Source organism: Salvia splendens, chromosome 6, assembly GCF_004379255.2.
Source record: "Salvia splendens isolate huo1 chromosome 6, SspV2, whole genome shotgun sequence".
NCBI lineage: Eukaryota > Viridiplantae > Streptophyta > Magnoliopsida > Lamiales > Lamiaceae > Salvia > Salvia splendens.
This window is the reverse complement of record NC_056037.1, coordinates 20943540-21015628: the sequence shown is the minus strand read 5'-3', so window position 1 is coordinate 21015628 and position 72089 is coordinate 20943540. Positions and strand designations below refer to the sequence as shown.

The window sequence follows — 72089 nt, the reverse complement described above, 5'->3', positions numbered from 1 at the left end:
TGCAGATACATGGATTTACTGATGCTGATTGGGCCGGAAACCCAAATGATAGGAAGTCTACCGCAGGATACTTTACTTTTGTAGGAGGAAACCTTGTAACATGGAGAAGCAAGAAACAAAAGGTAGTTGCATTGTCCAGTGCAGAAGCCGAGTTTCGAGGAATTAAGAGTGGACTAACCGAACTCTTGTGGCTACGGAAGCTTATGAGGGAATTGGAGATGTTTTCGTCTCAGACATGCAAGTTGTTCTATGATAATAAGGCCGCCCTAAGTATTTCAGAGAACCCGGTTCAACATGATAGTACTAAACACGTGGAAGTTGATAGGCACTTTATAAAGGATAATATTGAAGCAAAGATAGTTGAGATGCCTTATGTCAAATCCGAGGACCAGTTGGCGGATATATTGACTAAGGCAGTGAACTCGAAGTCATTTCGAGAGGTGTTGTGCAAGTTAAGTGTCACGATCGCCCTTACTAAGGATAGTAAAGACGGGGAATCGTGACTAGGGAAGGGACTAAGGAACGGGGAAGAAGAGGGGGAAAACAATGAAAGACAACATCTTAAACAAAGCTTCAAAAGAAAAGTTTTAATCGATTAAACAATTAAGCAGCGGGTTAATATCTCAAGGTAATTAATGTCATAAAGTAGTGTAGAGCAAAACGAATGACTTTATCAAGAACGATTCGAAACAAGCCAGCGGAATAAAGGTGTCTAGAGAGTCATAGGGAGACGCCTATGTATGAAGACACGACGCATCCGGAATTTCATAAGGCTCGACTTGTCACGACCGCACTTCCTAAGGATAGGAAGCACGGGAAATCGTGACTAGTGGGGGGAAATAAGAAGCGGGGATGAAGGGGGAAACAATCAAACAATTCAAGGCAATACCACTTAACAGTCAAAGACGAAATTCCATTTTAAGTTAACCAACGTTTCAATCCCGAAGTCTACAACATGAAAGATAACAGAGTTCGACAATAAAGAAAATAACGGAGTCTCTTGGGACATTGAATAGCAGAAGCAATTTGAGAGTTTAGCTACTACTACGTATGAAGACATAATAGTAACCGGACCAGTTCTTGAATCACCACTCAACATCCTCCGCCTTCCAACCTCGCTCAACCTGCACATAGGGAAAACATATGCAGGGGGTGAGTACTTGATGCACCCAATGAACTCACGCCCGAAAACATTCATCGTTAAGATATGTCAAGCCATCATCGTGTGGATCCTGGGTTTCACTTTAAAAGAACCGAGAAGCACAAGAAAAACCATTTCCATGAAATAGTATCCGCGCGGACTAACATCATCCTCCATCATATACCATATCTGAACCATCATGTGAAACGAGACTATGGCCACAATCTCGATCACTGGACCGGCCGACCTAGGGGACGGCTCACGATCCCCATCAGTGCACTAGTCTAAGTAGGGCGTAGACCCTAGTTAGACCCGAATTCGTTAACCATCAAAGTCTAGTAGAGTTTTATTCTAGTAGAAAATCAGATATGCAGTTTCAAAACATAAACACGGCATGACATACTTATAGAAATATCCTTATAACACCGTAAACATATTGATTTAAAATAAACGTTAAAGAATAAAGCCCACCTCAAATGCTTAAGTTTTCCGTAAAAGTTCCTCGTTCCGACTTTCAGCGTGCGTGCGAACCACCTTTTTGGAAATCACATAAAGTTCACATCAAACCTCTGTAACGACGATAATTAGAATGCATGCACTCTAATTAAAATCTTTTAATTCTCTTTCTCGATTTTCGCGCACTTTTGGTTATTCAGCGGCCGCCCAAGGCGTCGCGTGCGACGCCGGTCGGCCGCTTACACTCGTTCTTTCCTCCGTTAGCTCCTCGTATTTTCCATAACGTCGAAAATAATTTAAAAAAAAAAAAATTTATTTACGAGCATACTTTAATTTCCGTAATTATTTACCGTTGAAAAAGTATTATTTCATACCTAGGTAAATTATTCACTCGTCAAAAGAACTTACGGAATTTAATTAAATATTTTCCCCCGATTAAACTCTCAATCACCGACCCGGGATTAAATTTCTTAGCTACCTTATTCCTCCAAAATTAATTAGGAAGCCCCAACAATTAAAGGAAGAGCCCATCAACTAAAAAAAAATTAATCCAAGGCCCAACAACAAAAGTACATGGCCCAATTCCCTCTATCTTCTTCCTCTCTTTCTTCCCTCTCTCACTCTCCTCCCTTCTTTCTCTCTCCCCGACTCCATCTCTCTCGCCGACTGCCACCACAACGAAGACACGCCGCCGTCGCCCTCGGCGAGAGACGTCGCTGCTACTGCCCCGTCGTCGAGGAGTCGACGCTTCCAGCCCGTCGCCGTCGTCCCTTACAGCCGTGCAGCTGCTGTTGGCGTCGTCGGTCGCTGCCGTCGCCGACTGCTACTCCGTCGCCGCCGGTTGTCGCACCTGGAGCGGAGGCAGACCCAGCCGCCGGACAGCCACCCACCTGCCATCGCCGAGAGGTCCAGCCGCCAGACAGCCACCACGCCACTCCGAACACGCCCGAAACCACCCCAAAACTTCCCGAAACACGTGCTATTACTATAAAGTTAAGTTCTTTCTAAGCTTCAACTATGTACGGCGATCGTTTGGAAGATTCTAAGTTGGTTCCTATTTAGTTTGGTTATGGAAGAAAAGCTACGAAACAAGGATGTAATATGCATGAAAAACTAATACAACACATGCTTTAAACTAGGAATGGATTATACCTCCAAGATGGTTGAAAATGGTGGAAAATACACAAGGTAGTGGCTCAAAGCTTCCTCCTCCCTCTCGGCACTCTCTCTCGCCGCTTCTCCTTCTCTCTTCTCTCTTTTTTTTTTTTGCTAAGTGAAAGGTTACAAGAGTAAGTGGGGGGGTGGCTTTGGGTGTAGATATTGATGGGGAAAGTGGAGAGGTGGATCAAAGAGGAGTAAAACCGATCGGTCATGGGGGAGGGGATGGAAAACCGTCGACGGGGGGAGGGGGGGCTCATTTTGGGCTTAGCTAGTTTAAAACCAAACTTGGGCTTCCATAAATTAAATTTCAATTGTGCTAAAACCAATAAATAAATTACAAGCCCAAGTTAAAAACTACCACTTGATGTATTTAAAGAGTGATTAGAACTCCAGTTATTTTATTTTTAATTGGACTTCAAATTTATTTTGGAAAGTCCAAAGTAATTTCATACATTTTTATATTTTTCGCATTTTCCTTCGTTAAATAAAATTCACGGGCCTTTATTAAATTTTGTTATCTCGTTCTTCATAACCAAAAATTAAAGTACGAGAAATCGTACATAACTTATATTTGGTGTTGTTCCAAATATAAAATTCATTCAACCGTTCCTCAAATTACGCGCGTCATTATCCATAAAACATACATACCTTTCCACTTAATTCATTCGCCTTGCTAAAGAATAGCAATTTCATCATTGACCTTTCAACGAGACCTTAAACGTGCCTCCCATCGTTCACAATTAAAAAAAACACATTCCTTTTCACACCACACACATAACCCACAATTTTCCCATATCACATTTACCGAGAAGCATAGCATTTCGAAATAATTTTATCAATTATTCCGTTACATAAAATTAATTTCAAACTTAAGGAACGGGTGTTACATTCTACCCACCTTAACAGAAATTTCGTCCCGAAATTTACTCATTTATAACGAAAAGTTCCGGGTATTTCTCTTTCATTTTATCCTCGAGTTCCCAAGTAGCCTCCTCGTGGCCATGGTGTTCCGGGTATTTGTTCCTCAACTCTTGCACTTTCCTGTCCAGAATAGCTTCGGGCTTCTCCTCGTAACTCAAGTCAGGATTCAAAATCATTTCCTCTTGATGAACCACGTACTTGGGATCGAACACGTACTTTCGTAATTGTGACACATGGAAAATATTGTGCACAGTCCCAAAACTTGGTGGTAGTGCCAACCTATACGCTACGGGTCCCACCTTCTCAAGGATTTCATAAGGCCCTACGTATCGTGGCTTCAACTTCCCCTTTACACCGAACCTCGTTATTCCCTTTGACGGAGATACTTTCAAGAACACCTTATCTCCCATATTGAACTGTAAATCTGTACGCCGGACATCAGCATACGACTTCTGTCGGTCTTGAGCTTCCTTTATCCTTTGTCGAATTTGTCGCACGATCTCTATCATTTCCTCGACCGAATCTGGCCCGAGTATTCTTCTTTCACCAACCTCATCCCAGTAAAGTGGTGATCTACATTTCCTCCCATACAATGCTTCATACGGGGCCATATTTGTTGTCGCCTGGAAACTATTGTTATAGGCGAACTCGATCAATGGTAGTACTACTTCCCAATTTTCTCCTCTGTCGAGCACCACGGCTCTCAGCATGTCCTCAAGAGTTTGAATCGTTCTCTCGGACTGTCCATCGGTTTGTGGATGGAAGGCAGTACTAAAATTCAGTCGTGTACCAAGCTCCCGTTGCAGACTTATCCAAAACCTTGAAGTAAACCTTGTATCCCGGTCTGACGTGATTGTTACTGGCACCCCATGTAGCCGAATGATTTCCTTCACGTAAATCCGGGCCAGTTTGTCGGATCCATGCGTTATAGGGATGGGTATAAAATGCGCACTCTTGGTGAGGCGGTCTATAATCACCCAAATGGCTGTATTCCCTTGTCGGGTCTTTGGTAGTCCCGTCACAAAATCCATGGCGATATGTTCCCATTTCCACTCCGGAATCCCCAACGGTTGCAACTTCCCATAGGGTCGTTGATGTAAAGCTTTTACTTGTTGACACGCCAAACATCTCTCTACAAATGAAGCTATGTACCTCTTCATTCCATCCCACCAGAATGATCCCTTCAAGTCCTGGTACATCTTCGTACTTCCAGGATGAGCGGTGTATGGAGTCTCGTGTGCCTCGGTCATAATTTCATTTTGAAGTCCTTCGTCGCTTGGCACACATAGTCTCCCCTCATAGGTGAGAGCATTATCAGCCTCCTCTCGAAACTTCTCTTGTTCACCCTTCCTCACCTTCAGTCGAATTTTCTCCAAAATTTCATCATTTCGCTGCCCTTCTATTATCCTTGTCCGCAGATCGGATGCAATTACCAAGGTGGCAATCTTTCCCTTCACGGTCTCCGGAGCTCTTACTACCTCCAATTGCATCTTGCTAAAATCGCGAATCAACTCCGCTTCCAGAGTGAGAAAAGTAGCCAACTGCGGTTGAGCTTTCCGGCTCAAAGCATCCTCCACTACGTTTGCTTTACCCGGATGATAGTTGATACCACAGTCATAATCCTTGACTAGCTCGAGCCATCTGCGTTGCCTCATGTTCAAATCTTTCTGCTCAAAGAAGTATTTCAGACTCTTGTGGTCGGTAAAAATCTCACACCGAACTCCATAGAGATGGTGCCTCCACAGTTGTACGGCCTCCACCTTTGCGGGGTCAACTCGAATCCCTTCGGCCGTCACAATATGCCCCAGAAAGTTTACTTCCTTTAGCCAGAATTCACACTTACTGAACTTAGCGTACAACTTCTCCGTTCTAAGTGTTTCCAGCGTGATCCTTAGATGCTCCTCATGTTCCTTTTCATCCTTCGAGTAAACTAGCACATCATCTATGAATACCAGGACGAACTTGTCCAAGTATGGATGGAATACTCGATTCATTAAGTCCATAAATACCGCCGGTGCATTTGTCAGTCCAAACGGCATAACTACAAACTCATAATGCCCATACCTCGTTCGGAAAGCCGTCTTGGGTATGTCCTCCCTTCGTACCCTCAATTGATGATATCCCGACCTTAAATCCATCTTCGAAAATACTCATGCACCCCTGAGTTGATCGAACAGGTTGTCTATTCACGGCAGAGGATACTTGTTCTTGAGAGTCAACTTCTTCAATTCCCGATAGTGTATGCACATTCTCAGTGTCCCGTCTTTCTTCTTCACAAACAGCACCGGTGCTCCCCACGGCGACACACTCGGTCGGATAAAACCCAAGTCCAGTAATTCTTGTAGCTGGATTTTGAGTTCTTCCCACTCCTTCGGCGCCATCCTATAGGGTGCTTTCGACACTGGTGCGGCTCCTGGTTCCAGATCGATAGTAAACTCTAACTGTCGGTCAGGAGGAGGGCCTGGCAACGCATCAGGAAATACGTCGGGAAACTCACTCACTACCGCCACATCTTCAACTTTCCCTTCTTTCTTGTCATGTCCTTGCAGATAAACGAGATAGGCAGGACGCCCCTTTCTAATCATCGTGGTTGCTTGAAGTGCCGATATCACACAAGTTCGTTGATTCATCGAAATTCCATGGAAGGTAGAGGGCTCCTTTCCCGGGGTTTGTAACGAAATTTGCCTCTCTTGGCATCGGATAGTGGCATAGTTTTCAGCTAGCCAGTCCATCCCCAAAATAATGTCCACGTTATCCATCGGCATAACGTGCAAGTTGTGCGCCACTAAACTAAGTTCTCCCACCATGAGTTCTATGTTCGAGCAAGATCGTGAAATTTCTATAAGGCCTCCTACCGGTGAGTTCACATTCATCTTATGTTCAAGTTCATCAACAGGCAGTCTTAAAGCATTCACGCAGGAGTGCGATATAAAAGAGTGCGACACACCCGTATCAAACAGAACAGCAACAGGCATGTCAAGTAATGTTCCCATACCTGCCAGATTATCTTGTTTTGGCTCTCCCTGTGGGGCTTTTGCTTGACTGCGTCCCAAGGCATAGGCCCTGGCTTGAGTCGAGTATGGCTGGCTATGCTGCTGCTGCTGCGGAGGTGGTGTAGGATTCCTTCGAGGTCCGTTCGGCGTTCCCCCACCTCCAGTATTGTTGTTGCTCGGGCACTCTTTGGTGAAGTGTCCGACTCCACCACACTTGTAGCACACGTTGGTCCCGACTCTGCACTCTCCCATGTGGTTCTTCTGACATTTGGCACACGAAGGTGCTCTCTGACGGATATCTCCACTTTGGAATGGAGCAGCTTGTTTTCCTTTTCCTTGGGAAGAGTTTGGGGTATTCTGGAACCTCTTGTTGTCGAAGGGTGCGCGGTTCCCGTCCCATTTCCTCTTATCCCGGAAATTCTGCTGTGAGGTCGGCGGTGTTGGAGTAGTAGGCGTAACCGTCCTTTCCCGTGGCATCGCTTCCTCCACGTCCAATGCACGAGATAATGACTCGGCATACGAGAGTCTACCACGGCATGCCAACGCCATCCTGATTTCGTGCCTCAGACCGGCACAAAACTTCTCCGCCATCTTCTCGTCGGTGTTTACTTGCTCGGGTGCATAGCGAGACATGTCACATAGGGCACGGTCATATTCTGTCACAGTCATCCGCCCCTGCTTTAAATTGTAGAACTCGCCCTCCTTTGCCTTACGGTAACTCCTTGGAATGTATTTGTCATACAGTTCCTCCTTAAAGTCTTCCCACGTCAGGGTGTCTAACTGTTCCTGCGTCATTGTCCGCTGCTTAGTCTCCCACCAGAATTCTGCGGACCCGGTGAGCTGATAAGTCACGCACGATAGGCGCTCCTGGTTAGTGCACCTCAAGAACTTAAAGATGCGTTCTATGGCCCGAATCCAGGTCTCGCCCTTGGTTGGATCTCCCATTCCATCGAACACGGGAGGACGTTCCTTTCAGAACTCTTTCTAGATGTTCCGTTCCGGCTGTGGCGGTGGTGGAGGTGGTGGTGGTGGTTGTCCTTCAGGACCCACACTGCTTTGGGTCTCGTTGCTTGCCCCATTCTCGTGGTGAACTGCGGCACGTCGGGGAGGCATTCTGTTCAACACATGCATTAGTATAAAATCCAACTTTACCATCACCACTCCACACAACCTTTCCAAAGCGATAACACAACTTTCCATACACAACATGGTAAAACGAACACAACGATAAAACAACGAAAACTTAATTATCTCAAAACCAACAAGTACGTGTTTCCACAAGGTCTTTGAAACAGGGAGAGAAAAACAAACGTCAAAAGAAACTACTACCTAGTTCGTCAAAACAAAACATTCGAAACTAACAAACATCAAAAGAAGACACTACTCCTCGGGAGCTCTCTCGTAATTCGCCCCTTCCTCGCTATCAACTTCAACCTCTCTCGCAAGGGGCTCTTCTTCAGGGTCTTCCTCATCCTCCATGGGATCCTCCTCGTCTTCAAGGGGATCTTCTTCCTCTTCCTCATCACTCTACCGCACATCAGTAGCGACATCGATACGCTCATCAACCACAAGGACTTCCGTCGCGGGAGGTGCGGAGGTGCGCATCCCAAGTCTCCTTCTCTTGGGGCAGTTTGGTTGCGGTGTCTCACTCTCGTACCGACCCCCGCTGTAGGGGCTGCGGCTCGATGAAGACGCCTCCTTCCTAGGAGGAGCATAAGGTGGCGGTCCACCACGAGCATCGACCAGTGCTTCCAAGAGAACCTTCACAAAACCATGCATGTCTCCATGCATGCTGTAGTCGGGAAGCTTATGCCAGATGTATGACCGTGAAGCCTCGTCGGCCCACCTATTCCAAGGTGTCGGTAGTCCATCAATCAATCTCTTGATTCCCTCATAGTGCCTCACTCCACAGCCATGAGCATCCCGCCATAAGGTCAAGTAATCGGCGACATAAGATATCAAAGGGGCCCTCGCGTCTCTCTCGAACCCGCGATACATTTCCACCGCCCGCAATCCATTCTTGACGTACCTTCCCCTTAGCGGTGTGTGGATCGTGATCGCCATCTATATAAAAGTAAGTTCCCTTAGCAACCAATCGTAGAAAAGAATAAACGAGGTAGAAAGAGATAAAAACGCATAGAGAACGTCATACGTGCTACCGTGCATATACCTGTCGATTTCCATAAGGAAAAGTCATAACAATTCTTTTTTTTTCTTTTTCTTCTTTTTTTTTGTTGTCATCTAAGGATAGATGCTTCGTACTTTTAAAGACGTGGTACTTTTACAATTTCGTCAATCCTTCGATCTAACGCTAATCGCGCTTCACAAGGTTTTCCTCGTCTCGTCATCTCATCATTCCTTGGAATTCGCGCCTTTCTGCGCCCCACTCATTCTTTTACTTCTAATATGCTTCGTTTCAAACTTTTGCCTTCTTTCATGTTGAGCGCGGTGAGACGGAGTGTTGAGCTTTAAATGGATATTCTTTTAGTCTAGCGAAACGAGTCTAGACTAGATTGAATAAATGACTCTCGGTCCAGAGCGGAAGGAAAAACCTGGCTTTGATACCACTCTGTCACGACCGCACTTCCTAAGGATAGGAAGCACGGGAAATCGTGACTAGTGGGGGGAAATAAGAAGCCGGGATGAAGGGGGAAACAATCAAACAATTCAAGGCAATACCACTTAACAGTCAAAGACGAAATTCCATTTTAAGTTAACCAACGTTTCAATCCCGAAATCTACAACATGAAAGATAACAGAGTTCGACAATAAAGAAAATAACGGAGTCTCTTAGGACATTGAATAGCGGAAGCAATTTGAGAGTTTAGCTACTACTACGTATGAAGACATAATAGTAACCGGACCAGTTCTTGAATCACACCACTCAACATCCTCCGCCTCACGACCTCGCTCAACCTGCACATAGGGAAAACATATGCAGGGGCTAAGTACTTGATGCACCCAATGAACTCACGCCCGAAAATATTCATCGTTAAGATATGTCAAGCCATCATCGTGTGGATCCCGGGTTTCACTTTAAAAGAACCGAGAAGCACAAGAAAAACCATTTCCATGAAATAGTGTCCGCGCGGACTAACATCATCCTCCATCATATACCATATCTGAACCATCATGTGAAACGAGACTGTGGCCACAATCTCGATCACTGGACCGGCCGACCTAGGGGACGGCTCACGATCCCCATCAGTGCACTAGTCTAAGTAGGGCGTAGACCCTAGTTAGACCCGAATTCGTTAACCATTAAAGTCTGGTAGAGTTTTATTCTAGTAGACAATCAGATAGGCAGTTTCAAAACATAAACACGGCATGACATACTAATAGAAACATCCTTATAACACCGTAAACATATTGATTTAAAATAAACGTTAAAGAAAAAGCCCACCTCAAATGCTTAAGTTTTCCGTAAAAGTTCCTCGTTCCGACTTTCAGCATGCATGCGAACCACCTTTCTGGAAAACACATAAAGTTCACATCAAACCTCTGTAACGACGATAATTAGAATGCATGCACTCTAATTAAAATCTTTTAATTCTCTTTATCAATTTTCGCGCACTTTCGGTTATTCGGCGGCCGCCCAAGGCGTCGCGTGCGACGCCGGTCGGCCGCTTACACTCGTTCTTTCCTCCGTTGGCTCCTCGTATTTTCCATAACGTCGAAAATAATTTTTAAAAAAAATATTATTTACGCGCATACTTTAATTTCCGTAATTATTTACCGTTGAAAAAAGTATTATTTCATACCTAGGTAAATTATTCACTCGTCAAAAGAACTTACGGAATTTAATTAAATATTTTCCCCCGATTAAACTCTCAATCACCCTCCCGGGATTAAATTTCTTAGCCACCTTATTCCTCCAAAATTAATTAGGAAGCCCCAACAATTAAAGGAAGAGCCCAACAACTAAAAAAAATTAATCCAAGGCCCAACAACAAAAGTACATGGCCCAATTCCCTCTATCTTCTTCCTCTCTTTCTTCCCTCTCTCTCTCTCCTCCCTTCTTTCTCTCTCCCCGACTCCTTCTCTCTCGCCGACTCCCACCACGACGAAGGCACGCCGCCGTCGCCCCCGGCGAGAGACGTCGCTGCTACTGCCCCGTCGTCGAGGAGTCGACGCTTCCAGCCCGTCGCCGTCGTCCCTTACAGCCGTGCAGCTGCTGTTGGCGTCGTCGGTCGCTGCCGTCGCCGGATGGCACAGCAGCTGTCGCCGACTGCTGCTCCGTCGCCGTCGGTCGTCGCGCCTGGAGAGGAGGCACACCCAGCCGCCGGACAGCCACCCACCTGCCATCGCCGAGAGGTCCAGCCGTCGGACAGCCACCACGCCACTCCGAACACGCGAAACCACCCCGAAACTTCCCGAAACACGTGCTATTACTATAAAGTTAAGTTCTTTCTAAGCTTCAGCTATGTACGGCGATCGTTTGGAAGATTCTAAGTTGGTTCCTATTTAGTTTGGTTATGGAAGAAAAGCTACGAAACAAGGATGTAATATGCATGAAAAACTAGAACAACACATGCTTTAAACAAGGAATGGATTATACCTCCAAGATGGTTGAAAATGGTGGAAAATACACAAGGTAGTGGCTCAAAGCTTCCTCCTCCCTCTCGGCACTCTCTCTCGCCGCTTCTCCTTCTCTCTTCTCTCTTTTTTTTTTTGCTAAGTGAAAGGTTACAAGAGTAAGTGGGGGGGGTGGCTTTGGGGTGTAGATATTGATGGGGAAAGTGGAGAGGTGGATCAAAGAGGAGTAAAACCGATCGGTCATGGGGGAGGGGATGGAAAACCGTCGACGGGGGAGGGGGGGCTCTTTTTGGGCTTAGCTAGTTTAAAACCAAACTTGGGCTTCCATAAATTAAATTTCAATTGGGCTAAAACTAATAAATAAATTACAAGCCCAAGTTAAAAACTACCACTTGATGTATTTAAAGAGTGATTAGAACTCAAGTTATTTTATTTTTAATTGGACTTCAAATTTATTTTGGAAAGTCCAAAGTAATTTCATACATTTTTATATTTTTCGCATTTTCCTTCGTTAAATAAAATTCACAGGCCTTTATTAAATTTTGTTATCTCGTTCTTCATAACCAAAAATTAAAGTACGAGAAATCGTACATAACTTATATTTGGTGTTGTTCCAAATATAAAATACATTCAACCGTTCCTCAAATTACGCGCGTCATTATCCATAAAACATACATACCTTTCCACTTAATTCATTCGCCTTGCTAAAGAATAGCAATTTCATCATTGACCTTTCAACGAGACCTTAAACGTGCTTCCCATCGTTCACAATTAAAAAAAAATAAACACATTCCTTTTCACACCACACACATAACCCACAATTTTCCTATATCACATTTACCGAGAAGCATAGCATTTTGAAATAATTTTATCAATTATTCCGTTACATAAAATTAATTTCAAACTTAAGGTACGGGTGTTACACGACTCAACATCCGTCGCAACATTACCGCTCAACCTGCACATAAAGAGAACATATGCAGGGCTGAGTACTTGACATACTCAGTGGACACACGCCAAAATATTTGATAAAAGTTATGTCATACATACCATAGTGAACTCGAGTTTTAACATTTTAGAAAAGAATATCATCGACTAACATAAAACATTTTCGTAGACTGGCCAGTCAAAACAATCTTCCCACTTTCTCCATAATCAATCAATCACATCCTCTTACCATAGTGCGACGAAAGTGTGGCCACACTATTCGCCCACGAGACCGGCCAACTAGCAAGGACGGCTCCCGATCCCACCTGTGTACACAGCCTGATAGGGTTTGCGGCCCTACTTATACCCGAATTCGTTTCACACATAGCCCTATAGCTTAACGGAGCAAGCTCAAACGAACTAGGCATCAGGAAACAATCTCAACATCAAACAATCACAGCCCTATAGCCTAACGGAGCAAGCTCAAACGAACTAGGCATCAGGCAACAATCTCAACATCGAAAACAACCATGGCATGACATAATACTTTAAACCACCCTTATAACACCGTATCATACTTTTGAAAGCCTAAAAGAGTTTAGTAAAAGAAAGCCCACCTCGATTGCTTACAAACACGGTTCACAACTTTATTGAAATCATTGCTCTTCGTACCCATGTACGCACAACAACCCTTATCAACATCATAACCACATAATACAACACAATCAGTTTTCTATCAACACATTACTCATGCATGCCCTATCGTTCCTTTCATCGTTTTCTCATATTGCCCATCCCAACGTTCACCATCATAAACGATACGAACCCTTTGGCATACATCAACGTCCAACGCATAATCACATCATAGGATAAGTTCTTACTCACACATGCATCATGTATTTCATTCAAAACTTGCCAACAAGACTATTTCAATCAAGACATGAATCTGGCAGAACAACGCAGTCGTTTTGTAAAAATCATTAAAAATCTATCCGATATCATTTGAAGCTAAATTTTGGTCACCACACAGTAGACACATCAAGGTTCATCCAGTTAAAAATCCACACCAAAATCACATCTTTAGGTTGGTCAAAAACAAAAATGAAACTCATTGGACGAGAATACAAATTCTGACACAACTGCGCAGTTCAATTGAAGAATTCTTAAAAATTCATCTTTCGTCAAAAGAGGCTGAAATTTTGACAAAACACAGAAGACACTTAAAATTTCACACAGTTAAAAATTTGTGCCAAAATAAGATCGTTTGGTTGGCAAAACACTCGTCGGAACTTACTGTCCGAACACCACAGTTTTCGTGCTCAACATTTACAAACTAGGGTTTGTCTATCATTCATCCACGCATACATATTCATGCTTTCAACAATATTCCCATTTCAAAAACGACATCACAACCATGTTCTCCTATTTACACATAGCATTAACCTATGAATCATCCACAAACTCACATACACACATACATACAAGCACATACACATACTTTCTCATGAAAACATCCTTCCCAACCGATTAATTTTTAGATCTACGATTTCTACACTCACTATATGCATGAGGGGATCAAGAAACATAGATTCAATGGTAAGAAGGAGAAAGATGAATCAAAGTATACCTTTCTCTTGAAAAACAATCGGTAGGAATGACGAATGATGCGATTCTTCGATGAATCTTGAATTTCCAACTCCACAATGATGCAAGAACAAGGAATTGGTGAAGGATTGGTGGAGAAGGAGAGGAAGAGAGAAACGTGTGGTATGGAGAGAAGAGGGAGGCGAAAATATGAGGGCTAAGGTTAGAGTTCTTTTAATTTATAGTCTAGGATAAATCCCACAATAAAGCAATTAAAATTGTGGAAGAATAAAATAGAGGTCAATGAATAAATCCCACCATTAAAAGGAAAATAGGCGTGTAGTATGCGGGGGAGTAATTTTCGAAAATTGCTATTTAATTAGCATAGATATTTATTTGGTATTTACTTGGAGAGAAAGATACTCACAAAATAGGTAAAAAATATTGAGTATCTCATAAATAAGGTAACAAAATAATTCAAGCATCTCCAAGTGGGGAAATAAAAAGGGGCGTGTATAATGGGAAAAATCAAGGAAAAAAAATACTTAAATCCTCAAATCAAATAGGAATATGATTTAAATTTGGTAATTTCTTGTAGGAAAAGACTCCCATAAAATAGGTAACGAATAAATTAATCCCACAAGTAATTGAAGGTCATATGGGCGAAAATTATGAGGTTTTAGGGAAAGAAAGACTCAAATCCTAATTAACATAGGATATGAAGAGATTTGACAAGATATGGTAAGATTTAATTGGACTTTAATCAAGGAAAGAGATAAACAAGATACAATTAAATCTACAAAAATAATTCCCTCTCATAATTAATAGGAGGTTTCGAAAATCTCAAGGGATGGCCAAGGGGTCGAGAATCATTTAGAATAGCATAGGGATAATTTGGTTTGGATTTAATTTGGATAAATATCCCAAAGCAATTAATTAAATCCAAGAAAGAAAGTATTATTTCCAATAAATAGGAGGGCCGAAAATTTCAAATAAAATTGCTAGAATGATTATGCATTATCTCATTTAAGTTAATTCACATATTGGAAGCTTAATCACATTAACTCATATAACTCACAACAACTAATTTTACATAATTAACTCAAACATACAGAGACTCAATTTCCACAAAAGAAATTATCATTAAACATTCACATTAATTAAAATAAAATAAGCCATCAAATAAAAATAATAATAAAAAAAGTCACCATTTTTCGGGGTGCTGCATTAAGTATCGGGAATCTCGTCACTTAACTTGAGGGGGAGTGTTGGAGAAGATCTTGGAGGATCACGCTCCCAATTGCCGAAGATCACGTAGATATTCAAGATTATACTCTGCCAAAAATAGAAGATACCAATTAATGTAAATTCATTAGCTTTCCTTGTATAGCTCATCCTAGTCCTATATAACAGTACCTTATGTATGATAATTAATCAATGAAAACGATTATCCCTTCTCTACTAAGTTCGATCTATTTTATCACAAATCAATTTCGTCAAGCAAATGACATCAACATCTATCTTCAATGTAAACGTATGCATCTCTCTCGACCTATAGTGATGTATATTTTGGGATCTTATTTTGTAGATTGCACAAATGAAATGGAAATGCGATAACCATTTCCAATGCTTCAGGATCAATGGTGTCCTCTTCCCAGTGCCTCTAAATCAGAGGCATCCATTTGTTAGTTTAATTCCCTCGTTCTTAGCTTAGTTTATATATGTACATAGTTATGAACACAGAATATTTTATTGTGAATGAATACCCTGTACTCAACCATAACTTCACTTCTAACATTATAGGTTAGCACAAACAACTACGTATTCTATGTTTTAACACTTTTTGAGGAGGACGGCAAGGGGAAGATAAGGGCGAAGGAAACTGATCGCCAACAAATCGGGGAGCGCTCTCTCGTTAATGGAGAAGTGTAACCGAACATCGATGACAAAAGCAACCTTCAAATCGCACAGCGATCAGAAGTAACTGGCAAGTCAAGCTTGGCGAGGTAATGGATCACACAACATATTTTTAATTTATATATAGAGTTACTATGTTCGGAATAGTAATAAAATTTTTCTTTTTTAAATAAAATAAAGCAAAATGGCACAATTTTTGCACTGCACAAGCTCCTACGATTTTCCTTACAATAGAAGATTCCATCATAAAATTAATTGATAGTAAGTTAAAGCATAAAATTTATATACTGGTTTAGGTGCATATTATTTTTACTAATGTTTAATATTATTTTATTTTATTTTCCTAATAATTTAAAATATTATCTTTGAATTTTAGTTTTAATTGCACCAAAGCGTCCAAAAAACTATGAGGTCGATGAATGAGATGGCCACATTCATCTTATGCAACTCGATTTACAAAAATATGGTCTGTTATTTTAAATTGTTCTCATTTTAAAAAATTCTTAACTTTATATATGAATTCTAACATTTATTTCAAAATTGTTTTCATGGAACGAATTTTGATGCTGGCCATATCAACTTATTTTAAATAATGTTATATATCTTTTTGTCAAATTATGGTGGATATGTAAAAATGACTTGTCTTTAATTATGTAGTCATTTCAGACGTTTAGTGCTTTTATTTATCTACTTATATGCTTCTTTTGTTTTCACAAATCTTTCTAAGTTACTCTGTGGGTGGGGGTTGAATAATGATATATAGGTTCTTTTATGCCATATTTATTTTTATATTTTATTTTTACAAGGTTGTAACCATGTATTTCAATTTTTCATGTCATATTTATTTTGATATTTTGACTATTTTATCCACTTTATTGTAAGAACATATTGATTATGCAAATAGAAGTCAATGTCAGCTGATTCACCTCTAGATTACAAAATTATGATCAATATCTCTCAAAGAATGATTTGAGTTTGCTTCTAATGATGGCTATTCTCACTCGAATATGCAATAAATGGTTGTGTCACTTGTTTTTTCAACCGTAATGAGAAACTGTTGAAATATACTAAGAAATAAAAACTTCTTATTTTGAGTGCTACAAAAACAAATTCTTAGTGCAAATGCCACCTACAAATACCGATCACAATTTACAGCATTTCACTCATTTCTCTCACTCAGTATCTCAACTGTCAGCTTCATTATCCTTAGCTTCATTCTCTCTTAAACAAATCAATTTCGTCAAGCAAATGACATCAACATCTATCTTCAATGTAAATGTATGCATCTCTCTCGGCCTATAGTGATGTATATTTTGGGATCTTATTTTGTAGATTGCACAAATGAAATGGAAATGCACTAACCATTACCAATGCTTCAAGATCAATGGTGTCCCCTTCCCAGTGCCTCTAAATCAGAGGCATCCATTTGTTAGTTTAATTCCCTCGTTCTTAGCTTAGTTTATATATGTACATAGCTATGAACACAAAATATTTTATTGTGAATGAATACCATGTATTCAACCATAACTGTGCTTCTAACATTATAGGTTAGCATAGACAACTACGTATTCTATGTTTTAACGCTTTTTGAGGAGGACGGCAATGGAAGATAAGGGCGAAGGAAATTGATCGCCAACAAATCGGGGAGCACTCTCTCATTGATGGAGAAATGTAACCGAACATCGATGACAAAAGCAACCTTCATATCGCATAGCGATCAGAAGTAACTGGGCAAGTCAAGCTTCGCTAGCGTACTAGGTTGCAGAAGATGGAGAAGGTAATGGACGCACAACATATTTTTAATTATATATAGAGTTACTATGTTCTGAATAGTAATAAAATTTTTGTTTTTAAATAAAATAAAACAAAATGGCACAATTTTTGCACTGCACAAGCTCATACGATTTTCCTCACAATAGAAGATTCCATCTTAAAATTAATTGATATTAAGTTAAGGCATAAAATTTATATACTGGTTTAGTACCCTATTATTTTTACTAATGTTTAATATTATTTTATTTCATTTTCATAATAATTTAAAATATTATCTTTTATTTTTAGTTTTAATTGAACCAAAGCATCCAAAAAAACGTCGATGAATGAGGTGGCCACATTGATGCACTTTTTATTAGCACTATAAATACGTAAAAGTATACAGAGTAGGAATAGTATAGCTAAAGATTAGTACCTGATATCGATCACGGGGAAAACAAACACAGGCTGGCTATCCTCTACTAAAACTCAATTACTATTTGGAAAACCGAAAGATTTGAAGATTTTTTAAAACAAAGAACAATTTAAAGCAAGTAATCAACTAATTGCAAATAAATACGAAGATAAAAGTATAGAGATAAGGGAATTCCAGGGACGTGCGTTCACAGTTATGGTTATACAAATTCCAACTACAACACCCTAGCACAGTTCTTACTTTGATAGAACGAGTCACCTAGCTTATGCTCATGCGATGCAAACGTTGATTCCAAATATTAGGGTTGTCAATCCTAAATACGTAACTCGTAAAAGCTCCTAAGACCCTTGAAAAGTCATCACTTTCAATTAACAGTGTCGTTTTAAAGAAAGCTGATTGTAGTGTCTACTAAGTGGATCTAACTCGCCAACCTCCTCTCATGATTATGTAGCAAGTTATATTAAATTATCACAGAATGTGTCACTCAAACGTGAAGCATTATCTAATTACTTAGGGAAGAAACAAAGTAAGAACATAACAGATATTAAATAGAAAACGAAATTGTATAACCATATGAGTCGTTACTAACACATCCCTAGAATCCTATGAGTTTAGTTAGACATGATTGAATAAACTACAAACATAGATTGTAGGAAGACAATGAAAACATAACGACTAAAGCAAATAAAGATTGGCAAAGAGAAGATCTCCTTTTGATGAAGCTTTGGGGAGTATTTATAGGGAGAAAATCGACCCCCTTCAAATAAAGAAAAGGGTTGCAGAATATGGTAAATCTTGGAGAGAAAGTAGGGCAAATTTGCTCGTGGTCGCTGCACTTGTTTCAGCGGTCACTGGCAATCATCCCGTAACTCTCTGGACTCTTTATAGCGATCGTCACGCACTCTCCAGCGGTCGCTGGGCGTGTCTTTTCTTCCATGCACAACTTTCCAGGAGCGGGCCGCTACTGACTTAGGGGTTGTTGGGCGCCAACTATCGCCGGTTGTGTTGCAGTGGACTGCTAGACATGCAGAACAGCTCCAGATTTTCATCTTCGCGTTTTGACTCTCTTTTTAGGCTCAAATATGCACATTTCTCACAAAACATGTCAAAATACCAAAATAGACAAATTATGCATATAACGCAAGTTTGATATTCAAAACGGACCAAATAATGGCCTTAAAACAGTGCAAAATCTGAGCGTATCACATAATCATCTTATGCAACTCGATTTACAAAAATATGGTCAGTTATTTTAAATTGTTATCATTTAAAAAAATTCTTAACTTTATTCATGAATTCTAACGTTTATTTCAAAATTGTTTTCATGGCACGAATTTTGATACTGGCCATATCAACTTATTTTAAATAATGTTATATATCATTTTCTCAAATTATGGAGGATATGTAAAATTGACTTGTCTTTAATTATATAGTCATTTAAAACGTTTAGTGCTTTTATTTATCTACTTATTTGCTTCTTTTGTTTTCACAAATCTTTCTCAATTACTCTTTGAATAATGATATCCAGGCTTCTTTGTAACCATGTATTTCAATTTTTCATGTCATATTTATTTTGATATTTTGGCTATTTCATCCACTTTATTATATGAACAAATTCATTATGTAAATAGAAGTAAATAACTTTATTATATGAACAAATTCATTATGTAAATAGAAGTGAATGTAGGTTGATTCATCTAGATTACAAAATTATGATCAATATCTCTCAAAGAATGATTTGAGTTTGTTTCTGATTATGGCTATTCTCACTCGAACATGCAATCAATGGTTGTGTCACATGTTTTTTCAACCGTAATGAGAAACTGTTGAAATATACTAAGAAATAAAAACTTCTTATTTTGACTGCTGCAAAAACAAATTCTTAGAGCAAATGCAATCTATAAATACCGATCACAATTTACAGCATTTCACTCATTTCTCTCACTCAGTATCTCAACTGTCAGCTTCATTATATCATTAGCTTCCTTCTCTCTTAAACAACTCAATTTCGTTAAGCAGATGACATCAACATTTATCTTCAATGTAAACGTATGCTCTGAAAATTGGAAGGAACTCTCAAATATTGTGTTGTGGAAATTATGCAGCAAAAGGTTCCTTTCATGAAGCTTGAGGGGATATTTATAGCCTCCAAGTTGTGCCCCGTAATATGAAAAATCTGTGGCATAGAATATATGTCTTGGAGAGAAAATAGGGCAATTTCTGTGCGCCGTGTTTTCCCAGTTGTCCGCTGCACTTTGTTTAGCGGTCTCTGCAAATCATCACGTAGCTTCTGTCTGTCGATCAGCGGTCGATGCACTTATTTCAACGGTCGCGAGCAATCTGTAGCTATTGGATCTATATGAGCGGTCGCTGGGCGTGTTCTTATTTTCTACTCTATTTTCCGAAGCGGACCGCTACAGGGGCTGCGGACCGCTGGCTGGCTCCAATACTCCAGATTTTCATCTTCAACGTTTTTATATCTTTTTAAGCTCTAATTTGCACATTTCTCACAAAACACGTTAAAATACCAAAATAGATAAAATATGCAAATAATGGACATGTAATGCAAATTTGATACTCAAAACTTAACAAATAATGGCCATAAAACTATGCAAAATCCGAGCGTATCAACTCCCTCAAACTTAACTCTTTATTTGTCATCAAAGAAAACATAAAATAGACACACAAATTGCTTACGGACTAGACGTCATAATTGCCTAAAGCATGGTTTATTAGTGCACTTTCATTACTAACTCGTAGATCACCTTAAATTCATGCCCTCACAAGTGGGCAAACTTCCAAAGATGGGTGAAATGCGTTGTCTCTTTGTGTTCCGTCCTTAGTACTCCTGTCATTGTGGATTGATCAAATCGGAAATTCAAACTAATCCAACTGATCGATGGATGTCTTTACAGCAGATGCATGTGAATGGATCCAGTGAGCAATTAAACTGATCAATTTGACTTATTTCTGACTCATCTTGTGTGCAAATGGAGGACCTCAAGAGCTGTTTCAAAACCTTAACCCGCAATACTAATACTTAGTAAAGGGAAGTAAGGATCGAATCCCACAGAGAGGATGTATTCTACATTTATTGCGAACAAGTTGGGGATGGCGGCTGCCACGCTTCACTAAAGTGGGTTAAGTTGATATTACTAAGGGTTGTGACAAATTGAGAGGTTGACTAAGCTAAACTGATCAACTTATTCTAATTGAAAAAACTTGTACGACAGTTTCCTGAAATAACCAAATAGAATAAAAGTGAGTTGGTGTCAGAGCTCAAATGTACGATAAAGCGAAACTTTACTAACAAATTCATCTTCCTCATACAATGAAATAAAAAACAGAGTAAATCAAATCTGCAGAAAATTCCATCGTAACAACTTCGTCTGAAGACACAAGTTTACAAAACCAACACATGAATCAGAGTAAGCAGAAAAGGATGATTGTAAACACGCAGATAAACTGACCGATTCATACTCATGCAGAAATCAAAATTTAACCATCAGATCTACGACTACCGAAATTAAATCAGACACGATCACACCATTAATCAATGTAAACTCAAGCAGATCTACTCTACCATACTGTTAATAACCAAATCTAAACATCCTAGCATGTTCCCTTCAAGATTTCTTCGCAACCAAGCAGAATTCGTAAGTTAACGACTCAGATCCAACAGATTTAACAATGACAAGAAACATAACTTAAAGACTCATCGTAAAATGGAAATCAAAGATGGTTCAGAGAATTCATGCATGGAATGGAACAGTACAAGGGAAACAGAGATGATTCATTGGATTTACTTTGCAAAAACACTAGAGTTAATAACAGCAAGAAAACATAAAACAAGCGTAACAAACTTAAAAACAACAGATTGTTTTTTCGTCCCTTCTTGGAACGGAATTATAGCACCAAAATGAAAATGTGAAACCAACACCCAACCCTATTAAAACTAAAACTAAACTAAGAACCAAGTGTGTGTGGCAGAAATAATAAGGAATTTAGAGTGTTGGGAGCCCCCATTTCAACCCTGGGAGAGAGATGAGTCTGTTGAGTGCTCTTCCTTCCACCTTCTCTATTTCCATATATAGGAAGGGGTGAGGTCTTGATCCCTAAGGAAACCGTCTTCTGAAAAGTCTTACTTGCCCTTGCTTTAGGAGATCTTTCTTGTGTTTCGCTCTATCTCCCAATCGGGTGCTCCTGCTGCTGCCAATTGCTTTGTCTTAATCCGTTTATGCAGCAAAACAACTCCTTTTCTTTGATCCGCTTGCCGAACCCGACTGATCAGTTCATACTACGAATATGGCGGAGCTTTGCACACACCTGGCTCATAATTTCACGTTAGAATACAAAATTTGGCGTAGTTTTAACATAGAACAGATGCATGAAACGGGCCTTATCAAACTGCTCACACTTAAACCATAATTGTCCTCAAGTATGAAAGAAAAGAAAAAGAAAGAAGGTAAGTTTCAATGCATGGTTCTTATTCATGTGCGTTATCAAACGGAAAAAGCATGTTAAACTTCTTGGAAAGGAAAAAAACACATAAAAAAAACTAAAGCACAGAGATACTCAAAAAAGGGAAGATAAGAACTGGTCTATATATTTTTTTTTTTGGCAATCCTCCCCACAAACTTAAGGTTAATCCAATTGTCTATAGTCTCAGATTCCTCCCCCCCCCTTCTACCTAATCAGTTCATTCGTTTGTCAAGATAGCTCTATCATTTCCAACTGTTAGATTCACTCAGTCACTCAATCCTCACCAGAATTGTTAGGACTTGTCTCTCATTCTTTTTGCCATACCATTGATGTTGAGAGTTCTGCTGACTTTGGACAGTTCCTTAAGTTCTTTAATTGGGTTGTAATGGGGCCAAGGGGTGTTATCTAAGATTAGGTGGGAGTCCTGAGGGTTCTAAGCTCATACAGATGAGAACTCAAGATAGATAAGCATGTGAACTCAAAGACAAAACTAGGACAACCTCCTTGTTTATTCTGATCATTTCCCACAAGGTGACCTTATTTTCTTTTTGGCATTTCTTTTTGGCATTTCTAGCTTAATTCCTATATACTTTTTTTCGGGTCATGTTACATTATTTCTTGCCCTTCTATTTTTTCACTTTCTAGGATTTCTCTATTTTTTTTTCTAGGTTAAGTTACAATGTGCCCTGTTCTTTTTGCTTAAAAGCTTCCTTTTTTATTTCAACATCTTTAGCTTTTCTATTCAACACTTTTTTCTAGATCAGCCTATTCTACCCCAGCTTGGTAAGTTGCCTCCCTGTCCCTTTGTTCACATGGAGGTAAAATTTTGGTTTTCAAGGGAAAGGTTAGGTGTTAAAGCTCAAAGGTTCCTACTAGCCCTTACAATGAGGCTGGTGAAAGTTCGAAAGAATAAGGCCCAACTGGTTGTTTCCTACTGCCTTTAGTCCTTATTGCCTTCTATCATTCCTCTCATACCATCAATGGTAGCCACTTTATTTATCTATCTGTAGAAAGTGTTCTACTCTATGCCTTTAACTCACATTTTAGAGGGCTTCACGGAGGATCTATATTAAGGCATTTCTATCATTCTTACTTCATCCAAACAGATTTCGGTTTATTGAAGGAGGAAATCTCACAAAAACATGTATCCTCTCTTCAATCGCTCTTACTAATGGAATCTTGCCTTTATTTAAACCAGTTCATATCCAAAAACACATAGGCCTTAACTAATCATGCATACTTCCAACACTGACTACTGACTTTCCCCCCTCCCACTTCATTTCAGCTTGCCCTAAAGCGAACTTGATGAAGTGGAAAACATGGTAGTCAGTGTTTGGACAAAGAAAACATATGGTGGGAGAAAGTAAATAAGGGTGCATAGACACAAGCATATATACAAGCAGATACAATCATGTTCAACCTGAAACATAAAAACTAAAACCATAAAGTAAAAATTACTTGGTTCTTCTAGTTTTAGTTTTTTTCTGGCTCCCTTGAGAGCCAGGTCGCCGTGCTAGCTTGGCCTTCTTGGCCGATGATGAGGCCAGCTCCTGAGCAGGTGGTTGGGTGGTGGCGGTGGTCTTTCTCTTCACGGCAGTTCAAGCAGGGGTGGTATCTGGGCTAGCTTCCTGTGGCTGGTTCTCCTTTGAGGCAGAAACGAGAATTGGATGCTGGTGAGAGGATTCATATCTCCCCTCCATCCAGGAAATCATTCTCTCCTACAAGGTCGACGACCTTAATCATCTGCTCTCTCTGCTCTTTTATTAGCATTCGCTGTGTTGCGTTTTCTGCCTCCAGCCCGTTCACTGTTTCCTCCATCCATTTTCTCCACTCGGCGGGCACAACCTCTTCCTCATCTCCTGCTTCCGCTCCATCTTGGATTTCTATTGATTTTCCTTTCCTCTTTCTTTCGATTTACTGCATCTCCCTAAACACCTCAGATGCAATTTCCTCAAGCAGACCGCTCGTTCTTTCCACCTCTCGCCTACTGGCTTGTCCAGAACCTCCCCTCATCTCCCTCTCGTCCTCCTCAGAATCTATCACAACTATTTCCACCATATTTACCACCTGCTCACTGTCTGTCGCTACTCTTTTCTTTTCCACCGACCGCCCCTCCCGAATTATCTCCTTTTCTACCCTATCACTCCTCGTTTCTTCTCATGCGATGTGGGTGTCTGCAAGCAAATCGTATGAGGAGGAAGAAGTAGGGGAAGCGGCTTGGGTATCTGGGAGGGATGCGGCTTCGCTTGAACTCTCGAGAGAGACTGGGTTGGAGGGGATAGTTTCCTCACTGATATTGGTGGCCTGGTAGGTGAAAGGGTAAATAATCTCCCCCGTGAGTCTGACTCTCCTCATTACACCCTTTAAACTTCTTGAATGTGACTCGCTTAGGGACGTCTCATGAGACTGAGTTGTATTGGTGGTTGGGGATGAAGAGATTGTGGGCGTCTTAGCTTGCCCGCCAAACACACACAAAATAGGATTTTTAAATGCGTGGAATAAGAGACAAACTAACACTCCACATTAGAAAAGGGAAGAGGAACCTTACCTTTCAGAAAAATGAGAGAAATATGGGCTGGAAGAGGCAAGTCCAGCCGGCAGAACCCCTCCCAGCAACTGCAACCCTGCAAGACTACTTTTGGTCAGTTCATCTGTAACGCCCGTACTTTTTAAGTACTAATTTAATATATGTCAGGAAATAATTAATAAAATTATTTCGGATGCTATGCTTCTCGTTAATTTTTCTTTGGAATGGAGTGTAGTATTTATGTGTTGATATGGAATGAGACGTCCCTTTTATTTAATTGTGGAGTTTTTAGGAGACGTGTTTGAAAGTCTCGTTGAAGTAATGATGTTGATATTGCTTTACTTGGCATGATTGAATGAGATGGTGGAGATGGGTTTTATAGTACTTGGAGCGTTTAAGTCAAGGATCGGTTGAGGAATTTGTATTTGGAACAACACCTAATATTAATTGTTGCGTCGGGCGATTTTAATCTCTGTTGGAAACAAGATGACGAAATTAATTAAAGTTTCCATGAATTTTAATTAATAGAAAGGAATGCGAGAATGTAAAGTATACACACTTGGGCTTCTCAAATAAAATTGGAGTCCAAATGTTTATATAAAAGGGCTTTGGGCCATGGAAAATAGAAGAACTCTATGGCAAATAAATAAAGTTTGGGCTTGATTTATTTACTACAAAATAAATAATTTTGGGCCTATAAACTTCAACAAATAAATAAAGTGTGGGAGATGTCTTTGAGCCCAATTCATTTAAAAAAATGTGGGTGCAAGCCCAAAAATCCTTTTCTTCTTCTTTCTTCCCTCTTGGCCGATTCCTCCCTCCATGGAGACTCTCCATCTTTCAACTTCTCCACCTTCCATCTCCCTCAATTAATCCTACACCCAAAGGTCACACATTAATCCATAAGCTCCTTCATGTATCCCCTCCCCTAACTCCTCACATTTCACCTTACAACAAGAACAAAGAGAGATAGGGAGAGGGAAACGAGAGAGAGCCGAGAGAAGAAGAGGTAGAAGAAGTTGTTGCCATTGTTTCCATAATCAAGTTCAATTCATTGAGGTATTGATAAGTCGTATTCTAGGCCTTGGTTACTGGTCAGTATGATGTGCATAATTGAATTATATCTGTAAAACTGTTGCTTAAGTGTGCAGGTTGAGTGTTCTAGCCAGTAGGCAAAGCTTCGGATACTTCAGGCGAAACGGGCGCCAGGAGGGTGCAATACTGACCAGTATGCATGCCAAAAAGGCTCGAGATGTAGAAGAAGGATAGCTGGGAAGATCAGCCGCAAGCAAGGGGGCAAAAGAGTCATTTCATGTTTGAAGTCTACCCTAAAAATCAAGGGAGGCCTCCCTATAAAAGGAAGCCACTTGGAGAGAGAATGATCATCAATTAGTTAGTTAACTCCTACGCTTAGTTAGCAATCTCTCTTAGGTAGATCACTCCTTCAGCATTATCCTTCGTAATTCTCGTTCCTCGCCACAGCCATGGTCACTTGAAAATCATCAGTTCGCCGGAGTTCCATTCTCTCGTTCCAGTCAGCGTGTCTCGCAGTGTCAACAGTTTCATCGCCCAGAGTGGCAAACAATTTTTATTGCTTTCTTAGTTAATCGCATTCTGTTTTCTTACGATTGGATTTGTTGCACTTTAAATATTTGCTTACTTTGAAGTCTTAGTTGTGATCCAAACGTTTTATTGAATATGAAGTTGTTTTCCAGCATCGGTTCATGTTTGTTCTCGCTTCTTTCCGCCTAGATAGCTTAGATCTAGCTGTTACGGTAATTTCCAGTGTGGAATCGCATGTTTTAACTTCTGTAGTTAATCTCTCTGAGTTTGCAAGTCTAGATAGCTGTTAGATTTTAGATCTGAATTAGTTAAGTGTGAAAACCCAGTTTACGTGATTTCTGCCACCCTGCATGTTGACCAGTAAGCATAATTGCAGTTTCAGTGTTCGATCTTTTGATTTGAAGTTTTAATTGTAGATCTGTGTTCTTGAAGGTGTTAATCTGAGTTTTTATGGTGATGAATCTGGTTTTGCTGATCTGATTTGATTTATGTTGAAGAAGACAACATCTCCATCCAAGTTTGGGACCACTTTTGCTTTTTAATAACTTTTTACTTTTGTCCTTACTTTTCATCTGTTACTTTTCAGATCTGCAGGTCTAGTCACCTAACTCGTACCTTCTAAATTAATTTCTGAAACATCATGTTCCCCACTCATACGTACACAGCCGTCAGTTTAACATCTCTCCCGCCTCCTAGTCAGTAGAGTACCACCTTAAATTCCAGCCTAGATAAGTCTCAACCCAAAGCGTGGTAGCTAACCAAACCTTTCTAGAATATCACTACAATTCCCAAAACGCATTCATCTCTGTGGGATTCGACCCTTACGTCCACTATACTAGCCAGTAGAAGTGGGTTGAGGATTATTGATACCAGGTTCAGGATTAGTAGGGACTTCCATACTGATCAGTAGGATACATCTTTTGCTTGAAACGACACCTGCACAAACCTGCTCTTTCAAATGGCGTCGTTGCCGGGGATGAATGACGTTGTTATTGTGTGTGATGCTTTGGCGTATATATTGTGGATAATTTTTCTCTTTCTTTTTATTTCAGTTTATGAGAAGCAGTTCGGCTCCTGACCAGTGGAGACCGAAGATACTTCAGCGAGGATCTATACTCGTAACCACTCGATCCGGCCTGTCGACGGCGTTGTCTGACATAGGCTCGAGTAGTGACGAGGAGCAATACACCATAGAGGGGTCAATACCAGAAGAGATACCACTGTTGGAAGGAAACCCAAGGTAGATGGCTGCCAACGTAGATGATGATCCAAAGATCAGAACGCTGAACGCGCATACCGAGGGAGAAGAGCTATGTGAAGCCCATGTTATCGCAATTCTGCCTACGTACTGCGGGAAGAGCTATGAAGGCCCTTACGAGTTCCTTCATGAGTTTTGTAAGATTTGTAGGGTGCAGAGGAGGCCAGCAGGAGCAACCGAGGATGAATACAGATTGAAGGCTTTGTCGTTCATTTTGAAAGGGGAGTCAAACACCTGGTTCATGCGACTGCCTCCTAATTCCATCGAAAGTTGGGCCGACTTCAAGTCAGCTTTCCTAGGAGATTTTTTCCCGTCATCGAAGAGAGAGACCACTAGTGTGAAGCAAGGGTACGATGAGCCCTTGAGTGATTATTGGGCGAAGTACATGAGCCTCTTGGATGCGTGTCCCAACCATCGCATGGCGGATATAGAGGTACATCATAGCTTTTATGAGGGAATGAACAAGGCAACAAAGGACCTAGTAAACTTCTCGTCAGGTGGAAGCTTCACGCAGTTAAGGGTCAGCGAAGCTAAGAGGGTTCTAGGGAAACTTTTGAGCGCGAAGAAGGAGTACGACAATTCAAGAGATGGTTACAGCAGAGAAAGGATTGCCAGCGCCTTGTCTACTGACCAGGAGCAGAAGATAGAGCATAAGATGGATTTGAAGATGGACGAATTGAAGAAGACACTCCTGAGCGCAATCGAGAAGAATGCACCACCGACTTCCCCAACTGGGAACTACAAGGGTGCAGAACAGGGAAACCAAGGACCGAGCTATGATCAGCCTAATGACTTCATGAATATGGAGCAAGTCAACGCTGCTGGGTATTACAATTCTAGTGGGCATTGGATCCAGGGGAGACAACGGGATGCACCATGGAGGGACCATCCGAACTTTCGATGGGGAGATGGGGGCCAAAATTAAAACCAAGGTCCAAGTCAGAACCAATACCACTCTCACCCGCACCAGAATTTCAACTGGAGCCCAGAAAATCCAAACAACCAGTTCAACTGGTCAGGAAGGAACCAACAACCCCATAGTCAACTTCAAAACCAACACCCACAAAACCAGAATCAAAACCCTGTTTATGTACCACCCCACCAGAGAAACTTTCAAAATTACCAGAATCAGCGTAACCAAGGTCCGCAACATCAGCAAAACCAAAACCAGTTCCAAAACCAGAACCAGAACCAATATCACCATGAACAGTACAACCCTTCTGGCCAGTATAACCAATACCCACCTAACCAGAACCAACAAAACTTCCAAAATTTCCAGCCCAACCAAAGTTCCCAGTATAACCAGCACCATGGCCCAAATCAGTCACAATATCCCAATAGGACAAGACGATCCATGGAGGACATGATGGGAAAATTGCTCGCGTCGCAGCAAGGTATCAAGGGCGAGTTGTAATCCCACAACAAAGTAGTGCAGGGGATGCAGAATGCCCAGAAGGAACATAAAGCGAACATGGATATGATGAACAGGCAGTTGGCCCAACTGGCCAGTTCGGTGGGTGATTTGAGAGGAAATTCGAGGAAACTCCCTTCTACAGTCCATATACCCAAAAAAGAGAATGTTAGTAAGGTGACATTGAGGTCCGGCACCACCTATGAAGGACCCCAACCGAAAAAAGCCAATGGAGAACTGAGTGGGGTGAAAAAAATGGGCGATACCATTTCATTGGAAGAGCTAAAGAAACCCATGCCTCGGATGCAGGATCCGTTTTTCTTGGATGAAGAACCGTCGATGAACAGTGAAACCGGAGGCATGCAGCCCAAGGTGGACTCATCTAAGGAGAAGGAACTGACGAAGGAAACTCCAGGCCAGAATGCGCCCGAGAAAGACTCCAGGAAGGCTGTTGAGGGACTGGCGGAAAGAACTAAAGGGGAGAAGCCATTCCCTTACCGGTTCGTGACCAAAAGGAAGAAGGAAAATCCAGAGGATTATATGTCGATTTTCGGGAAGCTGGATGTCACCATACCATTCCTCCAGGCCGTGAAGCTACCTCCACTTGGGAAATTCATTAAAGAGTTCATAGCTGGGAAGGCCCAGGAGAATGGAAAAATCATGGTGGAAGGGGTAGCGTCAGTAATAGTGCAGGAGAAGCTACCGCCCAAGAGGGTCGATCCAGGTATGTTCACTCTACCTATAATATTAGGAGATGTAAAGGTTGAGCATGAAATGTGTGATCTGGGAGCGTCTATAAATGTCATCCCATTGTCAATCTATAACCGGTTGAAAGGAGTGAAGTTGACAAGTACTAGGGTGTTGATCCAACTGGCTGATAGGTCATGCATAAGTCCTGAGGGTGTTTTAGAGAATGTGTTGGTTAGAGTGCATGATTTTACCTATCCCGCTGACTTTTATGCGATCAAAATGAGTGAGTCTGAGGCTAGGGAATCTAGTGGTATCTTATTGGGGAGACCATTTTTGAGAACAGCCAAAACAATAGTAGACATGGCTGAGGAGACAATTTGGATTGATTTCCATGGGGAGAAATTTACTTTTGATATCAATGAGGCCATGAAGAAGCCTATCGACTCTGAAAATTTATGCTATGTTGATGTGATTGACCCCCTAGTCCAAGATTTTCTTGAGACCGTATTATTGCAGGAGAAACTCCAAGCTTTAGATGTGTATGAGTAGGCTGACGTAGAAGCTGCTGCATGGTGTGATCTGATCAGTAGCCAAGGGTTGACTGATGAAGAAATAGAAGGAGCGATCAAGGAATTTTGCCAGAAATCGGAGTTCATAGGAGCCGCAGGGGCTCAGCTACCGGCCAATATAGAGGAATCCTTAGGGGAAGAATTAGAAAAAGAAGGTGAAACTGAACGAAACCCTCTACCCGAAGACACACTTCCACCCCAAGTTGAGCTGAAGAAACTGCCATCGAATCTGAAGTATGCCTTCCTCGGAAAGGAGAACTGATATCCAGTGATCATCAGCAGTAGCCTTACAAAGGAACAAGAGGTTAGGCTACTGACTGTGCTGAGCAAGAACAAGAGAGCAATTGGATGGAGTCTTACAGATTTAGTGGAATAAGCCCCGACGTCTGCATGCACCACATTAGGCTGGAGGAAGGAGCAAAGGCACACCGAGACGCGCAGAGGAAAGTAAACCCTAACTTGCGCGAGGAAATATTGAAGGAAATCCTGAAGTTGTTGTCGCTAGGGATTATCTATTCAGTGTCGGACAGCGAGTGGGTCAGCCCCATTCACATGGTCCCAAAGAAGTCGGGGATCCAAGTCGTTCAAATGAGAGGAATGAGCTGATACCAACGAGGCTAGTCACGGGTTGGCAAATGTGCATAGACTACCGCAAGTAAAACAACGCAACCAGAAAGGACCATTTCCCTTTGCCTTTCATCGACCAAATGTTGGAGCGACTAGCTGGAAAGAAGTACTTTTGTTTTCTAGATGGGTACAACGGATATTTCCAAATTTACGTGGATCCTGAGGACCAGGACAAGACCACCTTCACTTGCCCATTCGGACGCATGCCTTTCAGTCTATGCAACGCTCCAGGTACATTTCAACGATGTATGATGAGCATATTCTCCGATTTGATTGAGGACTGTATAGAGATATTCATGGATGACTTCACGGTCTACGGAGACTCTTTCGACTCATGCCTTCATCATTTGGACATAGTTCTAGAGCGGTGTCAAGCAAAAAGTCTGGTTTTGAATTTTGAGAAGTGTCATTTTATGGTCACCGAGGGGATTGTTCTAGGACACGTGGTCTCAGAGAGAGGAATCCAGGTGGATCGAGCCAAGGTGGATGTTATATCCAAATTACCGTTCCCTACTGATCAGAAGGGGATAAGGGTTTTCTGGGGCACGCCGGATTTTATCGAAGATTTATCAAGGATTCTTCCAAGATCGCCCAACCCCTTACCCGACTTCTTCATAATGAAGTGGAGTTCGTTTTTGATGAGCAATGCAAGGCTGCTTTCAACCTTCTCAAGGAAAAGCTGATATTCGCACCTATCATACGGGCTCCTGACTGGGACTATCCTTTCGAAGTAATGTATGACGCCAGTGACTATGCAGTGGGAACCGTACTGGGTCAGAAGATCGATGGGAAGAGGTACGTAATTTTTTATGCATCTAAGACTCTGAATCAAGCCCAGCGGAATTACGATACCACAGAAAATGAGATCCTGGCAGTGGTGTATTCTTTCGAGAAGTTTCAGCCATACTTGTTGGGATCCAAGGTCATCGTATAAACTGATCATGCAGCGATTAAGTATCTGATTGCCAAGAAAGAATCCAAACCCCGTTTGATCCGATGGGTACTCTTGTTACAAGAATTTGATTGGGAGGTAGAAGATAAGAAAGGAGTCGAGAACAAGGTGGCGGACCATTTGAGTAGAATAGTGCAAGATGGAAACAGCGAAGAGGTGCACGACAAGTTTCCAGAGGAGCATTTATGTGAGGTAATTTTTGAGGTCAGGAAAATTGACTGGGAAAAAGTGATGAAGCTTATTGGCCAGGATGTGACAGAGAAAGGAAAGGTAAAAGTAGGGCAGGAGCCATGGTATGCGGACCTAGCCAACTATTTAGTTTCAGGAGAGCTTCCAGAAGTGCCGAACGTCACCAAAGCTCAAAGAATGGAGATCAAGAGTGAGTCGAAATACTACTTTTGGGACGACCCATATCTTTGGAGGGTAGAAGCCGATCAAGTGATAAGAAAATACGTTCCTGACTGGGAGCAGAGGGGCGTATTGACGCATTGCCACTCTTTGGCATGCGGAGGGCATTTCGGTCCCAAGAAGACGACGAGAAAGATTCTGCATAGTGGATTTTATTGGCCAAACCTGAACAAAGATGCCTACGAGTTTTGTAGAAGTTGTAAGCGTTGTCAACTGACCGGTGGAATATCAGCGCGAGATGAAATGCCGCAAGTCCCAATAATTGTCTGTGAGTTATTCAACATATGGGGAATGGACTTCATGGGTCCTTTTCCTTCGTCCTATGGAAATTTGTATATCCTAGTTGCAGTGGATTACGTCTCCAAGTGGGTAGAAGCCAAGGCCACAAGCACGTGTGAAGCAAGGGAGGTGGCCAAGTTTCTGAAAAGTCATATTTTCAGCCGGTTCGGAGTGCCAAGGGCGATCATATCGGACCAAGGTACACACTTCTGTAATCGCACAATTGAAGCCTTAATGAATAAATACGGTGTGCACCACAGACTATCAAGCCCCTACCATCCACAAGCAAACGGTCAAGCGGAGATTTCTAACCGCGAGATAAAGAAGATTTTGGAGAAGACTATCAACCCTTCGAGAAAGGACTGGAGTGCAAGATTAGAGGATGCTCTATAGGCTATCGTACAGCCTACAAGACCCCCATAGGAATGTCCCCGTACCGGATTATTTTCGGAAAGATGTGCCACTTACCCGTTGGGATTGAGCACCGAGCATACTGGGCAGTACAACAAGTAAATGTGGATGCTGAAGCCTGTGAAGAGGAAAGGAAGCTGCAGTTGCAGGAGTTGGAGGAACTCAGATTGGAATCGTTCGACTCAGCCATGTGGTACAAGGAGCGAACCAAATTGTGGCACGACAGGAATCTGAGGACCAAGGATCTCCATGTTGGGCAGAAAGTACTACTCTTCCAGTCGAGACTGAATCTCATGCCAGGGAAACTCAAGTCGAAATGGACAGGGCCTTATGTTAGCACCGCACTCCGTTCTAATGGAGCAGTGGAAATTTCAGAGAGTCTTCCTAACTCTGACCCTTTTATTGTGAATGGGCATAGGCTAAAAGTATTTAGGGACAACAGTGATATGGCTGTGGTGGATGAGATTCCACTACAATCACATACTCAGGTTTCATACTGACCAGTAGGGTAGGAATTTGGGATTCTACTGAGCTAGCTCCTTTTAGCGTAATGTACATATGCTGACAAGGTAGAATTCCAATTTTCCTAAGGAATATGCAAATATTATATATGTGGTAGTTAATTAATTTAAACCTTTGCATGTTAGTTAATTTTAAGAAAACTTAAAAATATTTTTCGGACCTCAAATATTAATTGGGAGTACGTACTGACCATCAGAATACCATTTTGGTGAAACTCTTATTTTATTTAAGTGTCCTTTTTACTTTATTTCTAATCTAGGAAATATATCGGGAAATCATTAAGGGACGAATTTGAATTTGTGGTCATTTTGCAGCTTTTGCAGGGTGGCAGCAGCTGGAAGGGGCGCGTGAGCAGAGAGAGTGGACACACCGACCAATCAGGAGTCAGTATTCTCAACCGCCTCTCCCTCGAAACGACGCGATTTGGAACCGCCTATAACCAGTCGCAAACCCACAACTGCCCTATTCTAACCCATAACCAACCGTCTCCCCCATTTTTCACTTCACAATTTCAGTCTGCAATTTTTCTCTCTGCAAAATTTCCACCATCACTCCACAAACACCGACCCCCACTTTATACCCAGAATTTCACAGATCTAAGCCATGGGAAAGAAAGCATGTGCAACAAAAATCAAACCCATTTCAACCCGCAGGGAAGAAAAACCAGAATCACCACCGCCGCGGGAAAAACGGCCGCCGAGCCCACAACCGCAACCGCAACCATCAGAGCCGACTCCTCAAGCGCCAACAATGGTCTCCTTGGAAGCAATGGCAGCGTTTCTTTAACAGCAGGACCCTAATAGGGATTGGTCGGCGGCGCTGGCCGGTTTTTGTCAAATCGGGGGACAAGAGAGAGTGATCGGAGAAAATCCTTCGGAACCGATTGTGCCCTCTACAGCAACATTCCCCACCTCCATTCAGACTTCCTCCGAAATTCCACCAGAAAGAGAAGCTCCATCGACTACCGCACCACCTAAGTCCTCGGAACCCTCAGAAACTCCACAACACAGTGATTCAATGGAGATTGACCCCATTTCCGCTCATTACGATTCCGACTCAGAAGAACGTGAAGCGAGGAAAGGTCAGGAACAGGGGAGCCTACAGGGAGAAGTTGAATCAGAGAAAATGCCGACCGCGGAAGTCGCTCCCCAAGAAGTAGGGAGAGAGAACATAGATCTGAATGAGACAGCCAAGAAGCAGGGCCTAATGACCGATGAAGAATTTCAGGCTATCATGGATGATGTCAATCGGATGGAAGATGATACCGCCGCGATGGCTGAGGGGCGAGACCTCGCATCGAGGGCGGTAGGTGAGGGTGGAGAACTTGGAGAAGAGAACTACTCAGAAGACCCAACCGAACGGCCAGTAGACGAGGAGGTGGACAGTCAGACTAGGAAAGAAGTCTCGGCGTCAGTGAACCCCCAGACAGAGGCGGGGAAGGCGCGGAAGAGTGTTGTGCATGTGGAAGCAGAAGAAACAGAAGCAAGAGCGGAGATACCAAAACCAGTAGCACCTCCGGTGACTAAACCGAAGGCAGTCAAGAGGAAGTTGGTATTGAAGGGCGACCCTAGGGCAGAACAGCCAGAGCCGCAAAGGGTATCTCAACGATGCTTAGGAAAGTGGGCAGCTAGTAAGGCGAAGCCGAACACGGAGGCAGATCCGGTGGAGATCTTGAGTGATGAGGAAAGGGCTACTCCCACAAAACATGGGGAGGAGTTTTTGCCTACTACTGACTTAGAGGATACTGCAAGGGAAAACGAAGCGGTCTCTCCAACACTGAGTGGCCAAGGTGAAGAGGCTGACGGGATGAATGAGTGTCTGGACCTCGCATCCAGGTCAGTAGGCCACAAGGGGACCACCTACTGCCCAGGATCAATTTTCAACACAAGCTGAGAAGGAACCCGAAGAAGAGAAAGACGAGGATGACGGAGAGGAAAACCGACAGATGCTATCGGAGTTGACCAGGATAGCGTCCGTGATGGAGGAAATACTGAGGGAAGTAACCAAGGGAAAACAGGAAGGAGCAACCGGAGCCAGGGGCCATGAAGGCTAGTATACTTAACCAAATGTGCAAGAGGAAACAGAATCAGGGAACAAGAGTGCCGAGGTGCCGGCAGAAGCCGAGGAGCCGGTGAAGTCTGATGGAACCAGTCCGAGGATGTAGAGGAACCACCGGAGAACCCACCTGCACCACCTGCACCGCGAAGGAGCAGGAGACACTGATGACCCCCCTACAGACCAGTTAGTTTTCGTTTTAATTTTAAGTTTTTTTTAGTTTTCCGTATTTTTGTTTGTGTTTTGGTGTTTGTTTAGGTAGTATAATTTGTGTATGTGCGCAAACCCCATTCATAACACTTAGCCTATTCTATAGTCTAAGTGTGAGAAGTAAAGGGCTTGCTACTGTGACGCATGTTCTGTTGTTTTTATGTTTTCATAAGCATGTTGACTCAGACTTAGCCCACTACGTGGTCTAAGTGTGAAAAGTTTATGTATATATGTGTTTTATAATTGTGGATTCTACCTAGGTTTTAAACTCTCCCACTTAGCCTGTTTTATAGTCTAAGTGTGAGAAGTTTTAGTTTTAGCATGTCGTTTTGTTTGTCATGTTTGTGTGTCCACCGTACTGGCAATTACCTTTTCCCCTTCACAGCCTTATCTGAGGGCAGACACTTGTGAAGTGGGAGGGGGGACGCAATGGCTAGTATGACGTATGTGTACATGCATGGGTTGTGTTTGTGTTAGTGTTTTGTTAGGTCTAGTTTTTTTTTCTTTGATGTGTTGATTGGGCTTAAAACTCAACTGTCTTGAGCTGACGGTAAGGGGAATTGAGGGAGATACGACATGCTGGAAAACAGAAACCACCCCCTTTAGTACCTCCTAGTTAGGATAGACGATGCAAGTATGAGAGAAAAGCTCATCCTTAGAGCCAAACACGAAAGCCCTCTTCAAATGTGAGTTATAAGCTTAAAGTGGAACCACTTTCCACAATATCCAGAAACGAAAAGAATGGCTGCCACAGAATGATTAGGGCGAAGTGACCGCGTGTGGCAAACACTGAAGGGAGTAGGAACCCCCTCCAGCAAAAAAAAAAAGAGAAAAAAAACTACCAGTAGAACCCCTTTTCCTAACCATATATACCCAGATATACACCCCTAGCCACTGGGACTGTGTGTATGCAAGCCATGGAAAGCAACTGGCCAGAAAGGTATGCAAGAAAGAAGAATTCAACTAGAGGGAAGATTGGGAAGCTCGAGAAGAAAAAAATGGTCAGAAATACTTGACCAAAAAAAAGAAGGAATAAGGGTGGCGAAGCCACAAAAGGAAAAAAAAAAGAAAGAAGAAGAAAGAATATGAGGAAAAATGGTCAGAAATACTTGACCACAAAAAAAAGAGGGAATAAGGGTGGCGAAGCCACAAGGAGCTACTGACCAGTTGGAGGTTAATGTCAGAAACACAAGCCGAAAGAAGCAACAACCGAGAGCCCGAGTACACACAGTTCCCACGCACCAAATAAAGTGGAATTTTTTTTTAACCTTAGAGCCTTAGGAACATCCACCCCAAACACTACAACCAATAGCCCCGTTACAAACCTTAAAGCCCTTCAGTAGTTGCACGTGAGATCTAAGTCCGAAGCATCTGTGGCTAGCATTTAGAGAGAACAGTCCTAACATTCCCGGAGAGGTATGAGTGACTAAGTGAACCTAGTGTTTGGCCGAATGTTTGGGCGATCTTGACGAGCGGATATACTGACTGGGAGAGAAAAGGGGGGCGGCGGAAGTTCAAGGCAGTCTAAGGCCGGATTGCACCTGATCCCGAGGGGCGGCGGAAGTTCAAGGCAGTCTAAGGCCGGATTGCGCCGGAGTTCCATTCTCTCGTTCCAGTCAGCGTGTCTCGCAGTGTCAACAGTTTCATCGCCCAGAGTGGCAAACAATTTTTATTGCTTTCTTAGTTAATCGCATTCTGTTTTCTTACGATTGGATTTGTTGCACTTTAAATATTTGCTTACTTTGAAGTCTTAGTTGTGATCCAAACATTTTATTGAATATGAAGTTGTTTTCCAGCATCGGTTCATGTTTGTTTTCGCTTCTTTCCGCCTAGATAGCTTAGATCTAGCTGTTACGGTAATTTCCAGTGTGGAATCGCATGTTTTAACTTCTGTAGTTAATCTCTCTAAGTTTGCAAGTCTAGATAGTTGTTAGATTTTAGATCTGAATTAGTTAAGTGTGAAAACCCAGTTTACGTGATTTCTGACACCCTGCATGTTGACCAGTAAGCATAATTGCAGTTTCAGTGTTCGATCTTTTGATTTGAAGTTTTAATTGTAGATCTGTGTTCTTGAAGGTGTTAATCTGAGTTTTTATGGTGATGAATTTGGTTTTGCTGATCTGATTTGATTTATGTTGAAGAAGACAACATATCCATCCAAGTTTGGGACCACTTTTGCTTTTTAACAACTTTTTACTTTTGTCCTTACTTTTCAGCTGTTACTTTTCAGATCTGCAGCTCTAGTCACCTAACTACCTCTTTTCCACTGATATTCCGTTTAACCTTTTATAGTAAACTCGTACCTTCTACATTTATTTCTGAAACATCATGTTCCCCACTCACACGTACACAGCCGTCTGTTTAACATCTCTCCTGCCTCCTAGTCAGTAGAGTACCACCTTAAATTCCAGCCTAGATAAGTCTCAACCCAAAGCGTGGTAGCTAACCAAACCTTTCCAAAATATCACCACAATTCCCAAAACGCATTCATCTCTGTGGGATTCGACCCTTACGTCCACTATACTAGCCAGTAGAAGTGGGTTGAGGATTATTGATACCAGGTTCAGGATTAGCAGGGACTTCCATACTGATCAGTAGGATACACCCTTTGCTTGAAACGACACCTGCACAAACTTGCTCTTTCAGGTATAAACTCTACCCATTTTTCAGAAGTTCAAATTTCTTTTCTAGCATGTATCTCATCACATATTTCATACCTACACAAATTCAACAATTAACACCAATCGAACACCCGCCGTGGTTAATCGAAAACACAAAAGCCGGCGACAACGGGTTAAGTTCGGGGCTGCCGGATAGCGATTCGGGGGCTGTGGAATAGCAGCGGCGACAACGGGATAGGCAGCAGAGCAGCAAGATGGCTGACTCGGTGCTACTGGTGGCTGGACGGCGGTGGCCTGACCCCGCGATGGCGACTCTGGCGTGTATGCGACAACAGGTCCTTCCGCCGAGCAGCGGCCGGCGACGGTGGCTGAGGAGTGGGAGAAGCCGGCGGCATTTTCACGATTGTGGATTCGTGGCTCAGCGGCAGCGGCGGTGACCTCCGTTTTGGGGAAAGGCGATAGAATTAGAGGAAGAAGAAGATTGGGGGAATTTTGAAAGAAGAAAACAGAGGAAGGAGAAAAGGGCGTCTATAGAGAAGAAGAGGGAGAGAAGAAAAGAGAGAAATACAGAGATATGGAGAAATAGAGGAGTGAGGCGTGGGGAAGGGAAAGTAAAGAGATTTGGGCCTTTTGTTTTTTTTTAGTCTTGGGCTTTTGCTTTTTAAAGAAATTGGGCCTTATATTTTAATTGGAGGTTTTATTTAAAGTTTGGTCCTCTTTTGATTTATTCGGGGCTTCTTAATTAAGTGGAGATATAAGGTGGGGAAAAACTAAATGTTGGGCCGATAATTTAATAGTAAGGAATTATTTATTTAATTCTCGGAATAATCTGAAGTACAAAATAAGTATATTTGCGAAGAGAAATAGTTGCAATAATTTAATTATGAGCTTAAATAATTTTTTTGGAAATTTATTCCGACATCATGTAAAATACGAGGAGCCACGGAGGAAAGTATTGGCATAAGCGGCCGACCGCCGTTGCACGCGACGACTTGGGCGGCCGCCGAATAATCGAAAATGCACAAAAATCGAGAAACGAGATAAAAGACTTTAATTAGAGTGCATGCATTCTAAATGTTTTCTTTCTTGAGATTGATGTGTACTTTAATTATTTTTCGAGAAGGTGGTTCGCACGCTCGTTAAAGACGGATCGAGAAGTTGTTTAACGAAATTACTAAGCTTTTGAGGTGGGCTTTATTGCTTAAACTCTTTATTTGCAAATACTATGTTTATGGTGAGATAAGGGTGGTTTAAATATTATGTCATGCCGTACTTTATGTTTTGAATTGCCTATCTGATTGTCTACTAGAATAATGTTCTACTAGACTTTGATGGTTAACGAATTCGGGTCTAACTAGGGTCTAAGCCCTACTTAGGCTAGTGCACTGATGGGGATCGTGAGCCGTCCCTTGGGTCGGCCGGTCCAGTAATCGAGTTTGTGGCCACATTCTCATTTCACATGATGGTTCAGATATGGTATATGATGGAGGATGACGATGACATTATCCGCGCGGACACTATTTTATTTAAAGAATGATTTTAGTGTTTCTCGGCCCTTTTAAAGTAAAACCCGAGTTTCACTCAATGATGGCTGACATAACTTTATTGATGAAATGTATTTTGGGCATGAGTTCACTGAGTGCATCAAGTACTCAGCCCCTGCATGTGTTTTCCCTATGTGCAGGTTGAGCGTGGACGGGAGACGGAGGATGTTGAGCATTGGACTGAGATCATATTCAATAAACGTTCCGGTTGCTATTGTGTCTTCATACATAGTAGTAGCTAACTCTCAATTGCTTCTGCTACTCTAAGTCTTAGAAATTCTTATGTTTTTCTTTAATCCGTTGGACTATTTTTATTCAAACTATGTTGCTTCGTGATCTGAGACTATGCTTTGATAATGAAGTTTCGTCTTTTGATCTACATGTCGTACCCCTTTGATTGTTTTCCCCCTTCTTCCCCGCTTCTTAATTCCCCCACTAGTCACGACCCACCGTGCTTTCTATCCTGAGGAAGTGCGGTCGTGACATCATCAGGCAGTACTATATGCCTGCGAACCAGTTAAAGGTGCTGCAAAATAGAGAAGATGGGAGGGATCTCTGCAGTGGGGTACAATTGAGGGAGCAGCAGCATTTAATCCACGAGTACACCTCAGTGCCCTCAAGGAACCAGCCCATATAGAGCCAATTGCGGTTAAAATGTACAACAATAGAACACCAGAATAAAGCACCAAATTCAGTTATCTATCAGAGCATGTCCAGGAGCTGTAGGCTCATTTATTTCACAAGTACACAGCCTGCAAGCTGCAGAGAGGGCAGCCAACATAGGAGCAGCCTTAAGGCCCCTTTTCCAGCCAAAACAACAAGCTTTGACAGCTTAGCTTTCAGTTACATATTCTCTATAAATACAGACAACCTCGGACATACCCCTTGATCACCACAAATCTAATACAAGGCAGTGAGCTAAGGGAGAGCTAAGGGAGTGAGAGAGGGGCCGAGTTAGAGGCAGAAACCATTGCATATCAGTGATAGAGACAGAGGCTAGAAGCCGGACGCAGAGAGGTTCAAGAAAGGTAACCTCAATCCCCTTCAAACACAGTTAACTAAATCACACCATCATGTAGTAGAAATCTCACATTTAACAGACATCACAAGCATGCTAGGAGAATCCCATAATTTCAGAAAACATAAGCATGAAAATGATATGCTACAGCCTCTAAGATTTTAGATCAGTAACAAAAAGGTTCTTCAAACCAAACCCACTCCCGTGAGCTCCACACGAAAATATATGGCAAACATTCTAAGAATTGAAACCGTATCACCAAGCAAGAATGTAGTACTGAGAAAAGAACTTACCTCTAAGCTCACTTAGCTTCTTCCGAATGGAACCCATAGCATAAGCTAAATAATAAATGAAAAGAGACTAGGCTTTAGGGGTTTGTCGGAGATGGTGGCACTGACTTCGAGACATCGGCAACTCGACGGTAGAGCATCAGGTGCGGTTGGTAGCCGAGACCGCAGGCGATTCCTGACGCGCAGCGGCGTTCGTGAGATGGGCAGGTAATGCTCGCCCTGCGGGGAGCCTGATTGCGACGGCGGAGGCTGCCTCGGCGGTACTTCAGCCGGACCACCAGCGGGACAGTGGCTAGCCGCGGAGCAGCGGCGGTGACGAAGGAAAGGCACCAGCGGAGGGAGTCCTGCGGCGAAGACCTAAGAAACAGCAACGACGCCTGCTCTACTGACTCCAAGCCGCTGGATTGCGTAGGTGGTGGTGACGGCTCGTCACTGGCTGGAATTTGAGCAGACGGCGTAGTAGGATACGCCGGTGGGAGAAGAGGGATGGTTTCGATATAGGGTTCCTCCTGCATTGTGTGATTTGGGAATGAGGGAGAGAGATAAGGCCGATCACGACCACACTTTCCTAATGATAGCAAAAGCGGGAAATTCGTGACTAATAAGTGGAATTAATGAAACGAGGAAAAAACTCAAGGGACTTGCCGAAAGGCCAATCAATTGATACCACAAATTAGAAGCTAAGTATTTGATTACAAGATCTCAAAATAGAATAATTGGTCATATCAACTAAATCAGGGTTCGAATGTGAGACTTTGAAATTCTCACTTAACAAAATACAGCAGAAATAGGTCCCTTTTAAACGACTTCGTGTATGAAGACACGAATCATCGAGAAATCCACATGCTTATTTAATAGCATCGACTCCGATCAATTCTTCTCCATCTTGACGATCAACCTGCACATTTACAAATACATGCAGGGCTGAGTACAGGAGTACTTAGTGGATACGTGCTGAAAACAAAACATACATATATATAAGTTGTCATCCATCAATAGTATCAGACAGTTTTCTTAAAAAGGCCCGAGCATACTAAATTCTTTTGTGATCTTAAAAGTCCGACTGATCAGTCTAACTTCTTATGTCTCCTGCCATGTCTGATAATCTAGTGTACCGTGAAGGTGGCCACCTTCAACAGTACTCTCGTCGGTCAACCTCTAGATGGCTCACGACTCTTGTGCACCACGATCCGAATTGAAGCATTTCGGCGTAGCCAAAACCAACAAACGAATATCTCCAACAGACAAATATCTGCAACAGGCAGGTCTCGAAAACAAACACTTTATGGCCTGACAACAACTTTAAAAGGAATGATCACATATTCATTTTTGAGAAAAAGGTATTTCATAACTTCAAAACATTTGCTTTATATCCACACTATAGTGCTGGATATTAAAAGAAAGCCCACCTGGTATGCTTATCTCTGATTAAAAATCCTCATTTGGCCTCACTTGCCCTTGAATAATCTCTCCTTTAGAAATAAATAGCGTAACACGCTAATTAGTACTTGAACTATTTTTCTGAAAAAGAATGCATGCATCCTATAGGATAGTACCTACGTCTTAGTCTCGGCTTTTATAGGATTTTTCTTAAGGCAGCCCATGGCGTCGCGGGGCGACGCCGGTTGGCCCTTCGCGTCTTTCCTTAACATCTCTTGTCTTTGGAAAACTCAGATTATTCGGAAATTAATTTAATTAAGCTCCAAGCTTAATTCCTCAAATTAATTCCTTTCCAAATAATATTTAATTTCCAAGTCCACTAATTAAATTATGTAGCCCAATCCAACAAAATCCCTCGGCCCATATTTTAATTGAGGACAACCCATTCTTCCTAATTTAATTCAATGTGAGGCAGCCCACTTCTCTATTAAATTAGAGGCTCAAGACAAGTAATTAAATTGGCCCAAATTCCTTTTGGTGGCCCAAATGACCCAATATACTCCCTTCACCGCGTCTCACTCTCTTCCCCATTTCTGAATTCCAATTTAGGGATTTCCCCCAAAATCGGCACAGCGGCGTCTCCCCCACCGCCTTGACGCGTCGCCATCTCCGGCGAGAATCACTCACCGTCGTCCACGCTCACCTCCGGCGTCTCCTTCTCTTTTCTCAGCTATTTCTCTCGTTTTCCCCAAACCGGAAGGAGCCCTACTGCTATAGGGGAAGGCATCGCCTTCGCCCTCTTCGTTGAGTCTTCTGCTGCGTTCTCTCTAGAGGCGCTGCCGCCTGAGTCCCCCTCCTTTTTCCCCTCTTAATTTATGTAATTTAATCTGTGAGTTATGGAGTTCCTTATTGTAAGATGTCTTTGCTTGAAACTCAGCCACTCACGTTTAGTGCTTACTGGTTCGAAAAGTTCAAAGTTTGGTTGAGTATTGGCTTTATTTATGCTGCTTGTGGCTTGATATTGTAGTGGGGATCCTATTGTTGAGACTAAGTTCTTGGTTTATTAACATGATGCAAGAGGTGTGGGTTGTTGAGGAAATTACCTCACTCGATGAACCCTTTCGGTTCTTGGCTGCCCTTCTATTGCCGTCGCCTTGCGCCGCCGTTCCTCACTCCGCTGCACTCCTTTGCCTTGCGAGGATTTGGCAGAATATATGTGTGAAATAGGGAGAGAGGCGGTTGTTATTTATAGGCCATTCTTCTTGGCTTTTTGTGGCAGGCCTTGGGCATTGGTGATCCATTTTCGGCTACAAGCTTAGCTCTCTTTCTGAGCTTCATAATCATGTTGTTCATACTATTTTGGTGATTATCTGGGGCTGCCCTCCTAGGCTATTCCTCCAGCTTTGGTGACGGAGCTTCCCTTGCTCCAATGAACTTGGTGATGAGCTTACTTTACAGAAGTCCTTTTGTCTTAATTCCTTTTTTGATGAAACTTGAAACAGCAAGGTTTGGCTAGCTCTCTTAGCCTTGGTTGGGTTTCGGGCTGTCTTGTTTAGCCTATCTCCATCCCCTCCTATATGTGGCTTGGTCTCCCCTATTCCCCAACTATGAGTCCATCTTAACCCCATCTCTTGTCCTATTTCAGCAGGGTTCTCAAGGCTCCTTGGCTGCCACAATTTTTTTGGAGTCTCATAGGCCGAATGTCGAGGAGAAAAGGAGGAAATGAAGAAGAAGACAACTCTCCTTTGACTATGGAGCTGTCGAGAATCTGGGGGATTGGAGGAGAGATTTTGCTCCAAGAAAAGTGATCCTCCATTTCTTTTTCTAGTTAGTATTATAGTCTTGGAGTTTGTATTCTTAGAGTTGTAGCCATAATAATTTATGTAGTAGGATGAAAGGTACAGTGTAGACATGTGGTGTCTCTTTTACTTATGTAATTATGTACTAGTAGCATCCCCATCATCCATGAGATTGTATTTCCAATTTGTACTTATGTAATTATGTACTAGTAGCATCCCCATCATCCATGAGATTGTATTTCCAATTTGTACTCTTAATAAACGCATCTCTCATACTTTTATCCTTAAATGCATTTTCGTGCAATTTGTTGTTTTTACAAAACTTGATTTATCCCAACGTCGGAGAATTACAGCGAAAGACATATTCCCTTTAAACGAGAGTTAAACGAGCTAATTAAATCCGATTTATCTTAAAAGAAAGGAACAAATTCTCGGGCCGTCACATTCCACCCTCCTTAAAAGAAATTTCGTCCTGAAATTTGCGCGGCTGTACTCGAACAGTTCAAGGTATCGTTCCCTCATTTTGTCTTCCAACTCCCACGTGGCCTCTTCCTGCCCGTGGTGTTCCCAAAGTATTTTCACTGAATGAATGGATTTATTTCTTAATTGTTGCACCTTCCTGTCCAGAATTGCCTTTGGCCTTTCCTCGTAGCTCAGATTCGGGTTTAATGTCATCTCTTCCTGATGAATCACGTGCTTCGGATCAAACACATATTTGGAATACATTGTGAACGTTTCCAAAACTCAGCGGTAACGGCAATCGATAAGCCACTTGTCCAACGGCTTCTAGGATTTCGTACGGTCCTATGTATCGGGGTCGGAGTTTTCCCTTGACTTCAAATCTAGCTATCCCCTTCGAGGGTGATACTTTCAAGAAGACTGTATCTCCAACTGAATATCGCAAGTCAGTCCGTCGGACATCTGCATAAGACTTCTGTCTGTCCTGAGCCTCCTTGATTCTCTCTCAGATTTTTCTGACAATTTCTATCATCTCTTCGATTGCATCCGGGCCCAGAATTTTTCTCTCGCTGACCTCATCCCAGTAGAGGGGTGATCTACACTTCCTCCCTACAGTGCTTCGTACGGGGCCATATCGATTGTTGTCTGGTAGCTATTGTTATAAGCAAATTCTATCAGTGGCAGTACCTGTTCCCAATTGCTCCCTCTATTGAGCACTACTGCCCTCAGCATATCTTCAACAGTCTGAATTTTTCTTTCCGATTGTCCATCGGTTTGTGGCTGAAATGTTGTGCTAAAATTCAATTGCGTCCATAGCTCTCTCTGTAAGCTCTTCCAAAATCTGGACGTGAATTTGGCATCTCTATCCGACGTGATCGTCGCTGGTATGCCATGCAGGCGAATGATCTCTTTCACGTATAATTAGGCTAGCTTCTCTGACCCGTACGTGATAGGTATCAGTATAAAGTAGGCGCTCTTAGTAAGACGATCAACTATTACCCAGATTGCAGTGTTTCCTCTTTGAGACTTTGGCAGTCCTGTGACAAAATCCATGGCTATGTGTTCCCATTTCCACTCAGGAAACTCCAACGGCTGCAATTTTCCATAGGGTCGTTGGTGTAGTGTCTTCACTTGTTGACATGCAAGATACCTCTCGACGTAGGATTTTATGTCCCTCTTCATGCCGTCCCACCAGAACTTCTTCTTTAAGTCCTGATACATCTTTGTACTCCCTGGGTGGGCGGTGTATGGGGTATCGTGCGCCTCGCTCATTATCTCGTTTCTGAGCTCCTCTTGGTTGGGCACACACAGTCTCCCTTCAAACAGGAGCGCATTGTCTGCCTCCTCCTGGAAATTCTCTTGTTTACTTGTTCTCAATTTCAAACGCCACTTCTCTAGAGTCTCGTCCCGTCTCTGGGCCTCCACGATCCTGACCCTTAAATCGGGAACAACTACTAGAGTCGAAATTATGCTATCCACCGTCTCAGGTGCTCGCACCATCTCCAAATTCATTCTGTCAAATTCTCTAAGCAGTTCTTCTTCCTGGTTGAACAGGACTGCTACTTGGTGCTGGCTCTTACGGCTTAGTGCGTCTGCTACGACGTTAGCCTTGCCTGGATGGTAGTATATGCCGCAATCGTAGTCCTTTACTAATTCGAGCCATCTCCTCTGTCTCATGTTCAAGTCCTTCTGCTCGAAGAAGTATTTGAAACTCTTGTGGTCCGTGAAAATCTCGCACCTAACTCCGTATATGTCACGACCGCCCTTTAGGGTTAATAAAAGCGGGCGATCGTAATTAAAATGAATTAATGAACAAACATAGAAGACTAGAGTTTCAATAAAAGTCTGACCAAGAATTTAAGTTTAATAAATAAAAAGACTAAAGGTTTAGCATATATTCAAAAGATAATAAGATTTCAAACATCCCAACAAACAGTTTCATAGTTAAATAAGAATAAGTAAAGAAAATATCACAGCGGAAGCATCCAAGAGAAGAGTGAAGTCATGTGTGAAGACACAACGACACTCGGAGTTTCAAAACAACCATAGTATATTATTAATTCTGCTCAACACCACCAACCGCTCGTCGCCACTCTGCACATAGGGAAAACACATGCAGGGCTGAGTACTATAAAAATACTCAGTGGCTCATGCCGAAAACATTTTAATTAAGAGTATATGTTATCATGCCATACGCAAGTAACCATCGGGGTTTGAGCTTTAGAAATGCCCGAGGCACCCAAAATACTTTTCATTGTTCAAAATAGCGACTGCACAGTCATTTTCCCATAGACGTCAACCATATCTGCCAATACATGACTTGGAATGTGGCCACAAACCAAGCCACTAGACCGGCCAGCCCGTACGCTAGCACACAGTCTACCATAGGTGTACACTAATCCACGTAGGGTTTGCGGCCCTACGAGGACCCGAATTCGATTTATATAACAGTGGCAAAAGCCACATCAGATAGACACGTTAAAACAAATCACGGCATGATAATCATAGAAATTTTCATCAATAAAGCATTTAGGACATCGTCCTTATTTAAAAGAGAGCTCACCTCGACCGTTTAGATTTCAAGTACTGCTTTCCCTTTGCTATCACGCTTCGCGTACGAGTTATCACCTTTAGATAATATACATTATCAATCAGTCACAAACATCGACTTAGTATTATGCATGTCCCTAACGTTCCCCTTTTTCCCCATCTTTGAATAACACATCACGTCATCACATATATATATATATATATCATGTATATCACTTATAACAACATAGTTGTTTTTGTAAAGATAGAAATCTGGCAGCACTGCGCAACCATTCTATAAAAATTATTAAAAACTCACCCGACTTCCGTTGGGGCTAAACTTTTACCACGACGAAGTAGACTCATCAAATAACTTCCAGCTAAAAATTCATGTCAAAATAACCTTTTTAGGTCGGTCAAATCGAAAACGTAACCTACTGGTCGAGAAAATATTTTCCGGCAGAATTGCGCATTCAATTTCAAAAATTCACCAAATATTTATCTTTTGTTCAAATGAGTTGTAATTTACACACAACACAGAAGACATCATGAAGTTTACTCAGAAAAAATAATCAAATAAAAAGGAGTTCATTTGGTCGGTCAAAAACGTGTCGGAATCTACTGTCCGAATCCACAGTTTTCAATGCTTAAAAATAGGGTTTCATCCCCATTCATTCAAACACAACATTTTCATGGTTTTAACACACAAACATGCTTAAAAGAGTCCTCACACTCATGTTTTCATATAATCATACATCATTCACCAATGATTCATTAAATCTTCATACAATTTCATTCAAAACGCATACACACATACAAATACAAATTCCCACCGATTAAATCCTTAGATTTAAAATCCCTACACTCACTATATGCATGAGGGAGTCAAAACAATGTTTAGATGGAGAGGAATGAAGAATAGAGGTTTGATTGTACCTTTCTTGATCGAAACAATCGGTAGAAACGAATATAACTCTTGATTCTTCAACAAACTCTTGGCGAATCGAAAGGATCTTGAGTAGAGTAGAAGAACAAGTGTGGGAGGAGTGGGGAAGAGAGAATGGGCATGTGAGAGAGGGAGTAGGCGTGTGAAATTGTGGGGGCTAGGGTTAGGGTTTGGTTTAATCTCTTATTTATAGAGTTAGGAATAAAATATCCCACAATTAAATAAAGATTTGGGGAAGATATGAGGGAGTGGGAATTGGCGTGAATTTGGTGGAGAGATTTTGAAATCTTGGCTATTTAATTAGCCAATGATTTTTTTTGGTATTTCACGGAGTAGAATAAAATATTACGGAGCATAATAAAATAATAATTCTCTCAATAAAAAAATAGGGAAGTGGCGTGAATTATGCTTCTTCCACAAGGAAATAAATTTCAAATCTTTAATTGAACAAGATAAGGCAAGATTTGCTAGGATATTTGAATTTATTCATGGGAGGGAATAAATAGGGGATCAATTAGTATAATGAATAATTCATCCTCTCCACAATTAGGAGATTTTTGAAATCTCCATGGGGCAAGCATGGGGGGTCGACTTTTCTCATGAAGAAAATAAAGAATAATTGGCTTTGGATTTAATTTGGATAATTATCCCGAACAAATAATTAAATCCAAGGAAAATAGAATCCCTCTCCAATAAATAGGAGTGGTCGAAAATTTCAAATAAAATGGGCAAGGTAATTATTGATGATCCTATTTAATCTCACTCACCCTTAGAAAAAATAATTCACCACAATATATTTCACCCCGCATCAATTATTCAAACAGCCACGTCACAATTCAACACGATTGACTATTCCACCCACATCTCAACTCCAAAACAAAATTAGGTCACATAGAAATCAAGCAATTAATTCACACATCATTTAATTTGCATACTTCACGGCGTTAAAAGCATTAAATGCAAAAATTTCATGGTTCGAAAATTAGGGTTCAGAAAGTGGGGCGTTACAGTATAGGTGGTGTCTCCAAATTTTCAATGCGTGGACCACTGCTGCTAGCTCTAAATCGTGTGTTGGATAGTTGAGCTCGTGTGTCCTGAGCTGTCGTGACGCGTAAGCGATCACTTTCCCTTTCTGCATTAGCACACATCCAAGTCCGCTCTTGGAGGCATCCGTGTAGACAACGTAGTCCGTCCCTGACTCTGGGACTGCTAGCACGGGTGCACTGGTCAATTTCTCCTTTAGTAATTGGAAGCTTGCCTCGCACTTGGGAGACCATGAGACCTTGGTTCCCTTCTTAAGTTGCTGAGTTATTGGCCTTGCGATCTTTGAGAATCCTTCAATGAATCTCCTGTAGTAGCCAGCTAGTCCGAGGAAACTTCGGATTTCATTGGGCGTTGTTGGCACCTTCCAATTCCGCACTGCTTCTACTTTAGCAGGATCCACTCGGATTCCTTCTGCTATCACAGTATGTCCGAGAAAATTCACCTCCTTGAGCCAGAATTCGCACTTGCTGAATTTGACGTATAACTTCTCTGCCCGTAGCGTCTCTAGGGCAAGCCGCAGGTGTTCCTCGTGTTCCTTTTTTTAGAGTATATCAGCACATCGTCGATGAAGACTAGGACAAACTTGTTGAGATATGGATGGAAAAATGCGGTTCATCAGATCCATGAACACCGCCGGTGCATTCGTTAGACCAAACGGCACCACCGTGAATTCATAGTGACCGTATCTAGTTCAGAAGGCCGTCTTGGGCACATCCTCTGGTTTAATCTTCAGTTGGTGATATCCTGACTTCAGGTCCATTTTGGAAAACACACTGGCTCCCTTGAGCTGATCAAATAGATCGTCGATCCTCGGCAAGGGGTACTTGTTCTTGAGAGTCAACTTGTTAAGTTCTTGGTAGTCCACACACATTCTCATGGTCCCGTCTTTCTTCTTGACGAACAGTACAGGTGCTCCCCATGGTGAGACGATCTGATGAATCTCAGGTCCAGGAGTTCTTGCAGATGTACCTTCAGTTCGTCTAGTTCCTTTGGGGCCATTCGATATGGTGCCTTTGATACCGAGGCAGATCCTGGTTCCAGATCTATCATGAACACCACTTGTCTGTCTGGCGGTAGACTAGGTAGAGTGTCAGGGAATACATCTGGCAATTCGCGAGCGACTTCGATTTCCTCTAATTTCCTCTCATCTTTCTCTTCTTTGTTCAGGTAAACAAGGTATGTCGGGCATCCTTTCTTCATCAACTTGCTGGCTTGCAGCATTGATGTCACGAACGACCATACCAGGGGTATCACAAACGCGGCGATCGTGACCGACATGCATGGACAACAGTTTAAAAGAACAACTTAAGACTTAAAGAAAGAAGACAACTTAGTTTAAAGAAATTTAAGGTCATTTTTTTTGAAAAGACGTAAAGAAACATACTTTTAAAAAGGGCACCGGAAAAATTTGACTTAAGAGATACAACTATATAAAAAAAACTAAGGTAAAACGAACATTTAACTTAAATCTCGGAAAACACCATTTTCAGAAAGACAACGTAAACACTCGTTTAAAACCTAACACCACCATACATGTTCAAACACCACACGAAAAGATTAAGGTCTTAAGACATAATTTAAAACATAGAAGCGGATAAATAAGGTTCAGGGAGAGTCAAGGATCACGCCTATGTATGACGACACAACGTATCCTAGGGTCTTTAGCCAGCTCAACATCCCGCTCAACCTGCACGTAAGAAAAAATAATATGCAGGGCTGAGTACTTGTTGTACTCAATGGGCTCATGCCGAAAACATTTTAATAAGTTATGTCATCCATACCAGTGATCTCGAGTTTTAACATTTTAGAAAAGAAATATCATCGAGTATCAGAAAAACAATTTCATAGCCTGGCTAGGCAAAACAATCTCCCCACTTTCTCAACAACCAATCATTCACATCCTCTTACCATAGTGCGACGAAAGTGTGGCCACACTATTCGCCCACGAGACCGGCCGACTAGCAAGGACGGCTCACGATCCCCTCTGTGTACACAGCCTGATAGGGTTTGCGGCCCTACTCAGACCCAAATTCGTTTATCATAGCCCTATAGCCTAATGGAGTGAACTCACAAACTAGGCATCAAGCACAATCTCAACATAGCCCTATAGCCTAACGGAGCAAGCTCAAACGAACTAGGCATCAGGCACACAATCTCATAATAAAAACAACATGGCATGACATAACAGTTAAACCACCCTTATATCGCCACATAATATTTTTCGAAAAAGTAAAAAGGTTTGAAAAGAAAGCCCACCTCGATCGCTTAGCAAATTCACAACCCAACTTATAGCAACTCTCGATCCTCGAGTTCACGAGTACACAACACCCTTGTCAACAACAACACAAGTCAACCTTCCACAACAACATTTTACTATGCATGTCCTATCGTTTTCTCTCTCATCGTTTTTCTCAAATTCCCCAACCCAACATACGTCACAAAGGTGTAAAGACACACGTAATACATTCCAACTTATCACAAGTGATTTCAACATTTAAACACGTTCCTTGGACATACATGCATCATATAATACTTTTAAACTTGAAACTAGGTGTCATTTTAACAAGGCAGAAAACTGGCAGAACTGCGCGACCGTTTTGTAAAAATCACTATAAATTCACCCAACCTCAAAAGAAGCTAAATTTTGGTCACAATACAAAGGACACCTTCAAGTTCATTCATGAAAATTTTCACACCGAAATCACGTCATTTGGTCAGTCATATCACATATTAAACTCTCTGGTCGGAACATACAATTTCTGACAGTATTGCGCAGTTCATTTGAAAAATTCACCATAAATTCATACGATGCCCGAAAAGGCTGGAAATTTAACACAACTCAGAATACACTTCATATTTTCATATAGTTCAAGAATCACATCGATCGGAGGTCATTTGGTCAGTCAAACAGAAAACGAAACATTCATGGCGAGAACTCAAGTTTCTGGCAGATTGCGCAGTCAACTTCAAAAATTTATTAAAATCCATTTTTCGATAAAACGGGCTGAAATTCACACGAGACACAGAAAACACCTTGAAGTTTACTCAGTAAAAATTTCATAGCAAAATTCGTTTGTTTGATGGGTCAAATATAGATCATAAGTCTCTGGTCGTGCATCACAGATTTCTGGTTCAAGTTCGAAAATAGGGTTTTTAAAACTTCCACAACACAGACACCGTTTTTTTTCCATGCTCGAAAACACATAATCATGCCTACACGTTCCTCATACACATATTTGCACATAACTCATATTATTCACCAAATATTTCAATCCAATACACATGATTTCAATCAATCGCGAAAAATCAAACAAGTTCTTACGAAACACACTTTCCCTCCCGTTAAAATTTGCGATCTATCAAACCTACACCCTCTACATGCATGTAGGACTCAAGAACATGGTCAAAACGGGTAGGGTGATAGAAAGTGGGCAATATACCTTCTTTGACACAAAACGAATCGGTAGAAATGATGAACGAAGCGATTAGTCGGAGACTCTTGAAAATAACTTCAAAGGATTGTAAGAACAAGAGTTGGATGGAGGATTTTTGGAGATGGGAGAGTGGAAGATGAAAAACGTGTGGGAGAGGGAAAGGGAGAGAAGAGAGGGGGCGAAATTTTTGAGGTGAATGGGGGCTAGGGTTTGATTATTTGCTATTTATTTGTTAGGTTTAATCCATGGGTAAATTAAATAAAGAAATTGTGGGGGAAATAAAATATAGGCTAATGAATACAAATCCCACAATTTAAAAGAATAAAATAGGCATGTGGGAGAGTGGAATTTTCGAAAATTCCATGTAGTGCACAACAAAGAATTTACTTGGTATTTACTTGGATAATAAATTCATAACTTAGGAAATAAAAATAATGAATACAAGGGAACAATTAAATTAAATTTCCAAGTAGGAAAGAAAGGAGGGGCCGAAAATTCTTGGGTAATTGCACAAGGAAATTATTTAAATCCCCAATTAAAAGAATAGGATTTAAATTAGGTAATTTATTTATAGGAAAAAGGCTCCCATAAAATAGGCAACAATTAATTAAATTCCCACAAGGAAAATATTGCATAGGGGGCGTGTGATATGGAAGAAAAGTAGAAGAAAAATATTCACATCCCCAATTAATTAGACATAGGAATTTATTTGAATAAAAAGGGATTCCACAAATTAGGAAACAAATCAAATATCCTCCAAAATTTAGTGGAGGGGCCGAAAATTGCTAACCAAGGAAATATCCCAACTCTCTATTTATTTTAGGCGAAGAAATAAATTATAACATGATTTAATTGGATTAAATTCAAAGGAAGGGAGTCAATAAAGCACCAATTAAATCAAATGACAATAATTCTTTCTTCTATAGGAGATTTTCGAAAACTCCCAAGGAAAATAAAATGGAGTTCGAATTTCATGTAGTACCATCTAGGGGTCATTTGGTTTGGATTTAATTTGGATAAGTATCCCAAAACAATTAATTAAATCCAAGAAAGAAGATATTACTTCCAATAAATAGAAATGCAGAAAAGAATTTGAATAAGGTAACTGGCACAAATATGCATGATCCTATTTAATTAAATCTCGTCCATTGGAAAACATATCATATTATTCCACCTAACTCTCAACCATTAATTTCACTTCGTTAACACAACCTCATAGATATCAATTTCCAAAATGCATTTCCAAATCAACATCCACATTAATTAAACGAAAATAAGCCATCAAATAAAAAAAATCAAAAATTTTCCGGGGAGCTACATCCTTCCCCTCTTAACAGAAATTTAGTCCCGAAATTTTAGTTGTCTTCCATAAACTATTCGGGGTACTTCTCTTTCATCCCATCAGTCCTTGTCGGTTTGCTGTTCCTGCCCTTCATTTCCTTTCAGCGCGTACGCTCTCGCTTGCTGTGGGGCCACCTGTCGAATGGGTTGTGGTTGTTGCTGTTGTTCCCCATGTCCCTGCCTATTCCACATTCCTCCTTTGTTGTTATTCGGGCACTCTCGAGACATATGTCCATTTCCACCACAAGTGAAGCATCGGATGCCTCCAGCTCTACACTCGCCAAAGTGGTACTTGGAGCACCGGTTGCAGTGGGGTGCCTTCTGTTGATTCCCTCTCGGCTGTGGCATGGCTTGCCGGTCATAGTCTTGCGTCTGGCGAAAAGTAGAACGGTGTCGCTTGTTGTCATAAGGAGCTCGGTTGTCTTCCCACTTCCTCTTGTCTCGATAGTTTGGTTGAGGTGTTGGTGGTGTAGGATTCACCGTCGTCTCGTCCTTTGGTAGTGCTTCTTCCACATCTAAAGCGCAACTCAAAATTTCAGAGTACGAGATTCCTCTGCGGCTGGCCATGGCTACCCTTATCTCGTGTCTAAGGCCAGAACGGAATTTTGCGGTCATCTTCTCATCGGTGTCCACTAACTCGGGCGCATATCGGGTCATTTCACAAAGAGCACGGTCGTACTCCGTCACCGTCATGTTTCCCTGTTTCAGGGTGTGGAACTCCACTATCTTCGCCCGTCTATAGCTCATGGGAATGTACTTGTCGTACACCTCTTCCTTGAATTCTTCCCATGTGAGCGCCTCGTGGCGGGCAGGGTTCATAGTTCGTCGTTTAGTTTCCCACCAAAAATCGGCAGGTCCAGACAGTTGATACGTCACGCAAGCTAGACGTTCCCTATCGGTGCATCCCATGAAGTCAAATATACGCTCGAGGTCGCGTATCCAAGCCTCTGCCTTTGGGGGCTCTCCCAGTCCGTCAAACTTTGGAGGGTTTTCCTTTCAGAAGGCCTTAATGTATTCTCTCTCTTGAGGTTGAGGTGGGGGTGGGGGTGGTGGTGGAGGAGGGGGTTGATTCCCGACACTTCCCTCTGATTGTTCCTCCATGTCGTTCTCCACTTGTGGGCCACGTCTGCGTCTTGGTGGCATTCTGGTCCAAAAGACAAGTTAGCATCGTTGTTAGTATTCGTTGTTATCAAAATCGTAACTTCCTTGTATTCGTCGCACTCTGACGTTATATTGGGCGCCCTTATATGCGGGTTGTTTTATCCATGCCATTTACGCGAAGACGAAGGTTTTCCAACATATATTCTATCTCGTTATATGTGATAAATCTAGGGTTCGTCACGCATCACCAAATTTGAGGCCGCCCTAAGGCTTCCTATGTTCACATGCTTACGTCGTAGTACTTTCACACATAACACATACTTAACTCATCATACCAATCTTGCTCATGTCTCACATAATCATACCATAACAATATTATATTCGCACACACAACACGTGCTTAGATCATCTTGCCAATCATGTTCATATTCCACATAATCACACTATCACAATATCATTTTCACACATATAACACGGGTTTAGATTATCATGCCAATCATGCTCATGTCCCCCATAATCATATCACTACATTATCATCTTCACACATAACGTTTATTCACATACGTACACTTGCCAAAACATCCTCATCATAACATCATCAATTTCATACATCAATCTCGCATTCTTTCAACAACTTAAACATACCTCACTTTCTTTGGTTGAGCGTGATGCTTCGGATGTTGAGCCTTCGTGACACTTCTAGTCTAGGGGTACTGATCTAGACTTAGACTGAAAGAAGACTCTCGGACCAGAGCAAAAGAACGAAGCTCTGATACCACTCTGTCACGACCGACCAGACCAGGGGTATCACAAACGCGGCGATCGTGACCGACATGCATGGACAACAGTTTAAAAGAACAACTTAAGACTTAAAGAAAGAAGACAACTTAGTTTAAAGAAGTTTAAGGTCATTTTTTTTGAAAAGACGTAAAGAAACATACTTTTAAAAAGGGCACCGGAAAAATTTGACTTAAGAGATACAACTATATAAAAAAAAACTAAGGTAAAACGAACATTTAACTTAAATCTCGGAAAACACCATTTTCAGAAAGACAACGTAAACACTCGTTTGAAACCTAACACCACCATACATGTTCAAACACCACACGAAAAGATTAAGGTCTTAAGACATAATTTAAAACATAGCAGCGGATAAATAAGGTTCAGGGAGAGTCAAGGATCAAGCCTATGTATGACGACACAACGTATCCTAGGGTCTTTAGCCAGCTCAACATCCACCGCAACATCCCGCTCAACCTGCACGTAAGAAAAAAATAATATGCAGGGCTGAGTACTTGTTGTACTCAATGGGCTCATGCCGAAAATATTTTAATAAGTTATGTCATCCATACCAGTGATCTCGAGTTTTAACATTTTAGAAAAGAAATATCATCGAGTATCACAAAAACAATTTCATAGCCTGGCCAGGCAAAACAATCTCCCCACTTTCTCAACAACCAATCATTCACATCCTCTTACCATAGTGCGACGAAAGTGTGGCCACAGTATTCGCCCACGAGACCGGCCGACTAGCAAGGACGGTTCACGATCCCCTCTGTGTACACAGCCTGATAGGGTTTGCGGCCCACCTCGATCGCTTAGCAAATTCACAACTCAACTTATAGCAACTCTCGATCCTCGAGTTCACGAGTACACAACACCCTTGTCAACGACAACACAAGTCAGCCTTCCACAACAACATTTTACTATGCATGTCCTATCGTTTTCTCTCTCATCGTTTTTCTCAAATTCCCCAACCCAACATACGTCACAAAGGTGTAAAGACACACGTAACACATTCCAACTTATCACAAGTGATTTCAACATTTAAACACGTTCCTTGGACATACATGCATCATATAATACTTTTAAACTTGAAACTAGGTGTCATTTTAACAAGGCAGAAAACTGGCAGAACTGCGCGACCGTTTTGTAAAAATCACTATAAATTCACCCGACCTCAAAAGAAGCTAAATTTTGGTCACAATGCAGAGGACACCTTCAAGTTCATCCATAAAAATGTTCACACCGAAATTACTTCATTTGGTCAGTCATATCACATATTAAACTCTCTGGTCGGAACATACAATTTCTGACAGTATTACGCAGTTCATTTGAAAAATTCACCATAAATTCATACGATGCCCGAAAAGGCTGGAAATTTAACACAACTCAGAATACACTTCAAAGTTTCATATAGTTCAAGAATCACATCGATCGGAGGTCAATTGGTCAGTCAAACAGAAAACGAAACATACATGGCGAGAACTCAAGTTTCTGGCAGATTTGTGCAGTCAACTTCAAAAATTTATTAAAATTTCATTTTTCAATAAAACGGGCTGAAATTCACACGAGACACAGAAAACACCTTGAAGCTTACTCAATAAAACTGTCATAGCAAAATTCGTTCGTTTGATGGGTCAAATACAGATCATAAGTCACTGGTCGTGCATCACAGATTTCTGGTTCAAGTTCGAAAATAGGGTTTTTAAAACTTCCACAACACAGACACCGTTTTTTTTTTCATGCTCGAAAACACATAATCATGCTTACACGTTCCTCATACACATATTTGCACATAACTCATATTATTCACCAAATATTTCAATCCAACACACATGATTTCAATCAATCGCGAAAAATCAAACAAGTTCTTACGAAACACACTTTTCCTCCCGTTAAAATTTGCGATCTATCAAACCTACACCCTCTACATGCATATAGGACTCAAGAACATGGTCAAAACGGGTAGGGTGATAGAAAGTGAGCAATATACCTTCTTTGACACAAAACGAATCGGTCGAAACGATGAACGAAGCGATTCGTCGGAGACTCTTGAAAATAACTTCAAAGGATTGTAAGAACAAGAGTTGGATGGAGGATTTTTGGAGATGGGAGAGTGGAAGATGAAAAACGTGTGGGAGAGGGAGAGAAGAGAGGGGGCGAAATTTTTGAGGTGAATCGGGGCTAGGGTTTGATTATTTGCTATTTATTTGTTAGGTTTAATCCATGGGTAAATTAAATAAAGAAATTGTGGGGGAAATAAAATATAGGCTAATGAATAAAAATTCCACAATTTAAAAGAATAAAATAGGCATGTGGGAGAGTGGAATTTTCGAAAATTCCATGTAGTGCACAACAAAGAATTTACTTGGTATTTACTTGGAGAATAAATTCATAACTTAGGAAATAAAAATAATGAATACAAGGGAACAATTAAATTAAATTTCCAAGTAGGAAATAAAGGAGGGGGCCGAAAATTCTTGGGTAATTGCACAAGGAAATTATTTAAATCCCCAATTAAAAGAATAGGATTTAAATTAGGTAATTTATTTATAGGAAAAATGCTCCCATAAAATAGGCAACAATTAATTAAATTCCCACAAGGAAAATATTGCATAGGGGGCGTGTGATATGGAAGAAAAGTAGAAGAAAAATATTCACATCCCCAATTAATTAGACATAGGAATTTATTTGAATAAAAATGGATTCCACAAATTAGGAAACAAATCAAATATCCTCCAAAATTTAGTGGAGGGGCCGAAAATTGCTAACCAAGGAAATATCCCAACTCTATATTTATTTTAGGCGAAGAAATAAATTATAACATGATTTAATTGGATTAAATTCAAAGGAAGGGAGTCAATAAAGCACCAATTAAATCAAATGAAAATAATTCTTTCTCCTATAGGAGATTTTCGAAAACTCCCAAGGAAAATAAAATGGAGTTCGAATTTCATGTAGTACCATCTAGGGGTCATTTGGTTTGGATTTAATTTGGATAAGTATCCCAAAACAATTAATTAAATCCAAGAAAGAAGATATTATTTCCAATAAATAGAAATGCCGAAAAGAATTTGAATAAGGTAACTGGCACAAATATGCATGATCCTATTTAATTAAATTCCGCCCATTGGAAAATATATCATATTATTCCACCTAACTCTCAACCATTAATTTCACATCGTTAACACAACCTCATAGAAATCAATTTCCAAAATGCATTTCCAAATCAACATCCACATTAATAAAACGAAAATAAGCCATCAAATAAAAAAAATCAAAAATTTTCCGGGGTGCTACAATTGAGATCACAGACTTTCGGGTTCCCATGGAGATTCCGTGAAAGCGAGTAGCTTCACCTTCGAGGGTTTTAAAGGAAATTCGTCTTTCCTTGCTTAAGATGGTGGCATGGTTTTCAGCCAGCCAGTCCATTCCTAGGATTATGTCTACGTCCCACATGGTCATAACACTGAGATTGTTTGCTACAACCTTAAGTTCGCCCAGAGTGATTTCTAAGTTTGAGCAAGTACAAGTGATCTCTATACGTCCTCCTACCGGGGAAGATACTTCCATCCTATGTTCAGGTTCCATCGTAGCGAGTCTTAAGGTGGTCACGCAATGAGAGGAAATAAAGGAATGCGAAGCACCAGTATCAAACAGAAACATAACGGGTGTGTTGGAGAGCTTACCCATGCCTGCCAAATTTCCCTGGTTCACCTCTGGCTGCTTCTGCCTCATTGCATAAGCTTGGGCCTGTGTTGGGAGTTTCGGCCTCTGCTGCTGACTTCTCAGTGGCTGTTGTGGATTTGCTCCAGGTTGGACATTCATTGCGCGCAGTTGTGGGCGCTGAGCTGACGGGTGAGGTTTTGCTCCCGTCTTTGGAGTCCTGTTCGGGCAGTGTTTACCAAGGTGCCCAGTCTTCCCGCAGTTGAAGCAGGTATCTGTCCCTGACTTGCAAATGCCGCCATGCAGTCTATTGCATTTGGGACATGGACTGGACCTTGATATGTTCCCCTTGAAAGATCCAGGGGTAGCTTGGTATCCGCCATTCTCTGGATCGCTTGGTCCATACCCTCCCATCTTAGGTTCAGATTGGGCTCATGGTCCTTCCCACTTTCTCTTGTCCCTGAGTGCCTAGGACTGAGCCGGAGGTAGAGCATGACTCACAGTTGGCCCGGTTTCCTCTCCCGGCATGGCTGCCTCGATGTATAGTGCTCTACCTAGAGTCTCAGAGTAGGACAGTCCTCCATGGTTGGCCAGTGCCATGCGAATCTCGTACCTCAGACTGGCACAGCATTTTTCAGCCATCTTCTCATAGTTTTCAACCGTTCTGGTACATACCGAGCCACATCACAGAATGTCCGGTCGTAGTCCATCATTGACATCCGTGCTTGTTTCCTATTGCGGGGACTCAATTTTTTTTCCCTCCGTTGTCTCACACTTGTAGTTTCTAATTCGCCAACTCTCTTGTCGTCGATATTTAATCGCTAACACGTAATCTGTGAGTCTACATGTACTTCTTTATAACTGATCTTGCATAATCGTGGTGTGAATCTCTGTTTCTCGCAGCTCATGTATTTCTATTCGTTATACGTATATCCATCGATCAACTATTCTTATCTAACTCGTGCGGCATGACAGGGTCATTAGGTGTATCATCTTTACTCATGTCTGTCTATCCGGACTTATATCTCATAGGTATTTGAAAAGGATCAAGGCATTGCCTTAGTTGAGAGTCTTGCATTGGAAATTTAGTCAAACAGACTTAATTTGGATGATAATGATTTTAGCATGAAGAAGTACTAAAAAAAATTCCTTGTCTTGGAAAAAAATTCTCAAATTACTCAAGGTGACAAAAATAACACCTCCGGTGCGACTCTGTGAATTAAAAGCACCAACTCGCAATGATTTGTTTACAAGGATAGCAGGACTAAGCTCAAGTAAACTTGAAGGTTTCTCTGGTTTGACTCTGTGAATTAATCACATTCTTTCAAAAGATCACACTGGTTAAGAGGTTTCAAGCAAACCCATAGATCTTGGGGATTTCTCGAAAGAAATGAAATGTGCCACGAAATAGGACGAAACGAATTAAATTGGAGTTCTCATAGTAAGCACCAAATAGTATAGTCCAACTGACCGTTCAGATTCAAGAGCATCTTGCTAACAATAGATTGATGGCTCAAATGTGTGAAAGCTTGGAAGAGTCAGTCGCAGTAGTACATGAAAGTGTAAGCAATTGCCACGAAGTCGCGCTGACCATCCTCTAAAAATGTCAAAGCTAGTGAAAATAGAATCACGTTGAAGAATTCGCATGTTGTCAAGAACATTTTTCAAGAAGATAAACCTCTGGGGTAACAACCAAAGTAACTCGTTAAGAATGAAGTCGGTATTGTAGTCTTAACGAATATTGAAGACATGGTAAAAACTCCCCAGATTGAAAAAACATGTAGTGGAATTGAACATGAGAAAATCTTAGTCTTGCAAGAAAGAACTTGTCGTATACATGTTTGCAAAATAACAAGAGTTGACAAGAGTTCCAAGAATATACGTCATTCATTAAAGACGAGGCTTAGAAAAACGAGCTTAGTCTGAAGGTTCTGGAGACAAACAACTTTAGAATAACAATGCGATTGGGCTTGCGAAGTCGAAATACTGCTCATACGAATGATGAGTAAGAAAAGTTGTTGTCAATTGACATATCTGAGAATAAAAGAGTAAAGCTCGTGCTCATGCAACTGAAAGTGAATAGTGATTTGATGTACCCAAGAGAAGAAGTGGCACATTGATTTGTATTGCTAATTGCTCAAAGTGTCTGAAATTTGAATTTTTAACCATGATCTGGAAATGGGTCATAACTTTAATAAAAGAAGGAAAGTATTGACACCCTGCTTTGCAAAACGCAGGTCGATCAATAGTGTTAAACAGACAGGAAGGCATTTCCGTTAAGAATGTTCAAAGAAAGAGATTTTTCTGGAAATCCAAGTAAGTACTGCTGATTAAATTTGTCTATTTCATCCATGTGGTGGGGCTATCTTGAGTCCGTCGAAGGTATTAGAAAGAAAATGAATCGATGCATGAAAATCCATGTAGGGAAAGTCATCAACTAGAGCCACTTATTGTGTGATCTAACGTCATCAGACTAAGTTCTCATCTCAAAACTATCGTTTCTACAAGTCTTTCGTTAAACGCGGTGAAAACATCAATCTTTTTCGGATCTAAACAAGTGGTTTGGTTACCGTGAGGATCTATCTTGTGCTATTCCCTTATAGCATCGTTCCTCGTCTTTCTGTCTCAACAGTTGCCCCTCTTGTGCTCTTATGCACTGGGCGTTGGCTTCCCGGCGAAAAGTCATGTTTCCCCGGGTCACTCCTCATACTCAACTTTGTCTTGTCATTATTTCGAAAACAAATTGCTTAGGAAAGCAATAGTAGGATTTATGGTTCATCCTTTGTAGTTCCCGCTTGAACTACATTCTCTAGGGGAAGTACTTATTCCTTCTTAGTCCTTTCTATTTTCTTTACCAGGTACAGCGTTCTCATCGCACTTTGTTGTAGTTATTTTGAAAATATTCATTTTTTTTTCTCAACTTTATTTTGGCTGAACGTCCTGGAGCATTGATCAAGTCGATTGCTTGGAATGATCTAGTGAACAAGTCTAGATCTTTACTGAAGAAAGGTGTGGATCTCAGAGCAGGAAAGAAACTGAGGCTCTAATACCACTTTGTCACGACCGCACTTTGCTAATGATAGCAAAAGTGGGAAATCCGTGACTAATAAGCGGAATTAACGAAACGAGGAAAGAACTCAAGGGACTTGCCGAAAGGCCAATCAATTGATACCACAAATTAGAAGCCAAGTATTTGATTACAAGATCTCAAAATAGAATAATTCATCATATCAACTAAATCAGGGTTCGAAGGTGAGACTTTGAAATTCTCACTTAACAAAATACAGCAGAAATAGGTCCCTTTTAAACGACTTCGTGTATGAAGACACGAATCGTCGAGAAATCCACATGCTTATTTAATAGCATCGACTCCGATCAATTCTTCTCCATCTTGACGATCAACCTGCACATTTATAAATACATGCAGGGCTGAGTACAGGAGTACTCAGTGGACACGTGCCGAAAACAAAACATACATATATATAAGTTGTCATCCATCAACAGTATCACACGGGGGTTTTTCTCAAAAATGCCCAAGCATACTAAATTCTTTTGTGATCCTAAAAGTTCGACTGATCAGTCTAAGTTCTTATGTCTCCTGCCATATCTGATAATCTAGTGTACCGTGAAGGTGGCCACCTTCAACAGTACCCTCGCCGGCCAACCTCTAGATGGCTCACGATTCTTGTGCACCACGATCCGAATTGAAGCGTTTTGGCGTAGCCAAAACCAACAAACGAATATCCCCAACAAACAAATATCTCCAACAGACAAATATCTCCAACAGGCAGGTCTTTAAAACAAACACTTTATGGCATGACAACAACTTTAAAAGGAATGATCACATATTCATTTTTGAGAAAAAGGTATTTCATAACTTCAAAACATTTGCTTTATATCCACACTATAGTACTGGATATTAAAAGAAAGCCCACCTGGTATGCTTATCTCCGATTAAAAATCCTCATTTGGCCTCACTCGCCCTAGAATAGACTCTCCTTTAGAAATAAATAGCGTAACACGCTAATTAGTATTTGCACTATTTTTCTGAATAGTACCTACGTCTTAGTATCGGCTTTTATAGGATTTTTCTTAAGGCCGCCCATGGCGTCGCGGGGCGACGCCGGTCGGCCCTTCGCGTCTTTCCTTAACATCTCTCGTCTTTGGAAAACTCAAATTATTCAGAAATAAATTTAATTAAGCTCCAAGCTTAATTCCTCAAATTAATTCCTTTCCAAATAATATTTAATTTCCAAGTCCACTAATTAAATTATGTAGCCCAATCCAACAAAATCCCTCGGCCCATATTTTAATTGGGGACAGCCCATTCTTCCTAATTTAATTCAATGTGAGGCCGCCCACTTCTCAATTAAATTAGAGGCTCAAGAGAAGTAATTAAATTGGCCTAAATTCCTTTTGGTGGCCCAAATGACCCAATATACTCCCTCCACCGCGTCTCTCTCTCTCTTCCCCATTTCTCAATTCCAATTTAGGGATTTCCCCCAAAATCGGCACAGCGGCGTCTCCCCCTCCGCCTTGACGCGTCGCCATCTCCGGCGAGAATCACTCACCGTCGTCTACGCTCACCTCCGGCGTCTCCTTCTCTTTTCTTCGCTATTTCTCTCATTTTCCCCAAGCCGGAAGGAGCCCTACTGCTACAGGGGAAGGCATCGCCTTCGCCCTCTTCGTTGAGTCTCCTGCCACGTTATCTCTAGAGGCGCTACCGCCTGAGTCGTATATGGGTCCGAGCTGCGCGTCGCGCCGACTCGCTGCATGCCGTTTCCCCGCTGCCTCCTTCGCGAGGCAGCTTCGGCGCTCTCCGGTCTCTCGGAGTCGCCGCTGGTCCCTGCTGCGTCGCCTCCGTCGGCGAGTCGCGCCGGCACCCTCCGTCTTTCCCGCTCGGAGAACTTCATGCTTTAGAGATAACTCCCCCTCCCTTTTCCCCTCTTAATTTACGTAATTTAATCTGTGAGTTATGGAGTTCCTTATTGAAAGATGTCTTTGCTTGAAACTCGGCCACTCACGTTTACTGCTTACTTGTTCGAAAAGTTCAAAGTTTGGTTGGGTATTGGCTTTATTTATGCTGCTTGTGGCTTGCTATTGAAGTAGGGATCCTATTGTTGAGACTAAATTCTTGGTTTATTAACATGATGCAAGAGGTGTGGGTTGTTAAGGAAATTACCTCACTCGATGAACCCTTTCGGTGCTTGGCTGCCCTTCTATTGCCGTCGCCTTGCGCAGCCGTTCCTCACTCCGCTGCATTCCTTTGCCTTGCAAGGATTTGGCAGAATATATGTGTGAAATGGGGAGGGAGGTGGCTGTTATTTATAGGCCATTCTTCTTGGCTTTTTTGTGGCAGGCCTTGGGCATTGGTGATCCCATTTTTGGCTACAAGCTTAGCTCTCTTTCTGAGCTTCATAATCATCCTGTTCATACTATTTTGGTGATTATCTGGGGCTGCCCTCCTAGGTTGTTCCTCCAGCTTTGGTGACGGAGCTTCCCTTGCTCCAATGAGCTTGGTGATGAGCTTACTTTATAGAAGTCCTTTTGTCTTAATTCCTTTTTTGATGAAACTTGAAACAACAAGGTTTGGCTAGCTCTCTTAGCCTTGGTTGGGTTTCGAGCTGTCTTGTTTAGCCTATCTCCATCCCCTTCTATATGTGGCTTGGTCTCCCCTATTCCCCAACTATTAGTCCATTTTAGCCCCATCTCTTGTGCTATTTCTGCAGGGTTCTCAAGGCTCCTTGGCTGCCACAATTTTTTTGGAGTCTCATGGGCCGAATGTCGAGGAGAAAAGGAGGAAAGGAAGAAGAAGACAGCTCTCCTTTGACTATGGAGCTTCGAGAATCTGGGGGATTAGAGGAGAGATTTTGCTCCAAGAAAAGTGATCCTCCCATTTCTTTTTCTAGTTCGTACTATAGTCTTGGAGTTTGCATTCTTAGAGTTGTAGCCAAAATAATTTATGTAGTAGGATGAAAGGTATAGTGTAGACATGTGGTGTCTCTTTTACTTATGTAATTATGTACTAGTAGCATCCCCATCATCCATGAGATTGTATTTCCAATTTGTACTCTTAATAAACCCATCTCTCATACTTTTATCCTTAAATGCATTTCCGTGCAATTTGTTGTTTTTACAAAACTTGATTTATCCCAACGTCGGAGAATTACAGCGAAAGACATATTCCCTTTAAACGAGAGTTAAACGAGCTAATTAAATCCGATTTATCTTAAAAGAAAGGAACAAATTCTCGGGCCGTCACATAAGGGAGTGTGATAATTGGGCCATGCCCATTTACATTTTGATTTGGGCCTCAGACTTAATAAAAAAAAGAGAAGAAGAAGAGGAATGGGCCGACTGATGCCTGGGCTGATTAGTTAGAAAATAATATACACTCTAGGCCAGACTAATAAATTCCTAACTGGGCCTGGGAATTTATTTACTAGGACCATTATTTTGGTTGAAGTCGTTATCTTGGTTTAATTCAGAGTTTAACGGAACTAATTCCCTCGGCCACAGAAGAAGAAAAATTATTAATTCGTGTTGAAATAGTACCTAGTAATAAATGGATGAGAATTCCATTAGTCACATAAAGTATTTTAAATACTTAAGATAATCCGGGAATTTATTATGCTCAAACAGATCGGTCAGATTCAGAATAAATTAAATCATTGATTTAATTAAGAATTACGATTTTCTAATTTTAGAAGACATGAAATAAAATAATAAACACACGTTTAGGCATGCATACATGCAAGATAAATAGTTACTTAAATCCTAATTTAATTACATTATTTTTGTAAAGGAACGTCGTCGTTCGACGAGTAAATCTCAAGTCAGGAAGTGCCCGTTTGAAAGAGTTAAGCTCACGAGGTGGGCTTCTTTTCTTTCAGAAACATGTTTTTATATGAAAACATGAATATTTTGAGATGAGTTGTGATGCCTAGTTTTTATTTATGATTTCCTATCTGTTGGCTATGCCAGCAAATTAAATCGAATTCGGGTCCCAGTAGGGCCGCAAACCCTACTCGGACTAGTGTACACATAGGGACCGTGTGCTAGCGCAAGCGTTGGCCGGTCCAGTGACTGTCGTGGAATGTGGCCACATTCCCGGTTCACACAGATCAGATATAGTATTTCATGAGAAGTTATATGACTGCAGTCTATTTTCAAAAAGAAAATAACAGTTTTAGTGACCGGGAAATGTTTTTATAAATTCCCCGTGTTCACTCAAGTTTGGCTGACAACTAAAAGAGAAAATTATTTTCGGCATGAGCCCACTGAGTATATCAAGTACTCAGCCCTGCATATTGTTTTCCTTAATGTGCAGGTTGATCGGTTGAAGCAGATGAGGTTTTGGGACAGAACTTAAATAAGTAGGAAGATAGCTGATTTAGTATGTCTTCATACATATTGCACCGTCTTGGTACTCTTCCGCTGCGAGAATATAGACTTTGTTTTAGAAAAGAAAATGCCCAAAAAGTACTCTGATTCAGTATGGTTGTACTTTCTTTCACATTTAGACATGTTTCTCTTGAATTAATTATCCACCTATGATGAGTTGAGACCATTTAGTAAGTTTTAGTCACGAAATAGCTACACTTTCTTTGACTATGAAGTTGTGGTCGTGACAGGCAGTTTCGCCTGAAATTTAAGGGAAAAGAGTTGGGAATTTTTAGAGAAATTTGTGAGGGTTACCAGAACGTGAGAAAGTTGGAAAGAGATGCGCAGAAATAGAAGTATAGGGGGAAGAGGGAACGGTCACCATGATATCAGCGTATGTTTGCCAATTTTCAAAATTTCAAGATTACATGATTCCTCTTTTTACTTCTCGCGGTTAAAAAAAAAATTGTGCAGTAATTCTCTCTCTCCTACTTATTCTGTCGGGTCCAAACTTAAACTAAAAACAAAATAAGAGATTTGCGGAGTTCTTGCCAGAGATTTTCAAGAATTTAAAGATTTCTTGTTGAAATTAAAACTCTCTCCAGATACATCCAAAAATTTGAAAATATTTTTACCATTTTCTGAAATTAATTTGTTTAGAATTTTCTTAAAAGAAAACAAGAGATAAAAATAAAAACTTTATTCCAAGTTGCGGACAACTCTCGGAACCCACTCGATCCAGTGTTTTGCTCATACACATGTAATTAGTTTTGCAAGTTAATCTCAAGAGTTATTCAAGACCGTTTATTTACTTGATCAAGCTGAATATGTGTAGTGGGGTTTCTCCCGTTGCGCATATTGCAGATTTATTTTCCCCTATCCCCTTCAAATGGATTAAGATGAAAAAAACAAGGAACATGAGACTTCCCTGAAGCTTTATAATTCTCAGGATGTGGTGGATCAATTCGCTTGCAAGTTGACCCTTGCTTGTTTGATCTTGATTGATTTCGATTCCTACCAAAACTGGAGGACTAGTACTTTCTGCCCTGCTGTAGCCATCGCACCCTTGTGGTCGTTGGCTGGCAGCTTCCTTCCCTCTTCACAGTCGTCCATCCTTCGGTTTCCGCCGCCCTCTTTGCACTTGACTAGATCAAGTGACTTACACTTCTCTTCCAACTTGATCAATTAAGAGGTTAGCGACTCACTGGGGGAATTATCTTCAATTTCAATTCCTGAGACGACTTTTCTTCTAGCAAGTCTTCCTACCCATCTATTCTTCTGAGGGTGCATCACCATCATGGTTGCCCGCTTCTTCTTATGATTCTTGTAAGTTCCCTGAATCTTCCTTTTTTCCTTTGGACGCAACCCATGGTCAGAAGGGTCTCTACTCTTAGGCGGTTTAGGCCATGGCCTCAGTTGCTTACAGTAGATTAGCTTCGCTGCTCCTTTTTCAGCTCTTTCATGTTCTGGGCTCGGCCCTTTTTCTTCGCAACACCCGTCTGTTTTGTCTATCACTAGAGGCGGTTTTCCTACTGTCACGTTCTCTTTTTCCACTCCATACACCAACCTCTTCATTTTTCCTTCAAGTTCATGTGTTGTTCATGCCTAAAGGTAGAATAAGGTGGCACCGACTTTTGCACAACGCTCGATGACCTCTCATTTCTTCTCCTGAGGTCCATCATTCACCCCCTCTGGAATCTCCTGTGGTGTCTCATCCTCAAGAGGTGCGGTGGTTGGCTCTCCTTCAGCTTGAGACTCCTCCCCTGCTGGTTCTGCTTCAACAGTCCTCACATCATCCTGCTCTACCGGGTGCTTCCCCAACTCATGTCCAGTGCTCGATGGCACCCCTTGCTCAGGTTCGCGTACTCCTTCTTCATCTACCCTCTGCTCACCTGCTTGAAATCTTGATCTGTCTTCTTGTATCCCCTTCATGATGTCAGCTAACAAGGAGAATTGCTTGATCATTTCAGCTAACAAGTGTTCTGCATTTCCAATGTCAGCTCATCATTTGATTTCAAACAACGCCTCATGCTCTGCTGAGATACGATCAATCCCTCGATTCTTTCTGCTGTAGAATTTACATGCCAATTCCTGTCCAAGGGCAGCTCAATTTTTTATTGGGGACGTGAGTGGCCTCGATTTTGACTAGGATAGATTTGGGTCTGGTGAGGCTGGGAACTGTGAGCTTGTCAGTCCTCACCTTGCCATGTTGGGAGTCAATCTTGAAAGGAAGGATAGTGACTTGGGTAGTTGGATTGCTGCATCGGTTGGTTGGACTCATAGCCTTGAAAATCGGGGTATGGTCGGTGATCTGGATATTCCATCTGCCATTTGGGAATTTTGGTGGCAATCGGATGTGGGTCTGACTGGCATGGGAAAGGTGAGTGTCCTTCTGTCCAGCTCCTTTGGGGTGGAGCTATGTTGTTCTCCCTTTCTCCATGGTGTCGGCATTCATATCGGCACACATCTGCTTGCCCTTCGGGATTCCAGCTCCTATTTAAATTCCAAATCTCACTCGGGTTCTGGCGATGACTCACTTGATCAACTTTGGGGCCGGTCTTGATTGAGGAAGTTTGCAGGTGACTTGTCTCGATCACTGACTGGAACGCAACCCGGCTTCTCAGCTGACTGTCATCACCTTCTACGGGAGTATTCATGAAATTCCCTTGAGGTAGTGACTGATATATCACCGTACCCTCTCTTTGCGCACGGAAGTTTCTCCATTTTGACCTTGGCCTTACTCACCCGGGGTTGGGAAAAACTCCCCCCCCCGCTTGACGAGTTCATCAGGTCCTTGTTTTTCGCATCCATCCCATCGTAGAACCTTGCATAGATCTCCACTTCCATCATGTTATGGTTTGGACACCCGTCTAGAAGACTTCTGTACATGTGCCAATATTTTCTCAAGCTCTCATCAGTCCACTGGGTAACTTCTCCGATTTCCCTTCGGAGTGCATTCGTCTTTGCCACTGGAAAGAATTGATCTAACAACTCCCTCTTGAAATCTGACCATGTATTGATTGTGTTAGGCGGTAACACCCTAAACCAAACATCTGCTTCGCCCTTCAAAGAAAGAGGAACGACTCTCAGCTTGAAATCATCCTCACTTGACCCAGTCGTTCTTTGCTGCACTCTACAGATTTTGCTGAACTCACGCAGGAACTTAATTGGACTTTCGGTACTAGCTCCCAGGAACACAGGTAAGATGACTAGTAGGTGGTGGAGATAGCAGTTGTTGGTTCGTTTTCCAAGTGGGTATAGAGTGAACCTATCTCTGGATCATTCTCCTGCTTGTAACCCATGGTTGCCTCTTCCTCATTCGGGGTGGTCCTCGACTCAGACGGACTCACGAAGGTAATGTCCTGACTTCTTTCAGTGTTGTCCCCTAGGTCAGTCGGATGGACGGAATAGGGTTTGGATCGGACAGTGTCTTGCTCCACTTCTTCCTCTTCTCGCCTTCTTATAGCCTTGTGCCTTCCAATTGGGGAAAACAAAAAACAACGAAAAGTTTATTTACAATATTTACACTAATCCTTTTAAACAGAACCTGAGATGCTCTGCCCATCTAAGTGTTGTGTCTCCCCTGTCGCCCCCTTAGCTTCCTCTGGATCAATCGGCAATTGTTCATTGTGGAATGAGTTGTTGTTGGCACTCTTGGGTGACCTGAGCCATCTCTGCTCCAACTGAAAACCAAAAAGGAAGAAAAGAAAATTATCAACAATATTTACACCAAAGTATCTTGCAACAAATGTATAAAGAACGTCATTCTCCCCGGCAACGGTGCCATTTGAAATAGGTGATGAGAATTTTTTTTTAAAATTAACTCCTATAAAAGGGAGGAAATTACAAATAGGCAACGAGACCATTTGAAATAGGTGATGAGAAATTTTTTTTTTTAAATTAACTCCTATATAAGGGAGGAAATTACAACTGGTGATGAGGAAATTACAAATAAACTCCTATAGTATAGATAGGAGGAAATTACAACTGGTGATGAGAATTTTTTTTAAATTAACTCCTATATAAGGGAGGAAATTACAAATAAACTCCTATACTATAGATTTTTTTAAAAATTAACTCCTATATAAGGGAGGAAATTACAAATAAACTCCTATACTATAGATAGGAGGAAATTACAACTGATTTTTTTTTAAATTAACTCCTATATAAGGGAGGAAATTACAAATAAACTCATATACTATAGATAGGAGGAAATTACAACTGATGTCAAGAGGGCTCGAACTCGGTACCTCATGCAATAATGTCTAAGCTCCTTGCCGTTAGGACAAATGCTCTGGACAAATAGGTGATGAGAATCTGAGATGTGAATGTGTGTAGAAAACAAAACACTCCATAAAGAGAGGGGAAAAAGGATCTCCGTTAGTGTATGTATACTAACAGTGACAAACTAACAATTAAAAAAACAGAAAAAAGTTTAAACGATTTTTTTTTTATAAAAAACAAAGAGAAAATTTTTAATTAATGATTTTAAAAAAAAAGCAAAAATAGATAAAAAAAACGAACTTAAAAGAAACAGAAGGTTTTTAAAAAAATCTACCCAAACTAAAGACAGAACGTTCCTTTTTTTTAAGCAAAATAAAAGTATAATTTATACTAATATCAGCTTCAGCTCTACGCAGAAAAAATAAACTAAACTAGAAAATTAACAAAAAGAAGAGAGCAATTAAAATAGTATTTTATATCTCACCCACGCTCTACAGAGCGTATCAAGTGATGCAGCAGAAGACTGTGCAGACACGTAATTTGACCGTGGACACATAAAATTTAACCTATACAAATTATACCTTAATAATATTTCAGTTTGACCTTGGATTTTTTAGCTTTACTTCTACCCTTCCTCATGCATGACTTAATTGTGGATATTCAATAAAATCAGCTTTGTTAGCAATAAAATGAATTAAAGTTATAAAATTAATATGTTGGTAAATATAAGTATGAAGAT

At 41.4% G+C, this 72089-nt stretch overlaps 1 protein-coding gene and 2 long non-coding RNA genes across 4 annotated transcripts; 1 reads left to right on the top strand and 2 right to left on the bottom strand.

Moving 5' to 3' along the window:
- Nucleotides 1–41912: 41912 nt before the first annotated feature.
- LOC121807876 lies at nt 41913–43848 on the bottom strand. Of its 2 annotated transcripts, XR_006052060.1 has the most exons (4): nt 43745–43848; nt 42671–42733; nt 42296–42551; nt 41913–42159 (listed from the first exon to the last, which is right to left on the bottom strand). It is a non-coding gene; the product is annotated as an uncharacterized LOC121807876 (long non-coding RNA). The 2 variants fall into 2 exon arrangements; XR_006052059.1 differs by lacking the exon at nt 41913–42159 and having other exon boundaries at nt 42214–42551.
- Nucleotides 43849–43940: 92 nt separating this feature from the next.
- LOC121807877 lies at nt 43941–44729 on the top strand. The gene is made up of 2 exons (XR_006052061.1): nt 43941–44079; nt 44287–44729. It is a non-coding gene; the product is annotated as an uncharacterized LOC121807877 (long non-coding RNA).
- A 9524-nt stretch (nt 44730–54253) lies between these two features.
- LOC121808954 lies at nt 54254–55012 on the bottom strand. The gene has a single exon (XM_042209510.1). The coding sequence runs from the start codon at nt 55010–55012 to the stop codon at nt 54254–54256; it is 759 nt and encodes a 252-aa protein (XP_042065444.1).
- Between the last annotated feature and the right edge of the window lie 17077 nt (nt 55013–72089).

Excerpts from the sequence above, each read along its gene's own strand:
- LOC121808954 (XM_042209510.1), bottom strand. The coding sequence starts at position 55,012 with ATGAACCCTGCCCGCCACGAGGCGCTCACATGGGAAGAATTCAAGGAA.